The sequence below is a fragment of the Coregonus lavaretus genome (genome assembly GCF_964263955.1).
Source record: "Coregonus lavaretus genome assembly, contig: HAP1_SCAFFOLD_2497, whole genome shotgun sequence".
Lineage (NCBI taxonomy): Eukaryota > Metazoa > Chordata > Actinopteri > Salmoniformes > Salmonidae > Coregonus > Coregonus lavaretus.
In genome coordinates this window covers 12,501-80,223 of record NW_028156899.1, presented here as the reverse complement: position 1 = coordinate 80,223, position 67,723 = coordinate 12,501, and the positions used below count along the sequence as shown (strand labels likewise).

The 67,723-nt window shown below is 44.6% G+C and overlaps 1 pseudogene across 1 annotated transcript; it reads right to left on the bottom strand.

Moving 5' to 3' along the window:
- Nucleotides 1-26,836: 26,836 nt before the first annotated feature.
- Nucleotides 26,837-57,977, bottom strand: LOC311119597 (maternal embryonic leucine zipper kinase-like; annotated as a pseudogene). Its single transcript has 18 exons — nucleotides 57,913-57,977; nucleotides 57,385-57,470; nucleotides 56,959-57,075; nucleotides 56,115-56,258; nucleotides 52,151-52,220; nucleotides 48,370-48,474; nucleotides 48,030-48,129; nucleotides 47,491-47,559; nucleotides 46,680-46,778; nucleotides 41,278-41,364; nucleotides 40,283-40,417; nucleotides 37,802-37,897; nucleotides 37,435-37,717; nucleotides 34,995-35,100; nucleotides 32,041-32,203; nucleotides 30,996-31,099; nucleotides 27,419-27,506; nucleotides 26,837-26,952 (listed from the first exon to the last, which is right to left on the bottom strand). The product of its transcript is annotated as a maternal embryonic leucine zipper kinase-like (transcript).
- Between the last annotated feature and the right edge of the window lie 9,746 nt (nucleotides 57,978-67,723).

Genomic DNA, 67,723 nt, shown 5'->3' with positions numbered 1-67,723 from the left:
ATGGAGCGGCGCACAATTGGCCCAGCGTCGTCCAGGTTAGGGGAGGGTTTGGCCGGCAGGGATGTTCTTGTCCCATCGCGCATAAGTGACTCCTGTGGCGGGCCGGGCGCAGTGCATGCTGACACGGTCGCCAGGTGTACGGTGTTTCCTCCGACACATTGGTGCGGCTGGCTTCCGGGTTAAGCGGGCACTGTTGTCAAGAAGCAGTGCGGCTCGGTTGGGTTGTGTTTCGGAGGACGCACGGCTCTCGACCTTCGCCTCTCCCCGAGTCCGTACAGGAGTGGCAGAAATGGGACAAGACTAACCAATTGGGGAGAAAAAGGGGTAAAAAAAATAAGATTGGTCCACCACCCAAAGGACATCCAGCCAACTTGAACCAACTGTGGAAAGCATTGCAGTCAACATAGGCCAGCATCCCTGTGGAACACTTTCAACACCTTGTAGAGTCCATGCCCCGAATAATTGAGGCTGTTCTGAGGGCAGAAGGGTGTTCCTAATGTTTTGTTCACTGTGTATATATCATTCATAAAAATAAAAAAGTAGCAATCGCAAATAGCCCCTTTAAAAAAGGTGCATATCTGACAAAACGCGATCAGATTGAAGGATTAGGCAACGTTTACACAGGTAGCCTAAATCTGATATTCTTTCCACTAATTGGTCTTTTGACCAATCACATCAGATGTTTTTCATAGCTGATCTGATTGGTCAAAAGACCAGTTAGTGAAAAAAAGATCAGCATTGGGCTGCCTGTGTAAACGTAGCAGTAGTCTCTTTATTGGCCGGTTCCGGAAGCTGTTTTGCATATTTGGAGGTCCTTGAGTTGGAAAACAGACCATCAACGTCAATCTACACAATGACAAACTCTCTCTCTCTCTCTGCAGAGGAGTAAGAACAGAGATAATATCTCTCTGCAGCAATCAACATCTCAGTTTCACACCCCAGGTTCAAATGACAATCCAAAACCCAGTTTAAAAACACATTACCTTAACTAATGAGGGGGACCCACGTTGACCAAACAGGCTAGGGAAAAGGAAGGGATATGCTTACACAATCATGAAGCAGGGAAGATCATTTATTCTTCAACAAAAGACAAAACAAAACACTGATAAACTTAATTTCAGACTTAACACTATGCCCTCAGCCTTGCTGTGACCCGACACTGATCCCAGATCTGTCTGAGTCTTGGAGCTGCAGTTTCAGTTGGCCATAGACGGTTTGGTCATTAGCAGTGGTACCGGTGGCCATTTTGGGGCCCCATTCACGTCAGCCATTTTGTGTGGAGTAATGGCAAGCACTGCCAGAGCACAGAGCACCAGCGCTAGGTGAACCACATAGAGAACTACACGGAGACAGGACGCTACCGCAGACAGACACAAGGTGGCGATACAGCAGGGCCCGGCCAGCAGGAGCAGGACGGAGTAACACAGGGAGGAGAGGAGCAGAGCAAGAGCGGAGAGGAGGAGCTCAACCACCGGGGAGACCAACCAGGAGTAGAGAGAGAGAGGGGAGAGGAGGAGTTTAACCATCACAGAGACCAACCAGGAGTAGAGAGAGAGAGGGGAGAGAAGGAGCCTGGAAATGGACAGAGGAGGAGCCTGGAAAGGAACAGAATGACAGTTAGTTACTTATCTCCTCTCTCTCCCTCCCCTAGTATTGACATTTCACCCATTTTTCCTAACTACAACGAGCATGTACACAACCCGGTCGGCGGCATCCCATGTTCTTCCAGTACATTGTAGACTGACCTGATCACAAACACTTCCTTGTTGGGTGACGTCAGACCTCTGGGCATTATGAAGCCCTGAGGGGGAGGGGGGGGGGGGGGGGGGGGGGGAGGAGAGAGATGTGAAGGGTTAATTTACACAACAGAGGGCTTGGGACATCATGTTCATTAGTGCACACCCGTACAAACCCACTTTTGAAGTGCAAAAAACATCAGTGCAGTTGCGGTGCCCCCAGCTAACAATTCTAGAGAGAAAGAACGTTTTTTTTTGTAATGTTCCCCTTGGATGTTTGAGTGTCTAGTTCTGCAGTGGGCCGTACGGCATTTACGGGCTATTCATACTTCTTGTGCTTTTGGGGGAGCCGACATGCTCATCCAATAAACCGGTCTGCGCCGCACCACTCGTAGCGATAGCCTTCCGGCTAATTACGGCTAACTGGGCTAAAATGAAAATACCTTGCCTCTTGAGGTGTTGGGAGTCCTTATCCCCCCAGTGCTTGACATAGGAGCTCCTCATTGCAAAATTACATTTACATTTTAGTCATTTAGCAGATGCTCTTATCCAGAGCGACTTACAGGAGCAATTAGGGTTAAGTGCCTTGCTCAAGGGCACAACGACAGATTTTTCACCTAGTCGGCTCGGGGATTAGAACCAGCAACCTTTCGGTTACTGGCACAACGCTCTTAACCACTAAGCTACCTGCCGCCCCATCGGAGTCTAACGCTCGTATGGATTGTCAACCCCCAATACGCGTTCACATCATCGTTATCAAATCAACTGCGTTTACAGTTAAAAAAACTACTGACAACCGCCACCGATTTCTGTATGCTAGCTATGCTACCAGATTATACGAACGGGAGCTAGCATTTGGCAGTCAGTTCTTCTAAACCTGAAAAAAAAGGGGGGACAACTTTTTAAATGTTATGCAGCGAAATTAGCCAAATTGGATTTTGGTAACCACAATGTGGGCCACAATACATCAATCATGACAAATATCCACTTTGTTGGATCAGTTTGTTGAATGTGCACCAATCCAGCGTCCTTCTGTCCCCCAACGGTGTGCATTCCATTGACCGCTCTACCGCATCTATCCCCCATTACCGCCCAGATCTCTTTCCAGGAGTTGAAACTCATTTTCTTGTGTCTGAAATCCCTACGCGAGGTATCATAAAGATGTATTTTAAAAATTTGTGAACTTGTTCCCTCCGCATTGTTCCAAAATTTGGGAGGCACACGGCATCGGCATACGGAGCTCGATTTGGCCTCCGCAAGGCTCCACAATTGCGTCCCACCGCTCTGTACAGAGCCTCCAGACCACATTTCCAGATCAAGCATAAAATTGGCTTTTAGTCCTGGGAACATTCTATTATTCATGTTAGCAAAGACCTCCTGAGAACCAATTTAGCATGTTTTGGCGTTAAAAGTTAGGAGAACATTCCCTTAAAAGCTGGAATCCTTAATTAAATGAAACTTCCAAGTTCGTTTGTGATATTACAAACAAATAAGTTACTGCAAACAACCAACAGTTTTTTCCCCCCCTTTTGACGTCACAGGCATGATAGAAAAGCCCAATATATACTATCACATTATGATCCTGCTGCGCGACACTCCTCTGCTCAGATACAACAACAACAACAACCGGCCAGCGGCGCCGTTTCCCCCCCTAATGCGGATTCCATAATTAACGTCAAAACATAACTTACCATAGAACGCGGTTACTATGTTTACCCTCAGAAAACTGGTCCTCTGTAGCTCAATTGGTAGAGCGTGGCGCTTGTAACGCCAGGGTAGTGGGTTCGATCCCCGGGACCACCCATACGTAAAAATGTATGCACACATGACTGTAAGTCACTTTGGATAAAAGTGTCTGCTTAAGAAAAAATTAAGATTTTTTAAAAACTGGACACAGGAACGTTCTTGCAACATTCCCATGAAACATGTCTAGAACATCTTGTATTCTGAGAACACGGTAATCACGGTAACCACGTTTTGGGGAAGTTCTGTTTGACATTAAAGGGAATGGTACTGTATCTTGGGAAGAAGTCCTTGCACATCACTGGAACGTTCCTACAGAAAACATTACCTAATGAGACTTTAAGGGAACCATCTTTTTTTTTTTTTTAAAGGTGTGGGAACATTTGTTGTTAGCTGGGGCATCATACCCCTATGGGTTGTTTTACTCACAGACATACAGCAGGACGAGAGCCACGGCCAGTAGAATCTTCATCTTGTTTCAAACTCCCTCCTCCAACCTCCGGAGGAAAATGTATTTTTTTTAAATTTCATTTGATGTTGTTCTTGTCTAACTGGTCTGTACTCCCTTTATGTTTTGGACCCCAGGAAGAGTAGCTGCTGAATGTGGAACAGCTAATGGAGATCCTAATAAACAGTAGCTGCTGAATGTGGAACAGCTAATGGAGATCCTAATAAACAGTAGCTGCTGAATGTGGAACAGCTAATGGGGTCCCTAATAAACAGTAGCTGCTGAATGTGGAACAGCTAATGGAGATCCCTAATAAACAGTAGCTGCTGAATGTGGAACAGCTAATGGAGATCCTAATAAACAGTAGCTGCTGAATGTGGAACAGCTAATGGAGATCCTAATAAACTAAAAAACACACACACACAAGAGGTTCAACCTCCCCCTTAGTCTCCGTTGCCTTGTGCCTAAACGTGGTGATTACTTTGTACATAAAAACTGTATTTTTAAAATTCTAATAAGCTTTATTGGCATAAATGGGTACCACTGTTGCCAAATGCAATTATAGTATAATTGAACGATACTAGATGAGTCTGTAGAGTAGCCTCAGTTTGGTTCTGAACGCTATAATCACCATTCAAACAGGTTGGATAAGTTCCTCCTATGTTCAGATCTAGGATCAGCTTCCCCTCCCCCTGTCCGAACCTTAACCATTAGAGGGGGAAAAAGGTAAACTGACCCAGAGCAGCATTTCACAAACTGTCCTGGGGACCCCAAGGGGTGCACGTTTTTTTTTTTTTTGCCCTAACACTACACGGCTGATTCTAATAATCAAAGCTTGATGATTAGTTGAATATTTAAAATCAGCTGTGTAGTGCTAGGGGCAAAATAATCAAAACGTGCACCCCTTCGGTTCCCAAGGACCGAGTTCGGGGAAAACGCTGGTCTAGGGGAAACTTCACGCTACACCAGGGTTCTACAATTCCGGTCCTGGAGGCCCGAAAACACTTCTGTTTTTATTTTATTTCTACCTGGTATTTAATTGCACTCACCTGGTGTCCCAGGTCTGAATTAGCCCCTGATTAGGAGAAGGAGAGGATGGAAAAACAGAGGTGTTTTCGGCCCTCCAGGACCGGAATTGAAGAACCCTGCGCTACACCAAAGAAAGAAGTGAATACCTGCTCACCGTTTGTCCAATGGGGTCTGTCTGAATGCGGAGGCACCGGTTCTCATTAGATTAAACCGTAGGCTCTTTACCAGTTGTCTATGAAGTCCGTCCTCGCTTCTCCTACTCCATCGCGCTGAAAACAACTGACCAGGTGAAAGCTATGCAGTCTAACGACTATCTTTCACCATTATTGGTTTCACCTGTAAAGTAAAGAGTCTTAAGATTGGTTGATTGGTCTTCTTTGTTGGTGGGCAACACATGTGACTTGAGTCATAACGCCACCTGCTGGACAGGAGGAGTAGAGCGTAGAGAAAGACCGGCCCATAGAGGTGGATAGAGGGCCACCGGCTGGACAGGAGGAGTAGAGCATAGAGAAAGACCAGCCCATAGAGGTGGATAGAGGGCCACCTGCTGGACAGGAGGAGTAGAGCGTAGAGAAAGACCAGCCCATAGAAGTGGATAGAGGGCCACCGGCTGGACAGGAGGAGTAGAGCATAGAGAAAGACCAGCCCATAGAGGTGGATAGAGCACCATTATTTGCACCTGTGCCATATTTGGCTCCTGTGACAGCAAGTAAGTCTATGCAAGAGCCCCAGTTCTGCTCTACCCTTCTCCATGACGTGTGACCCCCGTAGATTTCACTCCCTGGATTTAAGAGTCATGGACTGGTGTCAGGAATACGGTGGAATCAGAATCAGGCTCATTGTGTAAATAGATAGAACGAGACAGCGAGAGAGAGAGAGAGAGAGAGGGAGGAGTGGAGAATCATCTCCTATGTTTTAGACAGGTGACAGGCAGCGTCTGGTCCTGCTGGTGCCCCCTACCCCCGGAGCACACACACCTCTACCCCCCCCCCCACCCAGCGGGAGTCATTATCACAGCTGGGGGAGGGAGGGGGGGGGGCAGTCACCACCCCACCCTAAATGAACCATCTCACCCGCCCATTAAGGTGCTCAACCCCATCCCCCCTCTCCCCCCTCTCTCCCCTTTCCTCACCCCCTGCTGTGAGACCAAGGAGATCTCAGTACAAACAACTGGATGGGTTCATTTTCAGCACACCGTAGAAAAACATTTCACAACGGAAAACGTTTTGCAACAAAAAACAAGAGTTTCTATTGGACAAATTCAGGAAGTTCCCTCCCCTTTAGGGTTCCTAGTGAATACACCTCTGGCCTCCTTTATATTCATATTATAACCGTCATCATTATACAGGCTTTAGGTTCCTAGTGAATACACCTCTGGCCTCCTTTATATTCATATTATAACCGTCATCATTATACAGGCTTTAGGTTCCTAGTGAATACACCTCTGGCCTCCTTTATATTCATATTATAACCGTCATCATTATACAGGCTTTAGGTTCCTAGTGAATACACCTCTGGCTTCCTTTATAGACTTCATATTATAACCGTCATCATTATACAGGCTGTAGGTTCCTAGTGAATACACCTCTGGCCTCCTTTATATTCATATTATAACCGTCATCATTATACAGGCTTTAGGTTCCTAGTGAATACACCTCTGGCCTCCTTTATATTCATATTATAACCGTCATCATTATACAGGCTTTAGGTTCCTAGTGAATACACCTCTGGCCTCCTTTATATTTATATTATAACCGTCATCATTATACAGGCTTTAGGTTCCTAGTGAATACCTCTCTGGCCTCCTTTATATTCATATTATAACCGTCATCATTATACAGGCTTTAGGTTCCTAGTGAATACACCTCTGGCCTCCTTTATATTCATATTATAACAGTCATCATTATACAGGCTTTAGGTTCCTAGTGAATACACCTCTGGCCTCCTTTATATTCATATTATAACCGTCATCATTATACAGGCTTTAGGTTCCTAGTGAATACACCTCTGGCCTCCTTTATATTCATATTATAACCGTCATCATTATACAGGCTTTAGGTTCCTAGTGAATACACCTCTGGCCTCCTTTATATTCATAATATAACCGTCATCATTATACAGGCTTTAGGTTCCTAGTGAATACACCTCTGGCCTCCTTTATATTCATATTATAACCGTCATCATTATACAGGCTTTAGGTTCCTAGTGAATACACCTCTGGCCTCCTTTATATTCATATTATAACCGTCATCATTATACAGGCTTTAGGTTCCTAGTGAATACACATCTGGCCTCCTTTATATTCATATTATAACCGTCATCATTATACAGGCTTTAGGTTCCTAGTGAATACACCTCTGGCCTCCTTTATATTCATATTATAACCGTCATCATTATACAGGCTTTAGGTTCCTAGTGAATACACCTCTGGCTTCCTTTATAGACTTCATATTATAACCGTCATCATTATACAGGCTTTAGGTTCCTAGTGAATACACCTCTGGCCTCCTTTATATTCATATTATAACCGTCATCATTATACAGGCTTTAGGTTCCTAGTGAATACACCTCTGGCCTCCTTTATATTCATATTATAACCGTCATCATTATACAGGCTTTAGGTTCCTAGTGAATACACCTCTGGCCTCCTTTATATTCATATTATAACCGTCATCATTATACAGGCTTTAGGTTCCTAGTGAATACACCTCTGGCCTCCTTTATATTCATATTATAACCGTCATCATTATACAGGCTTTAGGTTCCTAGTGAATACCTCTCTGGCCTCCTTTATAGACGTCATATTATAACCGTCATCATTATACAGGCTTTAGGTTCCTAGTGAATACACCTCTGGCCTCCTTTATATTCATATTATAACCGTCATCATTATACAGGCTTTAGGTTCCTAGTGAATACACCTCTGGCCTCCTTTATATTCATATTATAACCGTCATCATTATACAGGCTTTAGGTTCCTAGTGAATACACCTCTGGCCTCCTTTATATTCATATTATAACCGTCATCATTATACAGGCTTTAGGTTCCTAGTGAATACACCTCTGGCCACCTTTATATTCATATTATAACCGTCCTCATTATACAGGCTTTAGGTTCCTAGTGAATACACCTCTGGCCACCTTTATAGACGTCATATTATAACCGTCATCATTATACAGGCTTTAGGTTCCTAGTGAATACCTCTCTGGCCTCCTTTATAGACGTCATATTATAACCGTCATCATTATACAGGCTTTAGGTACCTAGTGAATACCTCTCTGGCCTCCTTTATAGACGTCATATTATAACCGTCATCATTATACAGGCTTTAGGTTCCTAGTGAATACACCTCTGGCCTCCTTTATAGACTTCATATTATAACCGTCATCATTATACAGGCTTTAGGTTCCTAGTGAATACCTCTCTGGCCTCCTTTATATTCATATTATAACCGTCATCATTATACAGGCTTTATGTTCCTAGTGAATACACCTCTGGCCTCCTTTATATTCATATTATAACCGTCATCATTATACAGGCTTTAGGTTCCTAGTGAATACACCTCTGGCCTCCTTTATAGACGTCATATTATAACCGTCATCATTATACAGGCTTTAGGTTCCTAGTGAATACACCTCTGGCCTCCTTTATATTCATATTATAACCGTCATCATTATACAGGCTTTAGGTTCCTAGTGAATACACCTCTGGCCTCCTTTATAGACTTCATATTATAACCGTCATCATTATACAGGCTTTAGGTTCCTAGTGAATACCTCTCTGGCCTCCTTTATATTCATATTATAACCGTCATCATTATACAGGCTTTAGGTTCCTAGTGAATACCTCTCTGGCCTCCTTTATATTCATATTATAACCGTCATCATTATACAGGCTTTAGGTTCCTAGTGAATACACCTCTGGCCTCCTTTATATTCATATTATAACCGTCATCATTATACAGGCTTTAGGTTCCTAGTGAATACACCTCTGGCCTCCTTTATATTCATATTATAACCGTCATCATTATACAGGCTTTAGGTTCCTAGTGAATACACCTCTGGCCTCCTTTATAGACTTCATATTATAACCGTCATCATTATACAGGCTTTAGGTTCCTAGTGAATACACCTCTGGCCTCCTTTATATTCATATTATAACCGTCATCATTATACAGGCTTTAGGTTCCTAGTGAATACACCTCTGGCCTCCTTTATATTCATATTATAACCGTCATCATTATACAGGCTTTAGGTTCCTAGTGAATACACCTCTGGCCTCCTTTAAAGACTTCATATTATAACCATCATCATTATACAGGCTTTAGGTTCCTAGTGAATACCTCTCTGGCCTCCTTTATAGACTTCATATTATAACCGTCATCATTATACAGGCTTTAGGTTCCTAGTGAATACCTCTCTGGCCTCCTTTATAGACTTCATATTATAACCGTCATCATTATACAGGCTTTAGGTTCCTAGTGAATACACCTCTGGCCTCCTTTATATTCATATTATAACCGTCATCATTATACAGGCTTTAGGTACCTAGTGAATACACCTCTGGCCTCCTTTATATTCATATTATAACCGTCATCATTATACAGGCTTTAGGTTCCTAGTGAATACACCTCTGGCCTCCTTTATATTCATATTATAACCGTCATCATTATACAGGCTTTAGGTTCCTAGTGAATACCTCTCTGGCCTCCTTTATATTCATATTATAACCGTCATCATTATACAGGCTTTAGGTTCCTAGTGAATACCTCTCTGGCCTCCTTTATAGACGTCATATTATAACCGTCATCATTATACAGGCTTTAGGTTCCTAGTGAATACACCTCTGGCCTCCTTTATAGACTTCATATTATAACCGTCATCATTATACAGGCTTTAGGTTCCTAGTGAATACCTCTCTGGCCTCCTTTATAGACGTCATATTATAACCGTCATCATTATACAGGCTTTAGGTTCCTAGTGAATACCTCTCTGGCCTCCTTTATAGACGTCATATTATAACCGTCATCATTATACAGGCTTTAGGTTCCTAGTGAATACACCTCTGGCCTCCTTTATATTCATATTATAACCGTCATCATTATACAGGCTTTAGGTTCCTAGTGAATACACTTCTGGCCTCCTTTATATTCATATTATAACCGTCATCATTATACAGGCTTTAGGTTCCTAGTGAATACCTCTCTGGCCTCCTTTATAGACTTCATATTATAACCGTCATCATTATACAGGCTTTAGGTTCCTAGTGAATACACCTCTGGCCTCCTTTATAGACTTCATATTATAACCGTCATCATTATACAGGCTTTAGGTTCCTAGTGAATACCTCTCTGGCCTCCTTTATAGACGTCATATTATAACCGTCATCATTATACAGGCTTTAGGTTCCTAGTGAATACACCTCTGGCCTCCTTTATAGACTTCATATTATAACCGTCATCATTATACAGGCTTTAGGTTCCTAGTGAATACCTCTCTGGCCTCCTTTATATTCATATTATAACCGTCATCATTATACAGGCTTTAGGTTCCTAGTGAATACCTCTCTGGCCTCCTTTATATTCATATTATAACCGTCATCATTATACAGGCTTTAGGTTCCTAGTGAATACACCTCTGGCCTCCTTTATAGACTTCATATTATAACCGTCATCATTATACAGGCTTTAGGTTCCTAGTGAATACACCTCTGGCCTCCTTTATATTCATATTATAACCGTCATCATTATACAGGCTTTAGGTTCCTAGTGAATACAACTCTGGCCTCCTTTATAGACTTCATATTATAACCGTCATCATTATACAGGCTTTAGGTTCCTAGTGAATACACCTCTGGCCTCCTTTATAGACTTCATATTATAACCGTCATCATTATACAGGCTTTAGGTTCCTAGTGAATACCTCTCTGGCCTCCTTTATATTCATATTATAACCGTCATCATTATACAGGCTTTAGGTTCCTAGTGAATACACCTCTGGCCTCCTTTATATTCATATTATAACCGTCATCATTATACAGGCTTTAGGTTCCTAGTGAATACACGTCTGGCCTCCTTTATAGACGTCATATTATAACCGTCATCATTATACAGGCTTTAGGTTCCTAGTGAATACACCTCTGGCCTCCTTTATATTCATATTATAACCGTCATCATTATACAGGCTTTAGGTTCCTAGTGAATACACCTCTGGCCTCCTTTATATTCATATTATAACCGTCATCATTATACAGGCTTTAGGTTCCTAGTGAATACACCTCTGGCCTCCTTTATATTCATATTATAACCGTCAACATTATACAGGCTTTAGGTTCCTAGTGAATACCTCTCTGGCCTCCTTTATATTCATATTATAACCGTCATCATTATACAGGCTTTAGGTTCCTAGTGAATAAACCTCTGGCCTCCTTTAAAGACTTCATATTATAACCGTCATCATTATACAGGCTTTAGGTTCCTAGTGAATACCTCTCTGGCCTCCTTTATAGACGTCATATTATAACCGTCATCATTATACAGGCTTTAGGTTCCTAGTGAATACACCTCTGGCCTCCTTTATATTCATATTATAACCGTCATCATTATACAGGCTTTAGGTTCCTAGTGAATACCTCTCTGGCCTCCTTTATATTCATATTATAACCGTCATCATTATACAGGCTTTAGGTTCCTAGTGAATACCTCTCTGGCCTCCTTTATATTCATATTATAACCGTCATCATTATACAGGCTTTAGGTTCCTAGTGAATACACCTCTGGCCTCCTTTATAGACTTCATATTATAACCGTCATCATTATACAGGCTTTAGGTTCCTAGTGAATACACCTCTGGCCTCCTTTATATTCATATTATAACCGTCATCATTATACAGGCTTTAGGTTCCTAGTGAATACACCTCTGGCTTCCTTTATATTCATATTATAACCGTCATCATTATACAGGCTTTAGGTTCCTAGTGAATACACCTCTGGCCTCCTTTATATTCATATTATAACCGTCATCATTATACAGGCTTTAGGTTCCTAGTGAATACCTCTCTGGCCTCCTTTATATTCATATTATAACCGTCATCATTATACAGGCTTTAGGTTCCTAGTGAATACACCTCTGGCCTCCTTTATATTCATATTATAACCGTCATCATTATACAGGCTTTAGGTTCCTAGTGAATACACCTCTGGCCTCCTTTATATTCATATTATAACCGTCATCATTATACAGGCTTTAGGTTCCTAGTGAATACACCTCTGGCCTCCTTTATATTCATATTATAACCGTCATCATTATACAGGCTTTAGGTTCCTAGTGAATACACCTCTGGCCTCCTTTATATTCATATTATAACCGTCATCATTATACAGGCTTTAGGTTCCTAGTGAATACATCTCTGGCCTCCTTTATATTCATATTATAACCGTCATCATTATACAGGCTTTAGGTTCCTAGTGAATACACCTCTGGCCTCCTTTATATTCATATTATAACCGTCATCATTATACAGGCTTTAGGTTCCTAGTGAATACACCTCTGGCCTCCTTTATATTCATATTATAACCGTCATCATTATACAGGCTTTAGGTTCCTAGTGAATACACCTCTGGCCTCCTTTATATTCATATTATAACCGTCATCATTATACAGGCTTTAGGTTCCTAGTGAATACACCTCTGGCCTCCTTTATATTCATATTATAACCGTCATCATTATACAGGCTTTAGGTTCCTAGTGAATACCTCTCTGGCCTCCTTTATATTCATATTATAACCGTCATCATTATACAGGCTTTAGGTTCCTAGTGAATACCTCTCTGGCCTCCTTTATAGACGTCATATTATAACCGTCATCATTATACAGGCTTTAGGTTCCTAGTGAATACCTCTCTGGCCTCCTTTATATTCATATTATAACCGTCATCATTATACAGGCTTTAGGTTCCTAGTGAATACACCTCTGGCCTCCTTTATATTCATATTATAACCATCATCATTATACAGGCTTTAGGTTCCTAGTGAATACACGTCTGGCCTCTTTAAATATTCATATTATAACCGTCATCATTATACAAGCTTTAGGTTCCTAGTGAATACACCTCTGGCCTCTTTAAATATTCATATTATAACCGTCATCATTATACAGGCTTTAGGTTCCTAGTGAATACCTCTCTGGCCTCCTTTATATTCATATTATAACCGTCATCATTATACAGGCTTTAGGTTCCTAGTGAATACACCTCTGGCCTCCTTTATATTCATATTATAACCGTCATCATTATACAGGCTTTAGATTCCTAGTGAATACCTCTCTGGCCTCCTTTATATTCATATTATAACCGTCATCATTATACAGGCTTTAGGTTCCTAGTGAATACCTCTCTGGCCTCCTTTATATTCATATTATAACCGTCATCATTATACAGGCTTTAGGTTCCTAGTGAATACATCTCTGGCCTCCTTTATAGACTTCATATTATAACAGTCATCATTATACAGGCTTTAGGTTCCTAGTGAATACACCTCTGGCCTCCTTTATAGACTTCATATTATAACCGTCATCATTATACAGGCTTTAGGTTCCTAGTGAATACCTCTCTGGCCTCCTTTATATTCATATTATAACCGTCATCATTATACAGGCTTTAGGTTCCTAGTGAATACACCTCTGGCTTCCTTTATAGACTTCATATTATAACCGTCATCATTATACAGGCTTTAGGTTCCTAGTGAATACCTCTCTGGCCTCCTTTATATTCATATTATAACCGTCATCATTATACAGGCTTTAGGTTCCTAGTGAATACACCTCTGGCCTCCTTTATATTCATATTATAACCGTCATCATTATACAGGCTTTAGGTTCCTAGTGAATACACGTCTGGCCTCCTTTATATTCATATTATAACCGTCATCATTATACAGGCTTTAGGTTCCTAGTGAATACACCTCTGGCCTCCTTTATATTCATATTATAACCGTCATCATTATACAGGCTTTAGGTTCCTAGTGAATACACCTCTGGCCTCCTTTATAGACTTCATATTATAACCGTCATCATTATACAGGCTTTAGGTTCCTAGTGAATACACCTCTGGCCTCCTTTATAGACTTCATATTATAACCGTCATCATTATACAGGCTTTAGGTTCCTAGTGAATACACATCTGGCCTCCTTTATATTCATATTATAACCGTCATCATTATACAGGCTTTAGGTTCCTAGTGAATACACGTCTGGCCTCCTTTATATTCATATTATAACCGTCATCATTATACAGGCTTTAGGTTCCTAGTGAATACACCTCTGGCCTCCTTTATATTCATATTATAACCGTCATCATTATACAGGCTTTAGGTTCCTAGTGAATACACCTCTGGCCTCCTTTAAAGACTTCATATTATAACCGTCATCATTATACAGGCTTTAGGTTCCTAGTGAATACACCTCTGGCCTCCTTTATATTCATATTATAACCGTCATCATTATACAGGCTTTAGGTTCCTAGTGAATACATCTCTGGCCTCCTTTATAGACTTCATATTATAACCGTCATCATTATACAGGCTTTAGGTTCCTAGTGAATACACCTCTGGCCTCCTTTATATTCATATTATAACCGTCATCATTATACAGGCTTTAGGTTCCTAGTGAATACATCTCTGGCCTCCTTTATAGACTTCATATTATAACCGTCATCATTATACAGGCTTTAGGTTCCTAGTGAATACACATCTGGCCTCCTTTATATTCATATTATAACCGTCATCATTATACAGGCTTTAGGTTCCTAGTGAATACACCTCTGGCTTCCTTTATATTCATATTATAACCGTCATCATTATACAGGCTTTAGGTTCCTAGTGAATACACCTCTGGCCTCCTTTATATTCATATTATAACCGTCATCATTATACAGGCTTTAGGTTCCTAGTGAATACACCTCTGGCCTCCTTTAAAGACTTCATATTATAACCGTCATCATTATACAGGCTTTAGGTTCCTAGTGAATACACCTCTGGCCTCCTTTATATTCATATTATAACCGTCATCATTATACAGGCTTTAGGTTCCTAGTGAATACACCTCTGGCCTCCTTTATAGACTTCATATTATAACCGTCATCATTATACAGGCTTTAGGTTCCTAGTGAATACACATCTGGCCTCCTTTATATTCATATTATAACCGTCATCATTATACAGGCTTTAGGTTCCTAGTGAATACACATCTGGCCTCCTTTATATTCATATTATAACCATCATCATTATCCAGGCTTTAGGTTCCTAGTGAATACACCTCTGGCCTCCTTTATATTCATATTATAACCGTCATCATTATACAGGCTTTAGGTTCCTAGTGAATACACCTCTGGCCTCCTTTATATTCATATTATAACCGTCATCATTATACAGGCTTTAGGTTCCTAGTGAATACACCTCTGGCCTCCTTTATATTCATATTATAACCGTCATCATTATACAGGCTTTAGGTTCCTAGTGAATACACCTCTGGCCTCCTTTATATTCATATTATAACCGTCATCATTATACAGGCTTTAGGTTCCTAGTGAATACACCTCTGGCCTCCTTTATATTCATATTATAACCGTCATCATTATACAGGCTTTAGGTTCCTAGTGAATACATCTCTGGCCTCCTTTATATTCATATTATAACCGTCATCATTATACAGGCTTTAGGTTCCTAGTGAATACACCTCTGGCCTCCTTTATATTCATATTATAACCGTCATCATTATACAGGCTTTAGGTTCCTAGTGAATACACCTCTGGCCTCCTTTATATTCATATTATAACCGTCATCATTATACAGGCTTTAGGTTCCTAGTGAATACACCTCTGGCCTCCTTTATATTCATATTATAACCGTCATCATTATACAGGCTTTAGGTTCCTAGTGAATACACCTCTGGCCTCCTTTATATTCATATTATAACCGTCATCATTATACAGGCTTTAGGTTCCTAGTGAATACCTCTCTGGCCTCCTTTATATTCATATTATAACCGTCATCATTATACAGGCTTTAGGTTCCTAGTGAATACCTCTCTGGCCTCCTTTATAGACGTCATATTATAACCGTCATCATTATACAGGCTTTAGGTTCCTAGTGAATACCTCTCTGGCCTCCTTTATATTCATATTATAACCGTCATCATTATACAGGCTTTAGGTTCCTAGTGAATACACCTCTGGCCTCCTTTATATTCATATTATAACCATCATCATTATACAGGCTTTAGGTTCCTAGTGAATACACGTCTGGCCTCTTTAAATATTCATATTATAACCGTCATCATTATACAAGCTTTAGGTTCCTAGTGAATACACCTCTGGCCTCTTTAAATATTCATATTATAACCGTCATCATTATACAGGCTTTAGGTTCCTAGTGAATACCTCTCTGGCCTCCTTTATATTCATATTATAACCGTCATCATTATACAGGCTTTAGGTTCCTAGTGAATACACCTCTGGCCTCCTTTATATTCATATTATAACCGTCATCATTATACAGGCTTTAGATTCCTAGTGAATACCTCTCTGGCCTCCTTTATATTCATATTATAACCGTCATCATTATACAGGCTTTAGGTTCCTAGTGAATACCTCTCTGGCCTCCTTTATATTCATATTATAACCGTCATCATTATACAGGCTTTAGGTTCCTAGTGAATACATCTCTGGCCTCCTTTATAGACTTCATATTATAACAGTCATCATTATACAGGCTTTAGGTTCCTAGTGAATACACCTCTGGCCTCCTTTATAGACTTCATATTATAACCGTCATCATTATACAGGCTTTAGGTTCCTAGTGAATACCTCTCTGGCCTCCTTTATATTCATATTATAACCGTCATCATTATACAGGCTTTAGGTTCCTAGTGAATACACCTCTGGCTTCCTTTATAGACTTCATATTATAACCGTCATCATTATACAGGCTTTAGGTTCCTAGTGAATACCTCTCTGGCCTCCTTTATATTCATATTATAACCGTCATCATTATACAGGCTTTAGGTTCCTAGTGAATACACCTCTGGCCTCCTTTATATTCATATTATAACCGTCATCATTATACAGGCTTTAGGTTCCTAGTGAATACACGTCTGGCCTCCTTTATATTCATATTATAACCGTCATCATTATACAGGCTTTAGGTTCCTAGTGAATACACCTCTGGCCTCCTTTATATTCATATTATAACCGTCATCATTATACAGGCTTTAGGTTCCTAGTGAATACACCTCTGGCCTCCTTTATAGACTTCATATTATAACCGTCATCATTATACAGGCTTTAGGTTCCTAGTGAATACACCTCTGGCCTCCTTTATAGACTTCATATTATAACCGTCATCATTATACAGGCTTTAGGTTCCTAGTGAATACACATCTGGCCTCCTTTATATTCATATTATAACCGTCATCATTATACAGGCTTTAGGTTCCTAGTGAATACACGTCTGGCCTCCTTTATATTCATATTATAACCGTCATCATTATACAGGCTTTAGGTTCCTAGTGAATACACCTCTGGCCTCCTTTATATTCATATTATAACCGTCATCATTATACAGGCTTTAGGTTCCTAGTGAATACACCTCTGGCCTCCTTTAAAGACTTCATATTATAACCGTCATCATTATACAGGCTTTAGGTTCCTAGTGAATACACCTCTGGCCTCCTTTATATTCATATTATAACCGTCATCATTATACAGGCTTTAGGTTCCTAGTGAATACATCTCTGGCCTCCTTTATAGACTTCATATTATAACCGTCATCATTATACAGGCTTTAGGTTCCTAGTGAATACACCTCTGGCCTCCTTTATATTCATATTATAACCGTCATCATTATACAGGCTTTAGGTTCCTAGTGAATACATCTCTGGCCTCCTTTATAGACTTCATATTATAACCGTCATCATTATACAGGCTTTAGGTTCCTAGTGAATACACATCTGGCCTCCTTTATATTCATATTATAACCGTCATCATTATACAGGCTTTAGGTTCCTAGTGAATACTCCTCTGGCTTCCTTTATATTCATATTATAACCGTCATCATTATACAGGCTTTAGGTTCCTAGTGAATACACCTCTGGCCTCCTTTATATTCATATTATAACCGTCATCATTATACAGGCTTTAGGTTCCTAGTGAATACACCTCTGGCCTCCTTTAAAGACTTCATATTATAACCGTCATCATTATACAGGCTTTAGGTTCCTAGTGAATACACCTCTGGCCTCCTTTATATTCATATTATAACCGTCATCATTATACAGGCTTTAGGTTCCTAGTGAATACACCTCTGGCCTCCTTTATAGACTTCATATTATAACCGTCATCATTATACAGGCTTTAGGTTCCTAGTGAATACACATCTGGCCTCCTTTATATTCATATTATAACCGTCATCATTATACAGGCTTTAGGTTCCTAGTGAATACACATCTGGCCTCCTTTATATTCATATTATAACCATCATCATTATCCAGGCTTTAGGTTCCTAGTGAATACACCTCTGGCCTCCTTTATATTCATATTATAACCGTCATCATTATACAGGCTTTAGGTTCCTAGTGAATACACCTCTGGCCTCCTTTATATTCATATTATAACCGTCATCATTATACAGGCTTTAGGTTCCTAGTGAATACACCTCTGGCCTCCTTTATATTCATATTATAACCGTCATCATTATACAGGCTTTAGGTTCCTAGTGAATACACCTCTGGCCTCCTTTATATTCATATTATAACCGTCATCATTATACAGGCTTTAGGTTCCTAGTGAATACACCTCTGGCCTCCTTTATATTCATATTATAACCGTCATCATTATACAGGCTTTAGGTTCCTAGTGAATACACCTCTGGCCTCCTTTATATTCATATTATAACCGTCATCATTATACAGGCTTTAGGTTCCTAGTGAATACAACTCTGGCCTCCTTTATATTCATATTATAACCGTCATCATTATACAGGCTTTAGGTTCCTAGTGAATACCTCTCTGGCCTCCTTTATATTCATATTATAACCGTCATCATTATACAGGCTTTAGGTTCCTAGTGAATACACATCTGGCCTCCTTTATATTCATATTATAACCGTCATCATTATACAGGCTTTAGGTTCCTAGTGAATACACCTCTGGCCTCCTTTATATTCATATTATAACCGTCATCATTATACAGGCTTTAGGTTCCTAGTGAATACACCTCTGGCCTCCTTTATATTCATATTATAACCGTCAACATTATACAGGCTTTAGGTTCCTAGTGAATACACCTCTGGCCTCCTTTATATTCATATTATAACCGTCATCATTATACAGGCTTTAGGTTCCTAGTGAATACACCTCTGGCCTCCTTTATATTCATATTATAACCGTCATCATTATACAGGCTTTAGGTTCCTAGTGAATACACCTCTGGCCTCCTTTATATTCATATTATAACCGTCAACATTATACAGGCTTTAGGTTCCTAGTGAATACACCTCTGGCTTCCTTTATATTCATATTATAACCATCATCATTATACAGCCTGTGGGCTATCAAAATTATCATTAAGTTAATCTTCATGACGTGTTATTTGTGTTTAACCGTTATTTAACCTGTATTTAACTTAGAACGTCAACATGAGCACAGTGAGTCCTATCTAGTGTAATATTTCTACACAGTGAGTCCTATCTAGTGTAATATTTCTACACAGTGAGTCCTATCTAGTGTAATATTTCTACACAGTGAGTCCTATCTAGTGTAATATTTCTACAGTGAGTCCTATCTAGTGTAATATTTCTACACAGTGAGTCCTATCTAGTGTAATATTTCTACAGTGAGTCCTATCTAGTGTAATATTTCTACACAGTGAGTCCTATCTAGTGTAATATTTCTACACAGTGAGTCCCATCTAGTGTAATATTTCTACACAGTGAGTCCTATCTAGTGTAATATTTCTACACAGTGAGTCCTATCTAGTGTAATATTTCTACACAGTGAGTCCTATCTAGTGTAATATTTCTACACAGTGAGTCCTATCTAGTGTAATATTTCTACACAGTGAGTCCTATCTAGTGTAATATTTCTACACAGTGAGTCCTATCTAGTGTAATATTTCTACAGTGAGTCCTATCTAGCTTAATATTTCTACACAGTGAGTCCTATCTAGTGTAATATTTCTACACAGTGAGTCCTATCTAGTGTAATTTCTACACAGTGAGTCCTATCTAGTGTAATATTTCTACAGTGAGTCCTATCTAGTGTAATATTTCTACACAGTGAGTCCCATCTAGTGTAATATTTCTACAGTGAGTCCTATCTAGTGTAATATTTCTACACAGTGAGTCCTATCTAGTGTAATATTTCTACACAGTGAGTCCTATCTAGTGTAATATTTCTACAGTGAGTCCTATCTAGTGTAATATTTCTACACAGTGAGTCCTATCTAGTGTAATATTTCTACACAGTGAGTCCCATCTAGTGTAATATTTCTACACAGTGAGTCCTATCTAGTGTAATATTTCTACAGTGAGTCCTATCTAGTGTAATATTTCTACAGTGAGTCCTATCTAGTGTAATATTTCTACACAGTGAGTCCTATCTAGTGTAATATTTCTACACAGTGAGTCCTATCTAGTGTAATATTTCTACAGTGAGTCCTATCTAGTGTAATATTTCTACACAGTGAGTCCCATCTAGTGTAATATTTCTACAATAATAGTATAAGTCATCTGTATTGTATTGTCTATTTCAAGGCTGTTCAACCCTGTTCAGGGACGGCTTGTTCAATAGGGCGATATGGGCGACGCACTGCCAAACGGGAAAAGGAAGGGATTTTTTTTCTAATAAATTATATCACGGCAACAGCAGTTATCAGTGTTCACGTCTGATCTGCCAGCCACTAAATGTCAAATCAGGCTAAAGTCGTGCTTCAAATGGCCCCGCCCGTTTTTTGGGCGATTTCAGTCAGGTTGAAAATCGCCCAGAAGTCTCTCATAGCCTGTCATGTAAAATCTATTTTTTTCACATTTCAAAGCTTTCAATACATTCTCTATGGGTGTCTGTGGGCATGCACTTACGCGCTTTCGTCATACGTGACGTAACGTTGAACGTAACTAAGACAATGGCGGCTAGCAGCGTCTATGTTGCGACCTGCAGTGTGGCGTTATTTTATGTTTTTAATTTGTAGACTTAGTTTACAAACATTCTGCAAACATTCTGCTTTGGACTGATCTTCGGTTTTGGACTGATCTTGTTGATCGTGTACATACCCGCTACGAACGGACTAAATAATGAAAACGCTGCTGGCAGCGGAATCCCAATACAGCTGGGAGACTTGGCTGGATGACAGAGTCCCGGACAGAGAGGTGGAGCCGGCCGGCTTCACCCTGGTCAGAGCGGACCGCAATCCTGGTAAGAGAGCGACTCTGTACCCCGACATTGAACTGCTTTCTGTGTCATTGAACCTTACTATTGTTGATAAAACAAGTTTACTGGAGAACGGAGACCAAGTAGAGACTTTTGGACAAGGTGGATAATTGTATAATATAAGGCAGTTTATTCAGAGGTAAAGATATCTGGAATCGCGTGCACGGACCCGTTCGTCAAACTCGTAGGGAGTTTATCAGAAGAGCCCCTAAACATTGTGTGCTGACATTTTATACAATAAAATGAAGTAGGTTGAATCTAGTAGTTCTGATCTTCTGATTGGTCCTGATGAGTTGGGCGAGGTCACCTCCAGGCTAGTGTCACTGTTGCATTGGCTCTGAGTCGGGTTCTCTGTCTTCAGATGTTCAGCCTAAGAGAAGAGGATTTGTGTGTGTGTGTGTGTGTTTGTTATCAGTGTGTGTGTGTGTGTGTGTGTGTTTGTTATCAGTGATGATGTGTGTGTGTGTGTGTGTGTGTTTATCAGTGATGATGTGTGTGTGTGTGTGTGTGTGTGTGTGTGTGTGGGTGTGTGTGTGTCCTCAGGGCAAGAACTCGTGAGTTGGAAGAACTGAGAGACCTATGGCGTGGGTGTTATCCTTAGCCACCTGCTTACAAGGCTGACAAGATAGGACTCTTGTTCATTGTATTGAATACAAAGGCCCAACACAAAATGGGTCATGCACAAGATTTTAGTCAGACCAAGCTATAACATTATATATTTACTACGACAGTACATTCAACCAAAAGCTAATATAACAAAGGCATCAGAGATTATTTATAATCTGTCACAGAAACTGGAATCCATCTCCCCAGATCAGTCAATAAATGCTTCTGGTATTGACTTATATGCTGCCCCTGTCTTCATGTTGTTGCTGGACATATCTTTTTTAAAATGTGTGTAGGTCACCTAAATCATCAGAAAAATTGCCCCTCCTGAGAATTTTTTCAGGAGCCGCCACTGACCCTGTTCCTGGAGAGCTACCCTCCTGTAGGTTTTAACTCAAACCCTGTTCCTGGAGAGAGACCCTCCTGTAGGTTTTAACTCCAACCCTGTTCCTGGAGAGATACCCTCCTGTAGGTTTTAACTCAAACCCTGTTCCTGGAGAGAGACCCTCCTGTAGGTTTTAACAGGAACAGGGTTGGAGTGAAAACCTACAGGAGGGTAAAGTGCATTCATAAAGTATTCAGACCCCTTTACTTTTTCCACATTTTGTTACGTTACAGCCTTATTCTAAAATGGATTACATAAATACAAATCCTTATCTACACACAATACCCCATAATGACAAAGCAGAAATACCTTATTTACATAAGTATTCAGACCCTTTGCTATGAGCCTCGAAATTGAGCTCAGGTGCATCCTGTTTCCATTGATCATCCTTGAGATGTTTCTACAACTTGATTGGAGTCCACCTGTGGTAAATTCAATTGATTGGACATGATTTGGAAAGGCACACACCTGTCTATATAAGGTCCCACAGGTGACAGTGCATGTCAGAGCAAAACCCAAGCCATGAGGTCGAAGGAATTGTCTGTAGAGCTCCGAGACAGGATTGTGTCAAAGCACAGATCTGGGGGAGGGTACCAAAAGACTTCTGCAGCATTGAAGGTCCCCAAGAACACAGTGGCCTCCATCAATCATAAATGGAAGAAGTTTGGAACCACCAAGACTCTTCCTAGAGCTGGCCGCCCGGCCAAACTGAGCAATCGGGGGAGAAGGGCCTTGGTCAGGGAGATGACCAAGAACCTGATGGTCACTCTGACAGAGCTCCAGAGTTCGTCTGTGAAGATGGGAGAACCTTCCAGAATGACAACCATCTCTGCAGCACTCCACCAATCAAGTCTTTATGGTAGTGGCCATAAATGGAGTTTGCCAAAAGGCACCTAAAGGACTCTCAGACCATGAGAAACAAGATTCTCTGGTCTGATGAAACCAAGATTGAACTCTTTGTCCTGAATGCCAAGCATCACGCCTGGAGGAAACCTGGCACCATCCCTACGGTGAAGCATGGTGGTGGCAGCATCGTACTGTGGGGATGTTTTTCAGCGGCAGGGACCGGGAGACTAGTCAGGATCGAGGGACAGATGAACGGAGCAAAGTACAGAGATCCTTGATGAAAACCTGCTCCAGAGCGCTCAGGACCTCAGACTGGGGCGAAGGTTCACCTTCCAACAGGACAACGACCCTAAACACACAGCCAAGACAACACAGGAGTGGCTTCGGGACAAGTCTCTGAATGTCCTTGAGTGGCCCAGCCAGAGCCCGGACTTGAACCCGATCAACATCTCTGGAGAGCCCTGAAAATAGCTGTGCAGCGACGCTCCCCATCCAACCTGACAGAGCTTGAGAGGATCTGCAGAGAAGAATGGGAGAAACTCCCCAAATACAGGTGTGCCAAGCTTGTAGCGTCATACCCAAGAAGACTCGAGGCTGTAATCACTGCCAAAGGTGTTTCAACAAAGTACTGAGTAAAGGGTCTGAATATTCATTTTTTTAAAATAAATTTGCAAACATTTCTAAAAATCAGTTTTTGCTTTGTCATTATGAGGTATTGTGTGTAGATTGAGGGTATGAAACAATTTAACCATTTTAGAATAAGGCTGTAATCTAACAACATGTGGAAAAAGTCAAGGGGTCTGAATACTTTCCGAAGGCACTGTAACTCTCCAGGAACAGGGTTGGAGTTAAAACCTACAGGAGGGTATCTCTCCAGGAACAGGGTTGGAGTTAAAACCTACAGGAGGGTATCTCTCCAGGAACAGGGTTGGAGTTAAAACCTACAGGAGGGTATCTCTCCAGGAACAGGGTTGGAGTGAAAACCTACAGGAGGGTATCTCTCCAGGAACAGGGTTGGAGTTAAAACCTACAGGAGGGTTCCTCTCCAGGAACAGGGTTGGAGTTAAAACCTACAGGAGGGCATCTCTCCAGGAACAGGGTTGGAGTTAAAACCTACAGGAGGATATCTCTCCAGGAACAGGGTTGGACAGCCCTGCTGTATTTCTTTAGTGAACATCAACACAAAACGCTCTACAAAATCCATTTATTTTGTTCCTTTACAACGCATTATTAATATAAATCATCTTACAGACAGACATATGGACAAAGAGACAGACAGACAGACAGACAGACAGACAGAACAGACAGAATATCCAAAAACCAGGAAAAACATACTATAGTTAAAACAACATTTCTCCTACAAAAGTAAAAAAAAACATGATAGAAAAACAAGTAAATTGGTAATCATATTACTGGTATATGTACAAAGAAACAAACAAAGTTGTATGAATGCTTTCAGTAAACTGTTATTCTGTAAAGTATTAATGCTTTCAGTAAACGGTTATTCTGTAAAGTATTAATGCTTTCAGTAAACTGTTATTCTGTAAAGTATTAATGCTTTCAGTAAACTGTTATTCTGTAAAGTATTAATGCTTTCAGTAAACTGTTATTCTGCAAAGTATTAATGCTTTCAGTAAACTGTTATTCTGCAAAGTATTAATGCTTTCAGTAAACGGTTATTCTGTAAAGTATTAATGCTTTCAGTAAACCGTTATTCTGTAAAGCTAAAAACGGTCTATGGTATCGTAACGCCTCGAAACTCATTACTGCGACTGAATCAGTAGGGGGGGAGGAAATAAAACGTGACACGTTTAAAAGGAAAAAAACGTTAAAGGAGGAAAGGAATGTCACGTGTAAAAGAGGACGTGGTCATCTTATAGACGTGACACTGATCTAAGGTTAGTCTACTAGTTAAGGTGAGGAAATGGAGAATGTTCTCCCTGATCTGTGCTTCTCCAGAGGCACTAGATCAGGGCTGTCCATGGAGGGCAGTCTCTGTCTCTGCTGGTTTTAGTTATTTCCTTTCAATATTTTACATTTAACATTTGAGTCATTTAGCAGACGCTCTTATCCAGAGCGACTTACAGTTAAGTGCATACATTATTATTTTTCATACCCCCCGTGGGAATCGAACCCACAACCCTGGCGTCGCAAACGCCACGCTCTACCAACTGAGCTACATCCCCTGCCGGCCATTCCCTCCCCTACCCTGGACAACGCTGGGCCAATTGTGCGCCGCCCCCATGGGTCTCCCGGTCGCGGCCGGCTACGGCAGAGCCTGGATTCGAACCAGGATCTCTAGTGCGATGCAGTGCCTTAGACCACTGCGCCACTCGGGAGATGTGTGTCAGATGAAGCCCTGGACAACCAGGTGAGGGGAGGTCCTAACTAATCACTATGTGTCAGATGAAGACAACCAGGTGAGGGGAGGTCCTAACTAATCACTATGTGTCAGATGAAGACAACCAGGTGAGGGGAGGTCCTAACTCATCACTATGTGTCAGATGAAGACCTAGACAACCAGGTGAGGGGCGGTCCTAACTAATCACTATGTGTCAGATGAAGACAACCAGGTGAGGGGAGGTCCTAACTCATCACTATGTGTCAGATGAAGACCTAGACAACCAGGTGAGGGGAGGTCCTAACTAATCACTATGTGTCAGATGAAGCCCTGGACAACCAGGTGAGGGGAGGTCCTAACTAATCACTATGTGTCAGATGAAGACAACCAGGTGAGGGGAGGTCCTAACTAATCACTATGTGTCAGATGAAGACAACCAGGTGAGGGGAGGTCCTAACTCATCACTATGTGTCAGATGAAGACCTAGACAACCAGGTGAGGGGCGGTCCTAACTAATCACTATGTGTCAGATGAAGACAACCAGGTGAGGGGAGGTCCTAACTCATCACTATGTGTCAGATGAAGACAACCAGGTGAGGGGAGGTCCTAACTAATCACTATGTGTCAGATGAAGACAACCAGGTGAGGGGAGGTCCTAACTAATCACTATGTGTCAGATGAAGACAACCAGGTGAGGGGGGAGGTCCTAACTAATCACTATGTGTCAGATGAAGACAACCAGGTGAGGGGAGGTCCTAACTAATCACTATGTGTCAGATGAAGACAACCAGGTGAGGGGGAGGTCCTAACTAATCACTATGTGTCAGATGAAGACAACCAGGTGAGGGGAGGTCCTAACTAATCACTATGTGTCAGATGAAGACAACCAGGTGAGGGGGGAGGTCCTAACTAATCACTATGTGTCAGATGAAGACAACCAGGTGAGGGGAGGTCCTAACTAATCACTATGTGTCAGATGAAGACAACCAGGTGAGGGGAGGTCCTAACTAATCACTATGTGTCAGATGAAGACAACCAGGTGAGGGGGGAGGTCCTAACTAATCACTATGTGTCAGATGAAGACAACCAGGTGAGGGGAGGTCCTAACTAATCACTTGACCTCAATTCATCAATAAAGTACAAGGGAGGAGTGAACCTGCAGACGCACTGCCCTACATGGAATGAGTTCGACACCTGTTTTAGGTGCTGGACGTGGACAGGATGTGACATCGTCAACAGGAAGTAGTGATGTCTAGATGCTGGACGTAGAGAGGATGTCCTCCACCAGGCGTTTGTAAACCCAGGAGTCTCCCTTCAGCCTCTGTCTCCTCACACACACCACCTACAACACACAGCATCAATATCAATAACCTGATCCCTGCTGGGTGCTAGGAATCAATAACCTGATCCCTGCTGGGTGTTTGTAATCAATAACCTGATCCCTGCTGGGTGCTAGGAATCAATAACCTGATCCCTGCTGGGTTTTAATAATCAATAACCTGATCCCTGCTGGGTGTTAATAATCAATAACCTGATCCCTGCTGGGTGTTAGTAATCAATAACCTGATCCCTGCTGGGTGTTAATAATCAATAACCTGATCCATGCTGGGTGTTAATATTCAATAATGTGATTATTGCTGGGTGTTAGTAATCAATAATGTGATCAGCCTATCTCCTCAATTCACCACCTAGAACACACATCAATAATCAATAGGGTGGTCCACTTTGGGAAAGCCTGTGGAAGCAAGAGGATTGTCAATAACCAACAGTAATCATCAATAACCTGATCAGTAGTAATAAATATGTACCTCAGGTCTGTGCAGTAGACACACCTCTAGCTCAAAAGCCATGGTGACCTTCCCAAAGTCCCCCTGGGTACGACACTTCAGAGAGTAGCTGGGGAGAGGAGACACACACACACACACACATTATAGTGGGTAAGACATTCCAGAGTGTAGCTGGAAGGAAAGGGAACATTATTCTGTCTGTATTCTGTGTATTGTATTCCGTGTATTGTATTCCGTGTAATGTATTCCGTGTAATGTATTCCGTGTAATGTATTCTGTGTATTGTATTCCGTGTATTGTATTCCGTGTATTGTATTCCGTGTATTGTATTCCGTGTATTGTATTCTGTTTAAAGGGAACATTATTCTGTCTAGATTATGTGTATTGTATTCCATGTATTGTATTCTGTTTAAAGGGAACATTATTCTGTCTAGATTCCGTGTATTGTATTCCGTGTATTGTATTCCGTGTATTGTATTCTGTTTAAAGGGAACATTATTCTGTCTAGATTATGTGTATTGTATTCCATGTATTGTATTCTGTTTAAAGGGAACATTATTCTGTCTAGATTATGTGTATTGTATTCCGAGTATTGTATTCTGTGTATTGTATTCCGTGTATTGTATTCAGTGTATTGTATTCCATGTATTGTATTCTGTTTAAAGGGAACATTATTCTGTCTAGATTCTGTGTATTTTATTCCGTGTATTGTATTCCGTGTATTCTATTCCGTGTATTGTATTCCGTGTATTGTATTCCGTGTATTGTATTCTGTTTAAAGGGAACATTATTCTGTCTAGATTATGTGTATTGTATTCAGTGTATTGTATTCCGTGTATTGTATTCCGTGTATTGTATTCCGTGTATTGTATTCCGCGTAAAGGGAACATTATTCTGTCTAGATTATGTGTATTGTATTCTGTGTATTGTATTCTGTGTATTTTATTCCGTGTATTGTATTCTGTTTAAAGGTAACAATATTATGTCTAGATTATGTGTATTGTATTCTGTGTATTGTATTCAGTTTAATGTATTCAGTGTATTGTATTCCGCGTAAAGTGAACATTATTCTGTCTAGATTATGTGTATTGTATTCTGTGTATTGTATTCTGTTTAAAGGGAACATTATTCTGTCTAGATTATGTGTATTGTATTCCATGTATTGTATTCTGTTTAAAGGGAACATTATTCTGTCTAGATTCCGTGTATTGTATTCTGTGTATTGTTTTCTGTGTATTGTATTCTGTTTAAAGGGAACATTATTCTGTCTAGATTATGTGTATTGTATTCTGTTTAAAGGGAACATTATTCTGTCTAGATTATGTGTATTATATTCTGTTTAAAGGGAACATTATTCTGTCTAGATTATGTGTATTATATTCTGTTTAAAGGGAACATTATTCTGTCTAGATTATGTGTATTGTATTCTGTTTAAAGGGAACATTATTCTGTCTAGATTATGTGTATTGTATTCCGTGTATTGTATTCCGTGTATTGTATTCCGTGTATTGTATTCCATGTATTGTATTCTGTTTAAAGGGAACATTATTCTGTCTAGATTCTGTGTATTTTATTCCGTGTATTGTATTCCGTGTATTGTATTCCGTGTATTGTATTCTGTGTATTGTATTCTGTGTATTGTTTTCTGTTTAAAGGGAACATTATTCTGTTTAGATTATGTGTATTGTATTCTGTTTAAAGGGAACATTATTCTGTCTAGATTATGTGTATTGTATTCTGTGTATTGTATTCTGTTTAAAGGGAACATTATTCTGTCTAGATTATGTGTATTGTATTCCGTGTATTGTATTATGTGTATTGTTTTCTGTGTATTGTATTCTGTTTAAAGGGAACATTATTCTGTCTAGATTATGTGTATTGTATTCTGTTTAAAGGGAACATTATTCTGTCTAGATTATGTGTATTGTATTCCGTGTATTGTATTCTGTGTAATGTATTCCGTGTATTATATTCCGTGTAATGTATTCCGTGTATTGTATTCCGTGTATTGTATTCAGTGTATTGTATTCCATGTATTGTATTCTGTTTAAAGGGAACATTATTCTGTCTAGATTCTGTGTATTTTATTCCGTGTATTGTATTCCGTGTATTGTATTCCGTGTATTGTATTCCGTGTATTGTATTCCGTGTATTGTATTCTGTTTAAAGGGAACATTATTCTGTCTAGATTATGTGTATTGTATTCAGTGTATTGTATTCAGTGTATTGTATTCCGTGTATTGTATTCCGTGTATTGTATTCCGCGTAAAGGGAACATTATTCTGTCTAGATTATGTGTATTGTATTCTGTGTATTGTATTCTGTGTATTTTATTCCGTGTATTGTATTCTGTTTAAAGGTAACAATATTATGTCTAGATTATGTGTATTGTATTCCGTGTATTGTATTCAGTGTAATGTATTCAGTGTATTGTATTCCGCGTAAAGTGAACATTATTCTGTCTAGATTATGTGTATTGTATTCTGTGTATTGTATTCTGTTTAAAGGGAACATTATTCTGTCTAGATTATGTGTATTGTATTCCATGTATTGTATTCTGTTTAAAGGGAACATTATTCTGTCTAGATTCCGTGTATTGTATTCTGTGTATTGTTTTCTGTGTATTGTATTCTGTTTAAAGGGAACATTATTCTGTCTAGATTATGTGTATTGTATTCTGTTTAAAGGGAACATTATTCTGTCTAGATTATGTGTATTATATTCTGTTTAAAGGGAACATTATTCTGTCTAGATTATGTGTATTGTATTCTGTGTATTGTATTCTGTTTAAAGGGAACATTATTCTGTCTAGATTATGTGTATTGTATTCTGTTTAAAGGGAACATTATTCTGTCTAGATTATGTGTATTGTATTCTGTTTAAAGGGAACATTATTCTGTCTAGATTATGTGTATTGTATTCTGTGTATTGTATTCCGCGTAAAGGGAACATTATTCTGTCTAGATTATGTGTATTGTATTCCGTGTATTGTATTCTGTTTAAAGGGAACATTATTCTGTCTAGATTATGTGTATTGTATTCTGTGTAATGTTAGACCATGTCAGCACCACTTCACTTTAATTCCTAGTACAAGTAAATGTACTTGTTGAATAAAGGTGATTCTGATCAATAATATTCAGGTAAGGAAAAGAAAAGCTGAGAGAGAAAGATGGAGTGATTGAGAAGAAGAGAAGAGAGGGAATCTCTCTGAGGGGAGGCATGGCTGGCGGTCCTTTTACACCTTCTCAGATGTGTGTGTGTGTGTGGTGTGGTGTGGTGTGGTGTGGTGTGGTGTGGTGTGGTGTGGTGTGGTGTGGTGTGGTGTGGTGTGGTGTGGTGTGGTGTGGTGTGGTGTGGTGTGGTGTGGTGTGGTGTGGTGTGGTGTGGTGTGGTGTGGTGTGGTGTGGTGTGGTGTGGTGTGGTGTGGTGTGGTGTGGTGTGGTGTGGTGTGGTGTGGTGTGGTGTGGTGTGGTGTGGTGTGGTGTGGTGTGTGTGTGTGTGTGTGTGTGTGTGTGTGTGTGTGTGTGTGTGTGTGTGTGTGTGTGTGTGTGTGTGTGTGTGTGTGTGTGTGTGTGTGTGTGTGTGTGTGTGTACTCACCCTTTCTGTGTGAAGTCGACGTGTTTCTCCGGTAGGATGGAGAGGATCTGGTTCAACACCTGGTCTGGGTTGGTCTGACTGGTCAACGTTACATTATACTGGGCCTGGGGGGGAGGAGAGAGAGAGATCCTGTCTGTACCTTGATCCTGTCTGTATGTCTGTACCTTGATCCTGTCTGTACCTTGATCCTGTCTGTATGTCTGTACCTTGATCCTGTCTGTACCTTGATCCTGTCTGTATTTGTGTACCTTGATCATGTCTGTACCTTGATCCTGTCTGTATGTCTGTACCTTGATCCTGTCTGTACCTTGATCCTGTCTGTATGTCTGTACCTTGATCCTGTCTGTACCTTGATCCTGTCTGTACCTTGATCCTGTCTGTATGTCTGTACCTTGATCCTGTCTGTATGTCTGTACCTTGATCCTGTCTGTATGTGTGTACCTTTATCCTGTCTGTATGTGTGTACCTTGATCCTGTCTGTATGTCTGTACCTTGATCCTGTCTGTATGTCTGTACCTTGATCCTGTCTGTATGTCTGTACCTTGATCCTGTCTGTATGTCTACCTTGATCCTGTCTGTATGTCTACCTTGATCCTGTCTGTATGTCTGTACCTTGATCCTGTCTGTATGTCTGTACCTTGATCCTGTCTGTATGTCTGTACCTTGATCCTGTCTGTATGTGTGTACCTTGATCCTGTCTGTATGTCTGTACCTTGATCCTGTCTGTATGTCTGTACCTTGATCCTGTCTGTATGTCTGTATGTGTGTACCTTGATCCTGTCTGTATGTCTGTACCTTGATCCTGTCTGTATGTGTGTACCTTGATCCTGTCTGTATGTCTGTACCTTGATCCTGTCTGTATGTCTGTACCTTGATCCTGTCTGTATGTCTGTATGTGTGTACCTTGATCCTGTCTGTATGTCTGTACCTTGATCCTGTCTGTATGTGTGTACCTTGATCCTGTCTGTATGTGTGTACCTTGATCCTGTCTGTATGTGTGTACCTTGATCCTGTCTGTACCTTGATCCTGTCTGTATGTCTGTACCTTGATCCTCCGCGGTCCGTCCCGTAGCCCTCGTCTCTTGCTGGGTGTTAGCAGGGTGATGACTTTATCCAGTCCTCTCTCCAGACTGCCGAACACCTTCCCCCCTCTCCTCTTCTGGCTGCTGCCCCCCCCAGACACCCCCGCCAGGTCTAACGACCGAGACCTAAGAGATGCAGGGAGGAGGACAATGATCTCTAGACCAGTTTACTTTTTCACCCCCTTTTTCCTCCCAAATTTCATGATTGGTTGTTACGAGCTTGTCTCATCGCAGCAACTCCCCAACGGACTCGGGAGAGGCGGAGGGCGAGAGTCGGTTTGCAGGCGCCCGGCCCGCCACAAGGAGTCGCTAGAGCGCGATGAGCCAAGGCCAAACCCTCCCCTGACCCGGACCACGCTGGGCCAACTGTGCGCTGTGACAGCCTGGGATCGAACCCGGGACTGTAGTGACGCCTCAGCACTGCGATGCAGCGCCTTAGACCGCTGCGTTCTAATCTAGAGTTTAGTCAGCACTCTACCTAGGGATAGAATGGATACTTTCTGTTGTCTGTCTTTAACAAGTCATCTCCAGTCCCTGACTACCACAGAAACAACCTAGGGATAGAATGGATACTTTCTGTTGTCTGTCTTTAACAAGTCATCTTCAGTCCCTGACTACCACAGAAACAACCTAGGGATAGAATGGATACTCTCCAGTCTTTATCAAGCCCTTAAACCAGTGGTTCTGAAACCTCTCCTCAGGAACCTCCGGCCGCTCCATGTCCAGAACCAGCACAGCTGATTCAAACTCATCAACTAATCATCATCAAGCCCCTTGACTAGGGCCTTTTCTCATCTGGCCAAAAGTCCCTCCGTCTTTTTATCTATAACATGTCTTGCACTACTAACCTACATTTGTTTTGACCACTTTTACACATTCATTTGCCTGATGGAGAGTGGAGGAGGAGTCTAATTTCATACAAGCGCATTTCCATCCATGTTGCCTCTCCTCGATTACCTTTGACCTTTTTAAAAACGGAGGTGAGAAGAGGACGCAGGAGTTGAGCCAATCCCAACGGAGTAAAGCGCCGTGTGACTCAGGTGGGATGGTTCAGAGCGACAACAGAACGGTGAAATGTCCTGGGGTCCCCGAGGAGAGGTTTGAAAAACACTGTTGTTGAACACTAGGGACTGCAGTCAATATCAGGGCAGTCAAACTCAATCCCAGGAGGGCGTTGTGTCTGCAGGTTCTCCCCTCTCTTCTCCTCCCCCTCTCCTCCTCCCTCTCTCCTCCTCTCTCTCTCCTCCTCCCTCCCCCAGGAGGGCGTTGTGTCTGCAGGGTCTCCCCTCTCTCCTCCTCCCTCTCTCTCTCCTCCTCCTCTGTCTCTCCTCCTCCCTCCCCCTGGAGGGCAGTGTGTCTGCAGGTTCTCCCCTCTCTCCTCCTCCCCCCTCTCTCCTCCCCCCTCTCTCCTCCTCCCTCTCTCCTCCCTCTCTCCCCCTGGAGGTTGGTGTGTCTGCAGGTTCTCCCCTCTCTCCTCCTCCCTCTCTCCTCCTCCCCTCTCTCCTCCTCCTCCCTCTCTCCTCCTCCCTCCCCCTGGAGGTTGGTGTGTCTGCAGGTTCTCTCTTTCCTCCTCCTGGATTTGTACTTGATTGATCAATAAAGGTCACTGATTGGTTAAGAAACCAGCAGAGACACGGCCCTTCAGGGAATAGAGTTTGACACCCCTGTTCAAGAATGACTTCAGCACTCTACCTAGGGATAGAATGGATACTTTCTGTTGTCTGTCTTTAACAAGTCATCATCAGTAACCTTCTCTCTGGGCTGAAGGCCAGTCAGTATCTACAGCTCTCCTTCCTCCATCATACCTTCTCTCTGGGCTGAAGGTCAGTATCTCCAGCTCTCCTTCCTCCATCATACCTTCTCTCTGGGCTGAAGGCCAGTCAGTATCTACAGCTCTCCTTCCTCCATCATACCTTCTCTCTAGGCTGAAGGTCAGTATCTCCAGCTCTCCTTCCTCCATCATACCTTCTCTCTGGGCTGAAGGTCAGTATCTACAGCTCTCCTTCCTCCATCATACCTTCTCTCTGGGCTGAAGGCCAGTCAGTATCTACAGCTCTCCTTCCTCCATCATACCTTCTCTCTAGGCTGAAGGTCAGTATCTCCAGCTCTCCTTCCTCCATCATACCTTCTCTCTGGGCTGAAGGTCAGTATTTACAGCTCTCCTTCCTCCATCATACCTTCTCTCTGGGCTGAAGTCCAGTCAGTATCTCCAGCTCTCCTTCCTCCATCATACCTTCTCTCTGGGCTGAAGGTCAGTATCTACAGATCTCCTTCCTCCATCATACCTTCTCTCTAGGCTGAAGGTCAGTATCTCTAGCTCTCCTTCCTCCATCATACCTTCTCTCTGGGCTGAAGGTCAGTATCTACAGCTCTCCTTCCTACATCATACCTTCTCTCTGGGCTGAAGGTCAGTATCTACAGCTCTCCTTCCTCCATCATACATTCTCTCTGGGCTGAAGGTCAGTCAGTATCTACAGCTCTCCTTCCTCCATCATACCTTCTCTCTGGGCTGAAGGTCAGTATCTCCAGCTCTCCTTCCTCCATCATACCTTCTCTCGGGGCTGAAGGCCAGTCAGTATCTACAGATCTCCTTCCTCCATCATACCTTCTCTCTAGGCTGAAGGTCAGTATCTCTAGCTCTACTTCCTCCATCATACCTTCTCTCTGGGCTGAAGGTCAGTATCTACAGCTCTCCTTCCTCCATCATACCTTCTCTCTGGGCTGAAGGTCAGTATCTCCAGCTCTCCTTCCTCCATCATACCTTCTCTCTGGGCTGAAGGTCAGTATCTACAGATCTCCTTCCTCCATCATACCTTCTCTCTAGGCTGAAGGTCAGTATCTCTAGCTCTACTTCCTCCATCATACCTTCTCTCTGGGCTGAAGGTCAGTATCTACAGCTCTCCTTCCTCCATCATACCTTCTCTCTGGGCTGAAGGTCAGCATCTCCAGCTCTTCTTCCTCCATTCTGTCCACTCTCTCCCGCTCTCTCTTCCTCGACGGGTCCTTAGACGCACTGCCTCCTCCTGCAACACACACACACACACACACACACACGCACACACACACGCACGCACACAGGGGGAGAGTGTGTAAAACATGTCAGTACACACCACATGGGACAGACAGCAGGGAAAGAGACAGCTACGCACACGCCTAGGGACACACACACACACACACACACACACACACACACACACACACACGGTCCCTCGTGTGTTAGTCTGGACAGAGCCGTCAGCTGCAGCAGGACTGGAGAGGTGGGTTATACATGAGACAGAGATAACGTGTGTGTGTGTGTGTGTGTGTGTGTGTGTGTGTGTGTGTGTGTGTGTGTGTGTGTGTGTGTGTGTGTGTGTGATATTAATATTATTAGTGAAAAACTGGGTCATATAGATCTAATAGTCCATATTAATTGTCAGAAGTAAAAGCATCCAGTGAAAGGCTGAGAGAGCAGGCTACCCATCTCCATCTCTCTCATTGGAACGCAGAGGGCTAACAACTAATAGCGAACAGCATTAGCATCCCACTCATTCACAAATATCTGTAATAGCGTTAGCGACGCTAGTTAGCATTAGGCTACATATTATAAAAAAATGGGGGAACACCTTTGGGTCGACAGTGATCATAATTACACACACACACACTGGCACACACACACACACACACTGAGAAATAAAATCAGATGAATATGAGCGTCTTTGGCACAAAGCTGTTAAATGACTATTACCAGAATACAATTTACTTGCAAATGTGCCACTTCTGATTATGAGTGGTGGTGGGGGAGGGGGGGGGGGGTGTACGGTCCTATGAAACCACCATACGGAATCACAGTATCCAGACAATAAAATGGAATTCAACAATATTCCTAAAAATGTATTGAACTTAGTAGGGAATCGACTAAATGTATTGAAAATGTAATGAATTAGCCCAAGTGTATCATAAAGACGTGAACAGAATGGCACCGGTGATTCGTATCCTGCTACTTTCTGAAGAGGAAAGGAGAATGTCTGCCTGGGTGTGGTCTGTCTGGGTGCGGTCTGCCTGGGTGTGGTCTGCCTGGGTGTGGTCTGTCTGGGTGCGGTCTGCCTGGGTGTGGTCTGCCTGGGTGCGGTCTGCCTGGGTGTGGTCTGCCTGGTCTGCCTGGGTGCGGTCTGCCTGGGTGTGGTCTGCCTGGGTGTGGTCTGCCTGGGTGCGGTCTGCCTGGGTGTGGTCTGCCTGGGTGCGGTCTGCCTGGGTGCGGTCTGCCTGGGTGTGGTCTGCCTGGGTGTGGTCTGCCTGGGTGCGGTCTGCCTGGGTGTGGTCTGCCTGGTCTGCCTGGGTGCGGTCTGCCTGGGTGCGGTCTGCCTGGGTGTGGTCTGCCTGGGTGTGGTCTGCCTGGGTGTGGTCTGCCTGGGTGCGGTCTGCCTGGGTGCGGTCTGCCTGGGTGTGGTCTGCCTGGTCTGCCTGGGTGCGGTCTGCCTGGGTGCGGTCTGCCTGGGTGTGGTCTGCCTGGGTGTGGTCTGCCTGGGTGTGGTCTGCCTGGGTGTGGTCTGCCTGGGTGCGGTCTGCCTGGGTGTGGTCTGCCTGGGTGTGGTCTGCCTGGGTGTGGTCTGTCTGGGTGCGGTCTGCCTGGGTGTGGTCTGCCTGGGTGTGGTCTGCCTGGGTGTGGTCTGCCTGGGTGTGGTCGGCCTGGGTGTGGTCGGCCTGGGTGTGGTCTGCCTGGGTGTGGTCTGCCTGTCTACCACTTTATGTAGCTGTTAGCGGTGATGCTAATGAAAACAGTCTTCTGGTAGATGGAAAGACTTTCCCAAAAACCTTCCCAATTAAAATGTTAGCTACAAAGTAGCCTCTGCTTACAAGGCAGAATGATGTCATGGTTATTTGCATCAATCCAGCGGGTATTTGTTTAGAAAACTCTGCAATGACGTGTGTTCAACAGAAACACCGCTAACAGCAGCCTCTTGATAGGTGTGGAATTAAAGGGTAACTACACCCCAAAAATATACATTTCTCTAAAATCTCCCAGACCTCAAAAGTGGTTCTTCTGATGTCATTTAAGCATTGTTGTGGACTTAGAACATCCAATTTAGTTGTTTAAAAAAAAAAAAAAAAAAAAAAAAAAAAGGGAAAAGCAAAATGGGGAAAAAAAGGAATTTGGGGGGAAAAAAAACTAAAACAGAATCAAGCAAAATAAAACAGGTTTTACAGCCCTTGGTCTGTCTGTGGTCTGTCTGTGGTCTGTCTGTGGTCTGTCTGTGGTCTGTCTGTGTGTGTGTGTCTGTGGTTCTGTTCTGTCTGTCTGTGTGTGTGTGTGTGTGTACCCAGTTTGTGTGTGCGATGTGTGTGTGTGTGTGTGTCCGTAAGGTGTGTGGTCTTACCTGTGGGTGTGTCTACCTTGCTGTTATTATGGGTTGGTGTAGTCAAGACTCTCTTATTGGGCCGAGTTGCCTTCCTATTGGCTACTGGGGATCGGGGGGCGGGCAGAGCAAATATATCAGCGTCCTTATTGGCCACGGCAACATTCTCTTTGTTTTCAGTGGTCCGTTCCCGGCCTCGGTCCCACCTCTCCTGGCGGCGGTGGTGTGTGATTGGCTCCCTCTCTGGAGTGGGGGCGTGGTTAGTTTGGGCCCGCCTCTTTTCAGCTGACGGACAGGTCGCTCTCTTTAGGAAGACAGAAACAAGAATGTTGATAACAAGTCACACACACACACACACACACACAAACACACAGTGATGACCCCTGACCTCTTGTTGGGGTGTGAGCGGAACACAGGGCAGGTCGTCGTCACAGCAACAGTCCTCAGCATCATCATCATCATCATCCTCACCGAAAAGTATAGTCTTCTTAGACAGGAGTGAGATAGAGAGGAGAGAGAGAGAGAGAAAGTGAAAAGGAACATAAATATGTTTATTGACTTTTCAAGGCAATGAAGCTTCAAAAACTGGACTGAGAGGAGGAGAGAGAAGGAGAAAGAAGAGGAGGAGAGAGAAGTGGCAGAGAGAAGGAGAGAGAAGGAGAAAGAAGAGGGGAAGAGAGAAGAGGCAGACAGGAGGAGAGAGGAGGCAGAGAGGATGAGAGAGAGGAGGCAGAGAGGAGGAGAGAGAAGAGGCAGAGAGGAGAGGCAGAGAGAAGGAGAGAGAAGAGGCAGAGAGAAGGAGAGAGAAGAGGGGGAGAGAGAAGAGGCAGAGAGAAGGAGAGAGAAGAGGCAGAGAGGAGGAGAGAGAAGAGGCAGAGAGGAGGAGAGAGAGGATGCGGAGAGGAGGAGAGAGAAGAGGCAGAGAGGAGAGGCAGAGAGAAGGAGAGAGAAGAGGCAGAGAGAAGGAGAGAGAAGAGGGGGAGAGAGAAGAGGCAGAGAGAAGGAGAGAGAAGGGGGGAAGAGAGAAGAGGCAGAGAGAAGAGGCAGAGAGAAGGAGAGAGAAGAGGCAGAGAGGAGGAGAGAGAAGAGGCAGAGAGGAGGAGAGAGAAGAGGCAGAGAGGAGGAGAGAGAAGAGGCAGAGAGGAGGAGAGAGAAGAGGCAGAGAGGAGGAGAGAGAAGAGGCAGAGAGAAGGAGAGAGAGAAGAGGCAGAGAGAAGGAGAGAGAGAAGAGGCAGAGAGGAGGAGAGAGAAGAGGCAGAGAGGAGGAGAGAGAGAAGAGGCAGAGAGGAGGAGAGAGAGAAGAGGCAGAGAGGAGGAGAGAGAGAAGAGGCAGAGAGAAGGAGAGAGAAGAGGCAGAGAGAAGGAGAGAGAAGAGGCAGAGAGAAGGAGAGAGAAGAGGCAGAGAGAAGGAGAGAGAAGAGGCAGAGAGAAGGAGAGAGAATAGGCAGAGAGAAGGAGAGAGAAGAGGGGAAGAGAGAAGAGACAGAGAGAAGGAGAGAGAAGAGGCAGAGAGGAGGAGAGAGAAGAGGCAGAGAGAAGGAGAGAGAAGAGGCAGAGAGGAGGAGAGAGAAGAGGCACAGAGAAGGAGAGAGAGGAGGCAGAGAGGAGGAGAGAGAAGAGGGGAAGAGAGAAGAGGCAGAGAGGAGGAGAGAGAAGAGGCAGAGAGGAGGAGAGAGAAGAGGCAGAGAGGAGGAGAGAGAAGAGGCACAGAGAAGGAGAGAGAGGAGGCAGAGAGGAGGAGAGAGAAGAGGGGAAGAGAGAAGAGGCAGAGAGGAGGAGAGAGAAGAGGCAGAGAGGAGGAGAGATAATAAAGGAGAGAGGTAGAATGAGAAGGAGAGGATTAGAGATGAAGGGAGGAGAAGGAGGAGAGGAGAGAGAGAGGGATAGAAAGGTATTATATTTTGTTGCATTACGAAGTGGTTTACAGTGGATTTGGCATTTTTTAGTCAATGATTTACACAAAATACTCAAAGAATGTCAAAGTGGAAGAAAAATTCTAAAAGAGATTCAAAATTAATGAAAAATGAAACACTAACTCAGTGTAGAAAACATTTAAGAACACCTTCCCAATATTGAGTTGCAAGGTGTGGAAAGCGTTCCACAGGGATGCTGGCCCACAGTTGTGTCAAGTTGGCTGGATGTCCTTTGGGTGGTGGACCTTTCTTGATACACACGGGAAACTGTCGAGCGTGAAAAACCCAGCAGCGTTGCAGTTCTTGACACAAACCGGTGCGCCTGGCACCTACTACCATACCCCGTTCAAAGGCACACATACACAATGCGTGTTTCAATTGTCTCAAGGCTTAAAAATCCTTCTTTAACCTGTCTCCTCCCCGCCATCAAGTGGATTTAACAGGTGACATCAATAAGGGATCATAGATTCATCTAGTCAGTCTGTCATGGAAAGAGCAGGTGTCCTTAATGTTTTGACACTGAGTGTATATATGAGAGAGAGAGACAGAGAGAGAGAGCTGGGAGAGAGAGAGAGGGGGGAGAGAGAGGGGGAGGGGGGGGAGAGAGAGAGAGAGAGAGAGAGAGAGGGGGAGAGAGAGAGAGAGAGCTGAGAGAGAGAGAGGGGGGGAGAGAGAGGGAGGGGGGGGAGAGAGAGAGAGAGAGAGAGAGAGAGACAGAGAGAGAGAGAGAGAGAGAGCTGAGAGAGAGAGAGGGAGGGGGGAGAGAGAGAGGGAGGGAGGGAGAGAGAGAGGGGGGGAGAGAGAGAGAGAGAGAGAGGGGGAGAGAGAGAGAGAGAGCTGGGAGAGAGAGAGAGAGAGAGAGAGAGAGAGAGAGAGAGAGAGAGAGAGAGAGAGAGAGAGAGAGAGAGAGCTGGGAGAGAGAAAGAACACGAAGAGAGGTTGCAGTAGATTCTGACCTGTACTCCCAGGTGTAGAGGTGAACAGGATATGACATCACAGACAGGAAGTTGAGGCCTGATCCGGACAGGCTTCCCTCTCTGTTTCTTAGAGAGCAGCAACAGGTAGGTGGCAGTGGTCTGGTCGTACCTCCACTGTATACACACACACATATATATACAGTACCAGTCAAAAGTTTGGACACACCTACTCATTCAAGGGTTTTTCTTTATTTGTACTATTTTCTACATTGTAGAATAATAGTGAAGACATCAAAACTATGAAATAACACACATGGAATGTAACCCAAAAAAAGTGTTAAACAAATCAAAATATATTTTATATTTGAGATTCTTCAAAGTAGCCACCCTTTGCCTTTGATGACAGGTTTGCACACTCTGGCAAAAAAACAACAGCCTGGAATGAGTAGGTGTGTCCAAACTTTTGAGTGGTACTGTACATTTACATTTATAAACAGAAACACACACCTCTGATGAATGAATGTACAAAATAATTGTCAGGGTTCATTCAATCAGCTGTGCTATACTGCCATCTACTGGTGACAGTGGTCAACAACACACACAGGTTTTATACACAGTGTCTCCTATATTAATTTAGCCCACAGCTGCTAAATTGTTGGCACCACTGCAGAAAAATATGTTTAAAAAAAGGCAAAAATATATATATATCTTTTAAAAGTACATTTCTTTTGGCATATTCTGCTGAGACGCGCTTTTAAATGGATAGTCGTTGGTTGACTCAATGACTGGAAGTCTATGGGAACCCACCGGCGACCCTTGCCACCACTGCTGAATAAAACCCTACCACACACACACACCTACCTCATTGACCAGTTGTAGGGTGCTCTGTCTGGAGTTCCTCAGGCTGACGGAACACACACACACCCACCTCATTGACCAGTTGTAGGGTGCTCTGTCTGGAGTTCCTCATTGACCAGTTGTAGGGTGCTCTGTCTGGAGTTCCTCAGGCTGACGGAACACACACACACACCTACCTCATTGACCAGTTGTAGGGTTCTCTGTCTGGAGTTCCTCAGGCTGACGGACATCTCAGTGATACAGTCCTCATCTATATAACCCAACTAGTGGAGAGAGAGGGAGGGAGGGGAGAGAGAGAGAAGGAGAGGGAGGGAGGGAGAGAGGGAGGGAGAGAGAGAGAGAGGAGAGAGAGAGAGAGAGGGAGGGAGGAGAGAGAGAGAGGGAGGGAGGAGAGAGGGAGGGAGGAGAGAGAGAGGGAGGGAGAGAGGGAGGGAGGAGAGAGAGAGAGAGAGAGAGAGAGAGAAGGGAGGAGGAGAGAGAGGAGGGAGGAGAGAGAGAGAGGAGAGAGAGGAGAGAGGGAGGGAGGAGAGAGAGGAGGGAGGAGAGAGGGAGGGAGGAGAGAGAGGAGAGAGAGAGAGAGGGAGAGAGGGAGAGGAGGAGAGAGAGGAGAGGGAGGGAGGAGAGAGAGAGAGGAGGAGAGAGAGGGAGGAGGAGAGAGAGAGAGGAGGGAGGAGAGAGAGAGAGAGAGAGAGGAGAGAGGGAGGGAGGGAGGGAGGGAGGGAGGAGAGAGAGGAGAGAGAGAGAGAGACAGAAAAAGAGAGACAGATTATATATATATTTTTTTTTTGTCATTTAGCAGACGCTATTCTCCAGAGCAACTTACAGTTAGTGAGTGCATACATTATTATTTTTATTTTTTCATACTGGCCCCCCATGGGAATCGAACCCACAACCCTGGCGTTGCAAACGCCATGCTCTACCAACTGAGCTACATCCCTGCCGGCCATTCCCTCCCTACCCTGGACGACGCTGGGCCAATGGGTCTCCCGGTCGCGGGCCGGCTGGGATGTGCCTTAGACCACTGCGCCACTCGCCACATTAATGTAGGAACTGTGTGTGTGTCTAAGTGTGTTAGCGTTGAGCGATTAAAACGAAATGTTGGTTATTTTTCCGTTTTTTTCAACGCTAATTAGCCGACATCGGTTCAATTATTAGAATTCCATTTTATTCCGTTTCTTTCTGAGCTCAATGTGCATCCAAAAGGCCAATATTCTAACATAGTTTAGCGCAGAAAACCTGGTAATGAACTACAATGACCATAATCCAATTGCGCGCCTACTTGTCCGGTCTGGGCAGACACGGAGAGAAGAGACGGAAGGATGCGCGATCAAGAGAGCGGTTGCTTCTCGAGGAATCTCTCTCTACCTGAAAAATACGAAGATCTAAGTGATCGATAGCTGGTATTCAGCGGTCATAAAAGCCTGCCTTATTTACACTGAAGAACTACTAAAATAGTGATTTAGTCAGACAGCAGCTCAGTAGAGATGAGATGATGATCTTGGAATGAAATAATAAAGTCATCAAATAAAACTAATGGAATATACACAACAACTGAAGTATTTTATTAAAGTAATGTGAATAACTGATGGTTAATTAGTGATAAGCAGTAATGAGGAGTCACTACCGTCATGGGACTTGTATTAATTGTTGTATTCTGTGTTACAGCATTCAACCAACACAATGCATTATGCATTTAATGTTTTTAAAAAATAATCGAAACCGTGATAATTTCTAAATAATCAAACCGAAACAACCTAAAAAAACACTGTTAGGTGTGTTCAGGTGTGTGTGTGTGTTTAGGTGTGTGTGTGTGTTTGTGTGTGTGTGTTCAGGTGTTATTGTGTGTGTGTGTTTAGGTGTGTTTGTTTAGGTGAGTGTGTGTTCAGGTGTGTGTTTAGGTGTGTGTGTGTGTTCGTGTTTGTGTTCAGGTGTGTGTGTGTGTGTGTTCAGGTGTGTGTGTGTTTGTGTTCAGGTGTGTGTTTGTGTTCGTGTTCAGGTGTGTGTGTGTGTGTGTGTTTAGATGTGTGTGTGTGTGTTTAGGTGTGTGTGTGTGTTTAGGTGTGTGTGTGTGTGTTCAGGTGTGTGTGTGTGTTCAGGTGTGTGTGTGTGTGTGTGTGTGTTCAGGTGTGTGTGTGTGTGTTCAGGTGTGTGTGTGTGTTCAGGTGTGTGTGTGTGTGTGTTCAGGTGTGTGTGTGTGTGTTCAGGTGTGTGTGTGTGTGTGTTCAGGTGTGTGTGTGTGTGTTCAGGTGTGTGTGTGTGTGTGTTCAGGTGTGTGTGTGTTCAGGTGTGTGTGTGTGTGTGTGTTCAGGTGTGTGTGTGTGTGTGTGTTCAGGTGTGTGTGTGTGTGTTCAGGTGTGTGTGTGTGTGTGTGTGTTCAGGTGTGTGTGTGTGTGTGTGTTCAGGTGTGTGTGTGTGTGTGTGTTCAGGTGTGTGTGTGTGTGTGTGTGTGTGTGTGTGTGTTCAGGTGTGTGTAGGTTGTTACGTTCCCACAAGACAAATTCAAACCGTCGTCCCAACAAAGGGAACTACCAAAGAAAATCTCTTTAACAACCAAAACCAACCAGGTGGGGTTTAGGAGGGTTCTGAGAGACACGGGGGGTCCACTGGAGGTCGACTAGCAACAACAACTGGGCCCTAAAAGACAGCCACCATGAGACCCACTGAACCTGCTCCAGAACAGGCAAACCATGAGACCCACTGAACCTGCTCCAGAACAGGCAAACAGAAGAAAAACCCCAAACTGAAAGACAGGAAGCAAACCACAAAGTGGAGCAAAATGAAATCAGATAAAAGATCTAGAAATCAAACAGGGAGCGCCAACTAAAGGTGTTGACCTTCCACATATATCAAGACAACTAAAGGAGTTAACCCTCCACATCTATCAAGACAACTAAAGGTGTTGACCCTCCACATATATCAAGACCACTAAAGGTGTTAACCCTCCACATATATCAAGACAACTAAAGGTGTTGACCCTCCACATCTATCAAGACAACTAAAGGTGTTGACCCTCCAGATCTATCAAGACAACTAAAGGTGTTGACCTTCCACATATCAAGACAACTAAAGGTGTTAACCCTCCACATCTATCAAGACAACTAAAGGTGTTAACCCTCCACATCTATCAAGACAACTAAAGGTGTTAACCCTCCACATCTATCAAGACAACTAAAGGTGTTGACCCTCCACATCTATCAAGATAACTGGAGCACTGGGCCAGCCACTCTTAAAGATCACCTAGGCCAGCACAGGTGAAACGCCTTCCCACTAACGAGATGGCAACCAGCACAGGTGAAACGCCTTCCCACTAACGAGATGGCAACCAGCACAGGTGAAACGCCTTCCCACTAACGAGATGGCAACCAGCACAGGTGAAACGCCTTCCCACTAACGAGATGGCAACCAGCACAGGTGAAACGCCTTCCCACTAACGAGATGGCAACCAGCACAGGTGAAACGCCTTCCCACTAACGAGATGGCAACCAGCACAGGTGAAACGCCTTCCCACTAACGAGATGGCAACCAGCACAGGTGAAACGCCTTCCCACTAACGAGATGGCAACCAGCACAGGTGAAACGCCTTCCCACTAACGAGATGGCAACCAGCACAGGTGAAACGCCTTCCCACTAACGAGATGGCAACCAGCACAGGTGAAACGCCTTCCCACTAACGAGATGCAGCCAGCACAGGTGATACGCCTTCCCACTAACGAGATGCAGCCAGCACAGGTGAAACGCCTTCCCACTAACGAGATGGTAACCAGCACAGGTGATACGCCTTCCCACTAACGAGATGCAGCCAGCACAGGTGAAACGCCTTCCCACTAACGAGATGCAGCCAGCACAGGTGATACGCCTTCCCACTAACGAGATGCAGCCAGCACAGGTGAAACGCCTTCCCACTAACGAGATGCAACCAGCACAGGTGAAATGCCTTCCCACTAACGAGATGGCAACCAGCACAGGTGAAACGCCTTCCCACTAACGAGATGGCAACCAGCACAGGTGAAACGCCTTCCCACTAACGAGATGGCAACCAGCACAGGTGAAACGCCTTCCCACTAACGAGATGGCAACCAGCACAGGTGAAACGCCTTCCCACTAACGAGATGGCAACCAGCACAGGTGAAACGCCTTCCCACTAACGAGATGGCAACCAGTACAGGTGAAACGCCTTCCCACTAACGAGATGGCAACCAGTACAGGTGAAACGCCTTCCCACTAACGAGATGGCAACCAGTATAGGTGAAACGCCTTCCCACTAACGAGATGGCAACCAGCACAGGTGAAACGCCTTCCCACTAACGAGATGGCAACCAGCACAGGTGAAACGCCTTCCCACTAACGAGATGGCAACCAGCACAGGTGATACGCCTTCCCACTAACGAGATGCAGCCAGCACAGGTGAAACGCCTTCCCACTAACGAGATGCAGCCAGCACAGGTGATACGCCTTCCCACTAACGAGATGCAGCCAGCACAGGTGAAACGCCTTCCCACTAACGAGATGCAACCAGCACAGGTGAAATGCCTTCCCACTAACGAGATGGCAACCAGCACAGGTGAAACGCCTTCCCACTAACGAGATGGCAACCAGCACAGGTGAAACGCCTTCCCACTAACGAGATGGCAACCAGCACAGGTGAAACGCCTTCCCACTAACGAGATGGCAACCAGCACAGGTGAAACGCCTTCCCACTAACGAGATGGCAACCAGCACAGGTGAAACGCCTTCCCACTAACGAGATGGCAACCAGTACAGGTGAAACGCCTTCCCACTAACGAGATGGCAACCAGCACAGGTGAAACGCCTTCCCACTAACGAGATGGCAACCAGCACAGGTGAAACGCCTTCCCACTAACGAGATGGCAACCAGCACAGGTGAAACGCCTTCCCACTAACGAGATGGCAACCAGCACAGGTGAAACGCCTACTGACTGACGAGGTGACACCAAACTGTGCCCTACGTGCTAAACACTCTGAATGTCCAACCTCACATGGGAAACTCAAAACCTGTAACACTGATCTAAATGTCCTTAGGGGGGTGTCCTTAGGGGTGTCCTTAGGTGTGTCCTTAGGTGTGTCCTTAGGTGTGTCCTTAGGTGTGTCCTTAGGTGTGTCCTTAGGTGTGTCCTTAGGTGTGTCCTTAGGTGTGTGTGTAGGTGTGTCCTTAGGTGTGTCCTTAGGTGTGTGTAGGTGTGTGTAGGTGTGTGTGTAGGTGTGTGTAGGTGTGTGTTTAGGGGTGTGTTCTTAGGTGTGTTTAAGTGTCCTTAGGTGTGTTCTTAGGTGTGTGTAGGTGTGTGTAGGTGTGTTCTTAGGGGTGTGTAGGTGTGTGTGTAGGTGTGTGTAGGTGTGTGTAGGTGTGTGTAGGTGTGTGTGTAGGTGTGTGTAGGTGTGTGTGTAGGTGTGTAGGTGTGTAGGTTGTGTAGGTGTGTGTGTAGGTGTGTGTTCTTAGGTGTGTGTGTAGGTGTGTGTAGGTGTGTGTAGGTGTGTGTAGGTGTGTGTAGGGGTGTTCTTAGGTGTGTGTAGGTGTGTGTAGGGGTGTGTATGTGTGTGTGTGTAGGTGTTGTATTCTTACAGGCTGCTTGCTGTGCCACTCTACTGGGCTGCCATAGCCAGATATCATCCAGGGGTGGTCTAGGAGCTGTCTGACGGTCACACGACGCTTAGGATCCACCTAAACACACACACACACACACACACACACACACACACACACAATCAATCAATAACTACTATACACAACCTGATCATATGTCAACATCAAAGAGCAAGAGAGACAGAGACAGAGACAGACAGACAGAGAGAGAGACAGAGACAGAGAGACAGGAGAGAGAGACAGAGAGACAGAGAGAGAGAGAGAGACAGAGAGAGAGAGAGAGAGACAGAGAGAGAGAGAGACAGGAGAGAGAGAGAGACAGAGACAGAGAGAGAGAGAGAGAAAGAGAAGAGAGAGAGACAGGAGAGAGAGAGAGAGAGAGAGAGAGAGAGAGAGAGAGAGAGAGACAGAGAGACAGAGAGACAGAGAGACAGAGAGACAGAGAGAGACAGAGAGAAAGAGAGAGAGAGAGAGAAGACAGAGAGAGAGAGACAGAGACAGAGAGACAGAGACAGACAGGAGAGAGAGAGAGACAGAGAGGAGAGAGACAGAGACAGAGAGAAAGAGAGACAGAGAGAAAGAGAGAGAGAGAGAGAGAGAGAGAGAGAGAGAGAGAGAGAGAGGAGAGAGAGAGAGGGGGAGGGGAGAGGGGGAGAGAAGGAGAGAGAGAGACAGAGAGAGAGAGAGAGAGAGAGAGAGAGAGAGAGAGGCAAGACAGAGAGAGAGAGAGAGAGCAAGAGAGGGAGAGAGAGAGAGAGAGAGAGAGAGAGGTGTGAGAGGAGTTGTGTACCTGCATCATCTGGTTGAGTAGCAGGATGCTCCCAGGAGACACCCAGTGAGGGTTGAGGTATTTACCTCTCTAAAACAACATGGAGGTTAGTTCACACTAGGGCTTTGAATCTTGCTTTCATTATGCTCCCAAATATTTAGCTGTGCAAAAGAGAAAAACGAACTGAAGACAATCATGGTTGAACCATTTCTACAGAGAAAAGAGTCATGGTTGAACCGTTTCTACAGAGAAAACTAACTGAAGACAATCATGGTTGAACCGTTTCTACAGAGAAAAAGTTATGAACTATGTTGTAGGCGCTAAATGTCAGGCCGTGTTTCCATTCAGAAATTGTGGGCCGTCCTAAAACCAGGAACTGGCTGAACCATTTGGTAAACAACCTGTCATGTTACCTTAGATACCTTGGTGACAACCATGTAACTACACCAATACACACACACACACACACACACACACACACACACACACACACACACAGACACACACAGACACACACACACACACACACACAGACACACACACCACACACACTATCTTACGGTGATTTTCCTGTAGAGCACCATAGAGTTGTCGTCATCAAAGGGCAGATATCCACACAGGCAGAGCAAACAGCAACACCCCCATACTCCACACATCAGCCTGGAAACACAACACACATACACACACACACATTATACACACACACACACATTCTACACACACACACACATTATACACACACACACACATTATACACACATTATACACATACACAGCAGAGGAAACAGCTACCCCACCCCCCATACTCCACACATCAGCCTGGTAACACAACACACACACATTATACACACACATTACACACACACACACACACACACACACATATTATATCCCCCCCCCCGGGTGTCTCACCTCAGAGCCGATGTAGGCTTTCCCCTGGATGAGTTCTGGAGCAGCATAGGCCGGACTCCCACAACACGTCATCAACTCATAGCTCAGACCCCCCTATAACACAGTGATTAGACTGGACCACCACAACACGTCATCAACTCATAGCTCAGACCCCCCCCCCCTATAACACAGTGATTAGACTGGACCACCACAACACGTCATCAACTCATAGCTCAGACCCCCCCTATAACACAGTGATTAGACTGGACCACCACAACACGTCATCAACTCATAGCTCAGACCCCCCCCCTATAACACACACAGTGATTAGACAGGACCACCACAACACGTCATCAACTCATAGCTCAGACCCCCCCCCCTATAACACAGTGATTAGACTGGACCACCACAACACGTCATCAACTCATAGCTCAGACCCCCCCCTATAACACAGTGATTAGACTGGACTACCACAACACGTCATCAACTCATAGCTCAGACCCCCCCTATAACACAGTGATTAGACTGGACCACCACAACACGTCATCAACTCATAGCTCAGACCCCCCTATAACACAGTGATTAGACTGGACCACCACAACACGTCATCAACTCATAGCTCAGACCCCCCTATAACACAGTGATTAGACTGGACCACCACAACACGTCATCAACTCATAGCTCAGACCCCCCTATAACACAGTGATTAGACAGGACCACCACAACACGTCATCAACTCATAGCTCAGACCCCCCTATAACACAGTGATTAGACTGGACCACCACAACACGTCATCAACTCATAGCTCAGACCCCCCCCCCCCCCCCCCCCTATAACACAGTGATTAGACTGGACCACCACAACACATCATCAACTCATAGCTCAGACCCCCCCCCCCCTATAACACAGTGATTAGACTGGACCACCACAACACGTCATCAACTCATAGCTCAGACCCCCCTATAACACAGTGATTAGACTGGACCACCACAACACGTCATCAACTCATAGCTCAGACCCCCCCTATAACACAGTGATTAGACTGGACCACCACAACACGTCATCAACTCATAGCTCAGACCCCCCCCCCTATAACACAGTGATTAGACTGGACCACCACAACACGTCATCAACTCATAGCTCAGACCCCCCTATAACACAGTGATTAGACTGGACCACCACAACACGTCATCAACTCATAGCTCAGACCCCCCCCCCCCCCCCCCTATAACACAGTGATTAGACTGGACCACCACAACACATCATCAACTCATAGCTCAGACCCCCCCCCCCCTATAACACAGTGATTAGACTGGACCACCACAACACGTCATCAACTCATAGCTCAGACCCCCCTATAACACAGTGATTAGACTGGACCACCACAACACGTCATCAACTCATAGCTCAGACCCCCCTATAACACAGTGATTAGACTGGACCACCACAACACGTCATCAACTCATAGCTCAGACCCCCCCCTATAACACAGTGATTAGACTGGACCACCACAACACGTCATCAACTCATAGCTCAGACCCCCCCCCTATAACACAGTGATTAGACAGGACCACCACAACACGTCATCAACTCATAGCTCAGACCCCCCCCCCCCCCCCCCCCCCTATAACACAGTGATTAGACTGGACCACCACAACACGTCATCAACTCATAGCTCAGACCCCCCCCCCCCTATAACACAGTGATTAGACTGGACCACCACAACACGTCATCAACTCATAGCTCAGACCCCCCTATAACACAGTGATTAGACTGGACCACCACAACACGTCATCAACTCATAGCTCAGACCCCCCCCCTATAACACAGTGATTAGACTGGACCACCACAACACGTCATCAACTCATAGCTCAGACCCCCCCCCTATAACACAGTGATTAGACAGGACCACCACAACACGTCATCAACTCATAGCTCAGACCCCCCTATAACACAGTGATTAGACTGGACCACCACAACACGTCATCAACTCATAGCTCAGACCCCCCCCCCTATAACACAGTGATTAGACAGGACCACCACAACACGTCATCAACTCATAGCTCAGACCCCCCCCTATAACACAGTGATTAGACAGGACCACCACAACACGTCATCAACTCATAGCTCAGACCCCCCCTATAACACAGTGATTAGACTGGACCACCACAACACGTCATCAACTCATAGCTCAGACCCCCCCCCTATAACACAGTGATTAGACTGGACCACCACAACACGTCATCAACTCATAGCTCAGACCCCCCCTATAACACAGTGATTAGACTGGACCACCACAACACGTCATCAACTCATAGCTCAGACCCCCCCCCTATAACACAGTGATTAGACTGGACTCCCACAACACGTCATCAACTCATAGCTCAGACCCCCCCCCTATAACACAGTGATTAGACTGGACTCCCACAACACGTCATCAACTCATAGCTCAGACCCCCCCCCCTATAACACAGTGATTAGACTGGACCACCACAACACGTCATCAACTCATAGCTCAGACCCCCCCCCCCCCCATAACACAGTGATTAGACTGGACCACCACAACACGTCATCAACTCATAGCTCAGACCCCCCCCCTATAACACAGTGATTAGACTGGACCACCACAACACGTCATCAACTCATAGCTCAGACCCCCCCCCCCCTATAACACAGTGATTAGACTGGACCACCACAACACGTCATCAACTCATAGCTCAGACCCCCCCCTATAACACAGTGATTAGACTGGACTCCCACAACACGTCATCAACTCATAGCTCAGACCCCCCTATAACACAGTGATTAGACTGGACCACCACAACACGTCATCAACTCATAGCTCAGACCCCCCCCCCCTATAACACAGTGATTAGACTGGACCACCACAACACGTCATCAACTCATAGCTCAGACCCCCCCCCCCCTATAACACAGTGATTAGACTGGACCACCACAACACGTCATCAACTCATAGCTCAGACCCCCCCCCTATAACACAGTGATTAGACTGGACCACCACAACACGTCATCAACTCATAGCTCAGACCCCCCCCCCCCCTATAACACAGTGATTAGACTGGACTCCCACAACACGTCATCAACTCATAGCTCAGACCCCCCCCCTATAACACAGTGATTAGACTGGACCACCACAACACGTCATCAACTCATAGCTCAGACCCCCCTATAACACAGTGATTAGACTGGACTCCCACAACACGTCATCAACTCATAGCTCAGACCCCCCCTATAACACAGTGATTAGACTGGACCACCACAACACGTCATCAACTCATAGCTCAGACCCCCCCCCTATAACACAGTGATTAGACTGGACAACCACAACACGTCATCAACTCATAGCTCAGACTCCCCTATAACACAGTGATTAGACTGGACCACCACAACACGTCATCAACTCATAGCTCAGACCCCCCCCCTATAACACAGTGATTAGACTGGACCACCACAACACGTCATCAACTCATAGCTCAGACCCCCCCCCCTATAACACAGTGATTAGACTGGACTCCCACAACACGTCATCAACTCATAGCTCAGACCCCCCCCCCTATAACACAGTGATTAGACTGGACTCCCACAACACGTCATCAACTCATAGCTCAGACCCCCCCCCCCCCCCCCCCCTATAACACACACCGTGATTAGGCTGGACTTAGCACACAGAACACATTAAATCAAATCAATAAATGTATTTATCAATGACCACTAAGTCTTGACACATATCACTGAGACAACATGACAGTGTGTGTGTCAGTGGGGTTACCTTAGGTTTGGCACAGAGACCCAAAGTCGATCAGTTTCAGATTGTGGTCTTCATCTATCAACAGGTTCTCCTGAGGGAGGGAGAGAGGGAGAACGGAGGGAGGCAGGGAGGGAGGGAGGGAGGGAGGGAGAGAGGCAGGGAGGGAGGCAGGGAGGCAGGGAGGGAGGGAGGCAGGGAGGGAGAGAGGGAGAGAGGGAGAGAGGGAGAACGGAGGGAGGGAGGGAGGGAGGGAGGCAGGGAGAAGGGAGGCAGGGAGAGAGGGAGGGAGGGAGGAGGGAGGGAGGGAGGGAGAGAGGGAGGCAGGGAGAGAGGGAGGCAGGGAGAGAGGGAGGCAGGGAGGGAGGGAGGCAGGGGAGGGAGGAGGCAGGGAGGGAGGGAGGCAGGGAGGGAGGGAGGCAGGGAGGGAGGGAGGGAGGCAGGCAGGGAGGCAGGGAGGGAGGGAGGGAGGGGAGGGAGCGAGACAGAGAGAGAAGCATTAACGGTAGTTATATACATGTATTAAATATATACCACCTGATCACTGAACCAACAGCAGTGTTTAACCAAAGCAAGTCTGTGTGGCTTACAACGACTGCATTCAGCACCGTCACCACTAGCAACAACGACTGCATTCAGCACCGTCACCACTAGCAACAACAACTGCATTCAGCACCATCACCACTAGCAACAACGACTGCATTCAGCACTGTCACCACTAGCAACAACAACTGCATTCAGCACTGTCACCACTAGCAACAACGACTGCATTCAGCACCGTCACCACTAGCAACAACGACTGCATTCAGCACCGTCACCACTAGCAACAACGACTGCATTCAGCACCGTCACCACTAGCAACAACAACTGCATTCAGCACCATCACCACTAGCAACAACGACTGCATTCAGCACTGTCACCACTAGCAACAACAACTGCATTCAGCACCGTCACCACTAGCAACAACAACTGCATTCAGCACCATCACCACTAGCAACAACGACTGCATTCAGCACCATCACCACTAGCAACAACGACTGCATTCAGCACTGTCACCACTAGCAACAACAACTGCATTCAGCACCGTCACCACTAGCAACAACAACTGCATTCAGCACCATCACCACTAGCAACAACAACTGCATTCAGCACCGTCACCACTAGCAACAACAACTGCCTTCAGCACCGTCACCACTAGCAACAACAACTGCCTTCAGCACCGTCACCACTAGCAGCAACAACAACTGCCTTCAGCACCGTCACCACTAGCAACAACAACTGCATTCAGCACTGTCACCACTAGCAACAACAACTGCATTCAGCACCGTCACCACTAGCAACAACAACTGCCTTCAGCACCGTCACCACTAGCAACAACAACTGCATTCAGCACCGTCACCACTAGCAACAACAACTGCATTCAGCACTGTCATCAACTGCATTTTAATATAGTGTCTGAAATGTCTTCCCTACTACTGAAGGTGCTGACAGGTGTTGTCCCAAAATCGGTCTTCCCTACTACTGAAGGTACTGACAGGCCTTGTCCCAAATCTGTCTTCCCTACTAGTGAAGGTGCTGACAGGCCTTGTCCCAAATCTGTCTTCCCTACTACTGAAGGTACTGACAGGCCTTGTCCCAAATCTGTCTTCCCTACTACTGAAGGTGCTGACAGGCCTTGTCCCAAATCTGTCTTCCCTACTAGTGAAGGTACTGACAGGCCTTGTCCCAAATCTGTCTTCCCTACTAGTGAAGGTACTGACAGGCCTTGTCCCAAATCTGTCTTCCCTACTAGTGAAGGTACTGACAGGCCTTGTCCCAAATCTGTCTTCCCTACTACTGAAGGTACTGACAGGCCTTGTCCCAAATCTGTCTTCCCTACTACTGAAGGTACTGACAGGCCTTGTCCCAAATCTGTCTTCCCTACTACTGAAGGTACTGACAGGCCTTGTCCCAAATCTGTCTTCCCTACTAGTGAAGGTGCTGACAGGCCTTGTCCCAAATCTGTCTTCCCTACTACTGAAGGTACTGACAGGCCTTGTCCCAAATCTGTCTTCCCTACTAGTGAAGGTACTGACAGGCCTTGTCCCAAATCTGTCTTCCCTACTACTGAAGGTACTGACAGGCCTTGTCCCAAATCTGTCTTCCCTACTACTGAAGGTACTGACAGGCCTTGTCCCAAATCTGTCTTCCCTACTACTGAAGGTACTGACAGGCCTTGTCCCAAATCTGTCTTCCCTACTACTGAAGGTACTGACAGGCCTTGTCCCAAATCTGTCTTCCCTACTAGTGAAGGTGCTGACAGGCCTTGTCCCAAATCTGTCTTCCCTACTACTGAAGGTACTGACAGGCCTTGTCCCAAATCTGTCTTCCCTACTAGGGAAGGTACTGACAGGCCTTGTCCCAAATCTGTCTTCCCTACTACTGAAGGTACTGACAGGCCTGCAGTACATACTGTGTACTAATCATACTACATAGTATTTAGTATGGACTGTTCAGTAAAAACTAATGCAGTAAGCAGCCAGTAGGGGAGAGTGGGGGGCGATTGTAACATACTCTATTGGTCAGAGACCACCTGAACTAAGGAAGTCATGTTTATATAAGAAACTTCCATCTGTCTTCTAAACAATGTATATGTCTGTAAAGAAGATTGTCGGATCACAATATTGATTTTAATCCCAAAAAAAGTCTGGAAATGATCTTTGACCCCGTGGCAGAGCAATTGTAAATGGTCCAACACCGCCCCTTTCTTTAATTTTGGGGCGTGCCTTTACTGGTTCATCGATGTGTCGTAGCTAGTTCGTTAGCTAAGCTAGCCACTGTAGCTAGCCAGTAACTCCTCCAGTATGTGTTGATGTGTCGTAGCTAGTTCGTTAGCTAAGCTAGCCACTGTAGCTAGCCAGTAACTCCTCCAGTATGTGTTGATGTGTCGTAGCTAGTTCGTTAGCTAAGCTAGCCACTGTAGCTGGCCAGTAACTCCTCCAGTATGTGTTGATGTGTCGTAGCTAGTTCGTTAGCTAAGCTAGCCACTGTAGCTAGCCAGTAAACTCCTCCAGTATGTGTTGATGTGTCGTAGCTAGTTCGTTAGCTAAGCTAGCCACTGTAGCTAGCCAGTAACTCCTCCAGTATGTGTTGATGTGTCGTAGCTAGTTCGTTAGCTAAGCTAGCCACTGTATTTTGTATTTAGAGGGAAGCTGTACAGATCGGTAAGAAATGGCACATCCATTTGTTGTTTGTTTTTAAGCATTAAATGACCTGGTATGATGGTGCATTGATCAGTTACACAGTTTAAAGCTGTTATTTTAGCTTTTTTTTCCCCAAAGTCAACCTTTAAAGTCAGTATTTGTATAATTAATGTATAATTCATGCAATCTTAAAGTTAAAATCACTTGTTTTCATCATTTGGCTGCTTGGCTCAGAGTCATTTTAAAGGGATAGTTCATGATTTTAGCAATGAGTGTATCCGCTGTGAACGTATCCCAGGTGAGCTTATATCGCTGTGGACGTATCCCTGGTTACCTAGCGGTTTGAGGTCTCTGTGGGCTTATCCCTGGTTACCTACAGGTTTGACGTCTCTGTGAGCGTATCCCTGGTTACCTACCGGTTTGAGGTCTCTGTGGGCTTATCCCTGGTTACCTACAGGTTTGACGTCTCTGTGAGCGTATCCCTGGTTACCTACCGGTTTGAGGTCTCAGTGAGCGTATCACTGGTTACCTACCGGTTTGAGGTCTCTGTGGGCTTATCCCTGGTTACCTACAGGTTTGACGTCTCTGTGAGCGTATCCCTGGTTACCTACCGGTTTGAGGTCTCTGTGGGCTTATCCCTGGTTACCTACTGGTTTGAGGTCTCTGTTGGCTTATCCCTGGTTACCTACTGGTTTGAGGTCTCTGTGGGCATATCCCTGGTTACCTACCGGTTCGAGGTCTCTGTGGGCATATCCCTGGTTACCTACCGGTTCGAGGTCTCTGTGGGCATATCCCTGGTTACCTACCGGTTTGAGGTCTCTGTGGGCGTACCCCTGGCTGTGGACGTAGGCCAGCGCTGAGACGATCTGCCTGAAGAACACCCTGGTCTCCTCTTCAGACAGACGGTCCTTAGCTATGATGTAGTCAAACAGCTCTCCTCCTGGACAATACTGGAGGAGGAGACAGACAGACAGACGGTATTAGTCTATATCATGGTGCAGTCTACAGACATGCTGATGTGTGGGGTCCTACCTCCAGCACCATGTATATCTTGGTATTAGTCTATATCATGGTGCAGTCTACAGATATGCTGATGTGTGGGGGTCCTACCTCCAGCACCATGTATATCTTGGTATTAGTCTATATCATGGTGCAGTCTACAGACATGCTGATGTGTGGGGGTCCTACCTCCAGCACCATGTATATCTTGGTATTAGTCTATATCATGGTGCAGTCTACAGATATGCTGATGTGTGGGGGTCCTACCTCCAGCACCATGTATATCTTGGTATTAGTCTATATCATGGTGCAGTCTACAGATATGATGATGTGTTGGTCCTACCTCCAGCACCATGTATATCTTGGTATTAGTCTATATCATGGTGCAGTCTACAGACATGCTGATGTGTTGGTCCTACCTCCAGCACCATGTATATCTTGGTATTAGTCTATATCATGGTGCAGTCTACAGACATGCTGATGTGTTGGTCCTACCTCCAGCACCATGTATATCTTGGTATTAGTCTATATCATGGTGCAGTCTACAGATATGCTGATGTGTGGGGGTCCTACCTCCAGCACCATGTATATCTTGGTATTAGTCTATATCATGGTGCAGTCTACATATATGCTGATGTGTGTGGGTCCTACCTCCAGCACCATGTATATCTTGGTATTAGTCTCAATCACATGGTACAGCCTACAGACATGCTGATGGCTAAGACTCTTCATGGCCTCTATCTCCACCTTCACACGAGGAAGGTCCTCCTGCACAGAAGAAAATATATATATATATATTTTTTAAACTTTGTGTTTCTTTAACAAGCCATTCACATTTGATTAAAACCACCACAGTAAAAACACAGTAAATATTAGAGAGACAGCGAGAGAGAGAGAGAGAGAGAGAGAGAGAGAGAGAGAGAGAGAGAGAGAGAGAGAGAGAGAGAGCGAGAGCGAGAGAGAGACAGGAAGAGAGAGAATGAAATAGGGAGAGAGCGAGAGAGTGGGAACGAGAGCGAAAGAGGGAGGAAGAGAGAGAGGAAGAAAGAGATGAGAGAGAGAGGGAGGGAGACTCACCCCCAGTTCCTTCTTCTCCATGATTTTAATGGCCACCTTCTCTCCTGTCAGGATGTGGCGACCCAGCTTGACCTTAGCAAAGCCTCCTGATGGACACACAACACACCCAGCTTGACCTTAGCAAAGCCTCTCGATGGACACACAACACACCCAGCTTGACCTTAGCAAAGCCTCCTGATGGACATACAACACACCCAGCTTGACCTTAGCAAAGCCTCCCGATGGACATACAACACACCCAGCTTGACCTTAGCAAAGCCTCCCGATGGACACACAACACACCCAGCTTGACCTTAGCAAAGCCTCCCGATGGACACACAACACACCCAGCTGCATAGCAGATCAGATAAGACACACACACAGGTCAGAACGGATAACACACACACACAGGGACCAGACACAGACCACACACAGCTACATGCACACAGAGCTGCATGAATGAACACACACACTCCAGGTTCCTCCTGTGTCAGGTATGGGGTGGTTGTGCCGGGTATGGATGCGGTGGTTTGCGTCGGGATGTCTCACCCGAGCCGATGGTCTCGTAGACTTCATAGTACTTGAGGAGTTCCGCCGCGCTGTCCATGGGCATCTCGTCGACCACACAACCTCTCCGCTGCGACAAAAGCACACAGTGACATTTAGCTAAAAGGCTCCAGAAGGCTAGTTCCAATTGGTGGCTACTGGCTAACACAGCATCCACACACGTTGCAAATCTGTCTCGCAAACTGTCTAGTCTGGCTTAGCTAGTTAACGTTAGCTGCCTGTCAACTGACAACCTTCGGTCTCCTTTGAAAAGTCTATAAGCTAAAATGTTAACTTACACGAAAATGTTTCAACGCATAAGATGACAAGAATAACATACTTACACTTCTAGCATATATAAATACCGTAGCAAGCTGTGACAGGACTTCTCAATTCAAACCAGCTAGCTAATTTAATGACTTTTCGGTTGCCAAGTTTGCTAAGGTTTCACCTAGCTAGACTAACGTTACTTTCGCACTGTTTGGCTAGCTGAGTTATCCTTTTGCTAAAGCTTCGAACCTACCTTAAATATAAAACTTGGATCTAGTCCGTAAAGCAGCAAATGTTATCACGAATGTGGAAATATATACTTTGGAAATGTACTATGCGACCTCTCGCTCAGTGACGTTTTGTTGCAGAAGTTTGAATTTCCCACTACGGTGACGAAATGTCCTACTTCCGGTTTCCGCATCCAACGTGTCCCCTGCCTCCCTCTATCGTTCAGTAACGGCACTGCAGCTATACAACGGATTCTACACTACAAGACCCTAACTATAGATCTACGATCAGATCATTCTAGCCCACAATCCCTAACCTTTAAAGGGCCAAACAGCCGTTGAAACAATAACAAAGCATTCCACGCCACTGTTTCGGTAAAAAGCTGAGGGGCTGATAGGGGCTGGAGAAATGGAATCACTCTCAAATGTATAGACATAGCTATGGATGCAAGGACTGACCATCCATAAAATTATAGTTTTGAAGGTAAACTCAGCGAAATGACGTTGCCACGAGCTTAGCCTGGGCAGCCGCTAGTGGGCTTTGCATTATCCTCTGGGCTTTATGGATCTCCACTATCCTCTGGGCTTTATGGATCTCCACTATCCTCTGGGCTTTATGGATCTCCACTATCCTCTGGGCTTTATGGATCTCCACTATCCTCTGGGCTTTATGGATCTCCACTATCCTCTGGGCTTTTTATGGACCTCCACTATCCTCTGGGCTTTATGGATCTCCACTATCCTCTGGGCTTTATGGATCTCCACTATCCTCTGGGCTTTATGGATCTCCACTATCCTCTGGGCTTTATGGACCTCCACTATCCTCTGGGCTTTATGTACACAGCTGGGGATGCACTCCTGTCCCCCGGCGACGGTTTCCTAACGAAAACATTCTCCATTCGGGCTGGAAAGGCTTCGATGTCCTCCTTAAGCAGTTTTAATGGTGAGAAGGCAAAAAAAAAAAGTGAAAATATGCATACTTTCTTTATTAAACACCATTTTCCAGCACCATGCTAGAGTGGTTAATGCCTAGGAATGCTACTTCCTGATGTTGCGTATTGTATTTTGCGTTGTTTACCCCTTGGCTGAAGATAGTGGAGATCCATAAAGCCCACTAGCAGCTGTCCACGCTACCAACGAGCAGCACCAGAGATATTGAGATGAGAGAGATGCAACACTTCGCCCTCACACGGTCACACACAGTATCTGTTCATGTGCACACTGGTTCGCTTCACCAAAGGGCACCAAAACAGCAGAGAAGTTGAGTCTCGCGCTTCAAGGCTCTTAGTAGTTCCGGAAAGGCTGTTTACTTTCTGCATCTACAGTGCCTTGCAAAAGTATTCATCCCCCTTGGCGTTTTTCCTATTTTGTTGCATTACAACCTGTAATTTAAATGGATTTTTATTTGGATTTCATGTAATGGACATACACAAAATAGTCAAAATTGGTGAAGTGAAATGAAAAAAATAACTTGTTTCAAAAAATTATAAAAAATAAATAACGGAAAAGGGGTGCGTGCATATGTATTCACCCCCTTTGCTATGAAGCCCCTAAATAAGATCTGGTGCAACCAATTAACTTCAGAAGTCACATAATTAGTTAAATAAAGTCCATCTGTGTGCAATCTAAGTGTCACATGATCTGTCACATGAACTCAGTATATATACACCTCTTCTGAAAGGCCCCAGAGTCTGCAACACCACTAAGCAAGGGGCACCACCAAGCAAGCGGCACCATGAAGACCAAGGAGCTCTCCAAACAGGTCAGGGACAAAGTTGTGGAGAAGTACAGATCAGGTTTGGGTTATAAAAAATATCAGAAACTTTGAACATCCCATTAAATCCATTATTAAAAAATGGAAAGAATATGGCACCACAACAAACCGGCCAAGAGAGGGCCGCCCACCAAAACTCACGGACCAGGCAAGGAGGGCATTAATCAGAGAGGCAACAAAGAGACCGAAGATAACCCTGAAGGAGCTGCAAAGCTCCACAGCGGAGATTGGAGTATCTGTCCATAGGACCACTTTAAGCCGTACACTCCACAGAGCTAGGCTTTATGGAATAAAAATCTATTTAAAGTACAGGTTGTAATGCAACAAAATAGGAAAAACGCCAAGGGGGATGAATACTTTTGCAAGGCACTGTAGATGCAGAAAGTAAACAGCATAGTGGGTCAATTTCCGGAACTACTAAGAGCTCAATTTCTCTGCTGTTTTGGTGCCCTGGCTACTGGCTCTGTCGTAGCCGGCCGCGACCGGGAGACCCATGGGGCGGCACACAATTGGCCCAGCGTCGTCCAGGGTAGGGGAGGGAATGGCCGGCAGGGATGTAGCTCAGTTGGTAGAGCATGGCGTTTGCAACGCCAGGGTTGTAGGTTTGACTCCCACGGGGGGCCAGTATGTAAAAATAATGTATGCACTCACCAACTGTAAGTCGCTCTGGATAAGAGCGTCTGCTAAATGACTAAAATGTAATGTAAATTCAGGGAAATTCTTGAGTGAAACCTGTTTCAGTCTTCCAGAGATTTGAGACTGGGACAGAGGTTCACCTTCCAGCAGGACAATGACCCTAAGCATACTGCTAAAGCAACACTCGAGTGGTTTAAGGGGAAACATTTTAAATGTCTTGGAATGGCCTAGTCAAAGCCCAGACCTCAATCCAATTGAGAATCTGTGGTATGATGTTACGTCCCCCAGTTTCCGTGTTGTGGTTTGTGTATTTTCATGTATGTATTTCAGGAAATGGGTTCCTGAAATTCCCCAACAAGCAGCTGATTGGTCAATGAACATTGATGATTGGAGAGCTGACCCCGCGCCCTCGTCAGGACGCAGCTGTCTCCAATTACCAACTCCTCCTGAAGCTATATAAGGCCCAGTTCTGTTGCTCAGAAGGGGGGAACCAGAGATGAGAGAGAGAGAGGGCTAATGACTGAGAGTTATAGCATGTTGGTTGTTGCTAAGACATTTGGTATGTACTGTGTAGTTGTTGCTGTGAGAGCTGATTTGTAATGGTTTGTGTTAGTTTGTTGCTCAGAGTTTCTTTAATGTCCTGAGTTAGTTTTTTTCTCAGGTTTTTGTTGTGAACCAGTTTGTGTTATTCTGTTTCATTTGTTCCCAGGGGGGGAAGGGGAAGGCACCTAGGGAATGCTTAGGCAAGAGGCCCGCGGGCATACATTACCCGTAGAGGTATACTGTCTATGCACACTAGGAAAGACCTGGGCGGACCATCCTTTGTATTTTGGTTAGTGCACCAGGTGGTGCTAGTTCAGTAAGTAGTGGGTAGGCAGGTAAGGTAGGAGATTTGATTGGGCTTTGATATTTACTTTCTTTGCTTTGGTTCCGTCCAGCCCCTTTTCCCCAAACTTACCGTGCGAAGGAATAAATTCCCTGTTAACGGTATTCTCTGCCTTTTGTCATCCTTACTCACACCTACAGTCCCATACCTCTTTCACACCACGGAGAGTTGGAGCAGGGTGTTGCGTTCCCTCTTCCGAGAGGCGTGCGTAACATATGACTTAAAGATTGCTGTACACCAGCGGAACCCATCCCAACTTGAAGGAGCTGGAGCAGCTTTGCCTTGAAGAATGGGCAAAAATCCCAGTGGCTAGATGTGCCAAGCTTATAGAAACATACCCCAAGAGACTTGCAGCTGTAATTGCTGCAAAAGGTGGCTCTACAAAGTATTGACTTTGGGGGGGGTGAATAGTTATGCACGCTCAAGTTCTGTTTTTTTTTTGTCTTATTTCTTGTTTGTTTCACAATAAAACATATTTTGCATCTTCAAAGTGGTAGGCATGTTGTGTAAATCAAATGATACAACCCCCCCAAAAATCAAATTTAATTCCAGGTTGTAAGGCAACAGAATAGGAAAAATGCCAAGGGGGGTGAATACTTTAGCAAGCCACTGTATGTCATATTGCTGAGTCTACCTTTAATCACGTCTTGAGGCTGTACAGTTTACATTTACATTGTTTACTAACATTGGAGTAAAATATAAACACCTGGAATAATATAACAAATATTTCAATTTTGGAAAATCTCTTATTAAACGGGTTAAAATCATGTATAGTAACTCTAGGTGTAAAATAGTAAATAATGGCTACTTCTCAGAAAGTTTTAAACTGTTAAGAGGAGTAAAACAAGGTTGTCCACTATCGGCATATCTATTTATTATGGCCATCGAGATGTTAGCTATTAAAATCAGATCCAACAATAATATCAAGGGATTAGAAATCCAGGGCTTAAAAACAAAGGTGTCATTGTACGCTGATGATTCATGTTTTCTTTTAAATCCACAACTTGAATCCCTCCACAGCCTCATAGAGGATCTAGATAGTTTTTCTAACCTCTCTGGATTACAACCAAATTATGATAAGTGTACTATATTGCATATTGGATCACTAAAAAAATAAAACGTTCACATTAAACAAAAAACAACTTTTAAATTACCATGTAGTTTACCAATAAAATGGTCTGACGGTGAAGTGGACATACTTGGCATTCATATCCCGAAATAAATGATCTCACTACAATACATTTTAATACAAAGTTTGCAAAAATAGATAAGATCTTGCTACCAGGGAATGAAAAATACCTCTCTATTTGTGGAAAAATCACCCTAATTAACTCTTTAGTCATATCACAAAATTGAACGGGCCTATTTATATAATGAATATGAATTTGGAGGGCAGAAATTATGAAATATTAAAGCATTAGACCTCTCACTAAAGGCTTCAGTCATACAAAAGCTATACTTAAATCCGAACTGGTTCTCTAGCAAATTAGTAAGATTGTCTCACCCCATGTTCAAGAATGGCCTTTTTTCCTTTATTCAGATTACAACCACTCACTTTCAGTTATTTGAAAATGAAATGATCTCCAAAATATCGCTATTTTTATAACAAGCCATAGAAAATTGGTTGCAATTTCAGTTCAATCCACCAGAAAAGACAGAACAAATATTACAACAAATATTATGGTTAAACTCAAATAAACGAATTGATCCCAAAAAAAACTTTGTTCTCGAAAAAAAAAAAAAAAAAAAAAAAACGGTATAATATTTTGTAAATGATATCATAAACAGGACTGGTGGAGTTACGGATTGGATATGGCTCTCCATTATCCTCTGGTGGAGTTACGTCACAGTTAAACTCAAATATACTAATTGATAAAAAAAAAACATTCTTTTTTGAAAAAATGTTTAGAAAAGGTATAATCTTCGTAAATGATATCATCGGTAGGACTGGTGGAGTTATGTCGCACATGCAGCTAACAACAACATATGGAATTGTCTGCTCTATCCAAAATTGCAACCAACTAATTGCAGCGTTACTGCAATAATGAAAGAGGAAAGTGGAAGGGGAGAAAAAGTAAGGAACTTGTCTGTCAGCCTTGCTTTAAAGAACATAATTGGTTAAAAAAAAATTGTGATAAATAAAAAAGTATACCAGTTTCATTTAAGGACCAAAGGATTGACGTAAGTGATGTGTATTGTGTGATGTGTATTGTTATGTACATTGCGATGTGTATTGCGCGATGTGTATGTTGATGTGTATTGTGAGATGTGAATTGTGATGTGTATTGTGGTGTATATTGTGTGATTTGTAGTGTGATGTGGGGTGTGATGTGTATTGTGATGTGTATTGTGATTGTGATTCCCACGGGGGGCCAGTATAAAAAAAATTTTATTCACTAACTGTAAGTCGCTCTGGATAAGAGCGTCTGCTAAATGACTAAAATGTAAATGTAAATGTAAATGTATTGTGTGATTTGTAGTGTGATGTGTAGTGTGTGATTTGTAGTGTGATGTGTATTGTGATGTTTACTGTGATGTGTGTTGTAATGTGTATTGCGATGTGCATTGTGATGTGTATTGTTGTGTGTATTGTGGTGTGTATTGTGGTGTGTATTGTGGTGTGTATTGTGGTGATGCTCCACTGGATGTCGGCTATTTTGTTATTATTTTGTAGTTTATTTTTACATTAATTTCACAAAATGTTTCCGCTATAATTTCTTACAACCGACAATAACTTATGAACTTCAGATCGGCAGTTACTAACCTCAATTCCAGCTTCAACTTTCGACTCATCTGCCCTGGGATCCTTCTGTAATTCCAACCCAATGATCCTGGAGAGATTAAGGCGACCTCTTCCCTCCATCCTACAGTCACTGTAACAATGACGCTGTGAGTCGAGAAGCAGGCGACCTCTTCCCTCCATCCTACAGTCACTGTAACCATGACGCTGTGAGTCGAGAAGCAGGCGACCTCTTCCCTCCATCCTACAGTCACTGTAACAATGACGCTGTGAGTCGAGAAGCAGGCGACCTCTCCCCTCCATCCTACAGTCACTGTAACAATGACGCTGTGAGTCGAGAAGCAGGCGACCTCTCCCCTCCATCCTACAGTCACTGTAACAATGACGCTGTGAGTCGAGAAGCAGGCGACCTCTCCCCTCCATCCTACAGTCACTGTAACAATGACGCTGTGAGTCGAGAAGCAGGCGACCTCTCCCCTCCATCCTACAGTCACTGTAACAATGACGCTGTGAGTCGAGAAAGCAGGTGAAGGTGAAACGTTTTTAATAAAACAACAAACATGAAAAGGAGACAGCGTAACAGCGGCGATATAGCAGGAAGACAGGAACAATACCGACTGAGGAATAAACGTACGGGAGGGAAGGTGTCACGATCGTTTACGGACGAGAAGGACCAAGGCGCAGCGTGATATGCATTCATATTTATTACACGACTAAACACACGACAAAACAACAAACGAAACGTGACGTCCAAGGTAGACAAATAACATACCTTAACACGGAACAAGATCCCACACCCCACTAGTGCCAACAGGCTACCTAAGTATGGTCCCCAATCAGAGACAACGAGCTACAGCTGCCTCTGATTGGGAACCACCCTGCCCGACATAGAAACAAACGATCTAGAAACTAACCTAGACAAACCCAACACAGAAAATACACACCCTGACTCAACCAATACAAGGCCCTAGAGTCAGGGTGTGACAGAAGGTAATGAGGAAGGTGATGGAGTCCAGGTGTGAATCCTAATGATCTGCAGGAGCGTAATGATGAATCCCAGGACCAGTATTCCGGCGACGTCGCACGCCAGAGGGGAAGAGCAGGAGTAGACGTGACAGTCACTTGATAGTAAGATGGATGACCTCCGATCAAGGATTTTCTAACAATGGGTCTCTCGAAACTGCAATATACTCTGCTTTTCTGATACTTGGCTCTCGGACAAGATACCCCTCATGGCTCATCCAACTCGATGGATTCTCCATTCATCGGGCGGACAGGACAGTGGAGTTGGATAAATCGAGGGTGGGAGGGATTTTGCCTCTTCATCAACAACAACTGGTGAAAGTGTCACCCGCTGTCAACCAGGTCTCGGAATACCTGAAAGGTCAAATGCCGACCCTTCTACCTCCCGAGGGAGTTTTCAGCTGTTATCGTGACTGTTGCATACATTTCACCTCAGGACAAGAAAAAAACTGTACGAGGCTATAAGCAAGCAGGAAAACTTACACCCAGAGGCTGCTTTTCTGGTTGCCGGCAATTTTAATTCTGCATCATTAAGACACGCGATGCCCAACTTCCGTCAACACTTCCTCCCTCGCCACTATGGGAGATAAAGCAAGCGTACGAGGCACTCCCTCTAACGCCATTCGGGAAATCAGATCATGACTCTGTACTCCTGCTTCCTGTTTACAAGCAGAAACTCAGGAATTACCCGTTACTTGCTCCGTTGAGAAACACCAAGGAGGTGGATGATGAATCTTAGGATGGGGTGCGTGATGGAATGGCCTGGCTAGGGTGCCACACGACACCAAGGAGGTGGATGATGAATCTTAGGATGGGGTGCGTGATGGAATGGCCTGGCTAGGGTGCCACACGACACCAAGGAGGTGGATGATGAATCTCAGGATGGGGTGTGTGATGGAATGGCCTGGCTAGGGTGCCACACGACACCAAGGAGGTGGATGATGAATCTTAGGATGGGGTGCGTGATGGAATGGCCTGGCTAGGGTGCCACACGACACCAAGGAGGTGGATGATGAATCTTAGGATGGGGTGCGTGATGGAATGGCCTGGCTAGGGTGCCACACGACACCAAGGAGGTGGATGATGAATCTTAGGATGGGGTGCGTGATGGAATGGCCTGGCTAGGGTGCCACACGACACCAAGGAGGTGGATGATGAATCTCAGGATGGGGTGTGTGATGGAATGGCCTGGCTAGGGTGCCACACGACACCAAGGAGGTGGATGATGAATCTTAGGATGGGGTGTGTGATGGAATGGCCTGGCTAGGGTGCCACACTACACCAAGGAGGTGGATGATGAATCTTAGGATGGGGTGCGTGATGGAATGGATGATATGGGGGTGGATGAGTGACAATCAATAATGGTTTAGCAGCTGGGTAAGATAAAAGTAGATTGGAAGGGCATTATATAAGATAAGAGATTTGGTATGGGAAGTCAGTCATATGACAAGAGGCAAAGCACATTCCATCTTGTCATATGATCCAGTACTGAAATAAATGTACATCGAAACTTCCAGCTGAGTGTCGACTGATCTCTTGCTTCCTGAACATCTCAATACCAGAAACTCATCATGACAGATCCTAAGACTGAACACCTCCCTCTGCAACTGGATCCTGGACTTCCTGACGGGCCGCCCCCAGGTGGTGAGGGTAGGCAACATCCCCTCCGCCACGCTGATCCTCAACACGGGGGGCCCCACAGGGTTGTGTGCTTAGTCCCCCCTCCTGTACTCCCTGTTCACCCACGACTGCGTGGCACCGCACGACTCCAACACCATCGTCAAGTTTGCTGACGACACGACGGTGGTCGGCCTGTGGAAGCCTACAGGGAGGAGGTCAGTGACCTGGCAGTGTGTTGCCGGGACAACAACCGCTCCCTTAACGTTAGTAAGACCAAGGAGCTGATAGTGGACTACAGGAAACGGGGGGGGGCCACGCCCCCATCCACATCGACAGGGCTGTAGTGGAGCGGGTCGTGAGTTTCAAGTTCATCGGTGTCACTAAGGACTTAGAATGGTCCACACACACACCAACACGGTCGGGAAGAAGAGCGACAGCGCCTCTTCCCCCTCAGTAGGTTGAAAAGGTTTGGGCCCTGAAGATCCTCAAAAAGTTCTACAGCTTTGAGAGCATCTTGACTGGCTGCATCACCGCCTGGTATGGCCATAGCACCGCCCTGGATCGCATGGTGCTACAGAGGGTGGTGCGGACAGCCCAGTACATCACTGGGGCCGAGCTCCCTGCAATCCAGGACATCT